General features: G+C 34.5%; 2 long non-coding RNA genes and 1 pseudogene across 2 annotated transcripts in view; 2 read left to right on the forward strand and 1 right to left on the reverse strand.

Annotated features, from left to right (window-relative positions):
* Positions 1–8,539: 8,539 nt before the first annotated feature.
* LOC139892396 (heparanase-like protein 1) lies at positions 8,540–45,308 on the reverse strand (annotated as a pseudogene).
* Positions 13,656–15,589, forward strand: LOC139892395 (uncharacterized). The gene is made up of 3 exons (XR_011774060.1): positions 13,656–13,875; positions 14,778–14,836; positions 14,912–15,589. It is a non-coding gene; the product is annotated as an uncharacterized lncRNA (long non-coding RNA).
* A 24,256-nt stretch (positions 45,309–69,564) lies between the features above and the next one.
* The window catches only part of LOC139892397 (uncharacterized), a 3,948-nt gene continuing 1,423 nt past the window's right edge, over positions 69,565–72,089 (forward strand). The window contains exon 1 of the long non-coding RNA XR_011774061.1: positions 69,565–69,665. This is a non-coding gene — a long non-coding RNA (uncharacterized lncRNA). The remainder of the gene's footprint in view (positions 69,666–72,089) is intronic.

Raw genomic sequence — 72,089 nt, forward strand, 5'->3', positions numbered from 1 at the left:
AAAATATCTTCAGAAATATGGAGGATATTTATAATGAAAGATACGATGATATCTTGAAATTTCTAATATCGAAGGATGGTGAAGAAAATTTGTCCGCAAGAGTTTGGAGTCAGAAGCAAGGTATTCGCTAAAGATTTCATCAGAAACAGAATCATCAGGATTCTTAATGTACAAGCTTAGTCCTTGTGATTTGTTCAGAGACTCCTTCGTAGTTTGCTTAATCAGTTTTTCAGTTTCAAACTTTTTCTGAGCTTTGCCAACATACAATTCTTTATCATCAACTTTTGGTTGTTGAGGTTGTTTACAAGTTTTGTTGCTTCATTCAACTTTTCAAAATTCAGAGTATTAATTCGCAGACTGGGTGCTTTTCAGAATTTCAGAATAGAAGATCATAATTCTAAGAGATAAATGTTATATGGATACATATAACTGTTGATGTGGCAACGTTGCGTGACTCACAATACAGATTTGCTGATTCCCGGTAATTGATATGGAAATTCTTGTTACAAGATGCAGATGAGTACATGATGAGACTTCAATAGATAAATATAGTGATTTGTCGGAGGAATTTAAACCAAAGAGCAACGAGGTTGCTGGTACGTCTATTGATAATATGGTGGGATATAAAAGGTTCCCCGGTAACAACAAAAGAGCACGCATATATATCAAGATTATAGTAAGGTTAATCCAAATGAAAATCGAAGTTGACTTGCTGGAGCTGTGGCAAAATTGGCTACTTCGGAAAGGGATTGCAATGTTATTTTCGGTAATAACAATGCCAAAGGAGCTAGTACAGATACGTGTTAAACGTTTACTCAGGTTCTGAGTGTTTTCAGGTGCATAACTATATGTATCAATCTTTTCTTCCGTAGATGAAGTGCGGTTGGTTCATTTTCTAAATCGAGGTGTTTTCAAGAATCATGAAAGGTTTGAACGCGGATTGTAATCGTCAAGATACAATGAGGTTTAAGATGAAATCAAGTGGCAAACTTGAAGAATTGTTTAGTTTCATATGTTATAATCAATATTTTAATTCATTTTAATTGTCCAATGTTGGTAGTCCACAGTTGATAGTCCACAGTTAGCAATTCCATAATTCATATATAGTTTATATATAATATTCAAATTAATTAATACGTATCGTGACCCGTATTCGTCTCAGACTCGATCACAACTCAAACTATATATATTATTGTAGAATCAACCTCAACCCTGTATAGAGAACTCGATCATTACTGCATATAGAGTGTCTATGGTTATTCCAAATAATATATATAGATGCGTCGATATGATATGTCAAAACCTTATATACGTGTCCCGATATTTAAAGTGCGTAAAAATAAATAACAGAAATTAAATGACGATAAATAAAGTGCGTAAAGTAAATAACCGAAATTAAATGACGATAAATAAAATTGCGAGAATGTAAATTGCGATAATTAAATTGCGATAAAAAATGTAATCAGTTAGCTAGGAACAGTTAGCTAGAATTTCGTTAGCGTGGATTCTTAACCAAATTTCTCATAATTAATTTGTTTGTTTCTAACAAATTTTATTTTGTCCAATGTTTTCTTCATTATGCCACTTGTTGGATTCTGATAGATAAAAATCCAAATATGAAATTGAATGGAAATGGTTATTCTGCGGCGAACGGATACGTATATCTGTGAATGTAAGTAGGACAGTAAATGACCGTTGGATCAGATTCGAAGAATGTACAGTGTAACTTATTAATGTGAAATCTAAATATTCCTCGGGTATTACCTACCCGTTAAAATATTTTCACCATTAACGGTTTGTACAAAAGAATTTTTAATTACAATCTTTATGAAAACATATATACATATATATTTTCTTCAGATGTAATCATGGATTTAATGAGTTAATATGATATTAAACTCATTTGATTTATCGTTAGAACAAGAATATATAATCTCTAAAACATTAGAGATTACATAATCGCCATATCGAACGAAGATAAAATAGATAGAACGATACGTAGAACGATGATTATACTCGAGGTACAGAATGGGATGCTTAGACGTGGATTGTTGATGGTACTGATGCTGTTATTGATGGTACTGTTGGTGCCGATGATGTTGCTGAAGCTGGTACGTTTTGCAGCATTTTCTCCAAATTGAATATTAGAGCGCAAAGTTCGCTAACTTCTTCTATTATTCCGGGATGATCGTCGGTAGGAATGAGCGAATGAATAAGGTTTAGAATTGTGGATAAAATATAATCGTGGCGAGGTACTCTGGAAATGAGTGTAAAAATGGTGTTTCGAATAGATTCGTCGGTAAGTGCTTCAGGTTCTTCGCCAAGAGGTGAATTCGGTTGGTGGAGGGGATCGCTTTCTTTGCGTCTCCATTGATTAAGTCGTCTACGAACCCAACAGATGAATTGGGGATGGATGATTTGTTGATTCATTCTGGTGACACTGCTTTCGGAGCTTAGGTGAAACTCCATATTGGAATAGTTGTCGGAATTCGAGGAATTCGAGCTGGTTGAGGGATTCATCTAGTACGATCAGATGAAGGATTTTCGATATGAAATAGATTATAGGATGTAGATTAGTACCCTGTAATACATAATTTTACATATGGATATATAATACTAAAATCCCATAAGTTACAGATGAATCTACGGAAGCTGTTAGGTAAAGTCTATAGTGACAGATACGCTAAGATATGAATTTTGTCTATACACTATCGATGCACTAACTGCAGTAAGACGTGTCTAGACTAAAAATGATAAGTAGATAATTTTTGACACTAAATGATAAGCAAAACTTTTGACATGCAGACACGGTCGAAGTCCAGACTCACTAATGCATCTAATCAACTAGCAGTTAGACACACTAATGCAAGACTTGGTTCGCTAAGACCACCGCTCTGATACCAACTGAAATGCCCCGTCCTAATCCATCTGGACGAAGTCATCAACATTTGATCCCAGAGCGATGATCGACTCCAAATAATGTCCTTAAAATGAGCAAATGCACAGCGGAAGATTTCTTTCATACCTGAGAATAAACATGCTTTCAAGTGTCAACCAAAAGGTTGGTGAGTTCATAGGTTTATCTTAAAACAATAAAATTCATCATTTTGATAGACCACAAGATTTAAATCCTGCATGGTACAAATGGGCCAGAATCCTATACCTACCTGTAATGTACATGCGATATCTTTTAAATACAGTACACCTTTCTCGTGTACGAAATCATCTTTCATAAATCTTAGTAACCGTACACATATCTCATGCACATAAAATAACATACACATAATTTGTGTATAAAATCATTCTCTCGATACATAACATTCATATCAATTGGTGGCAATTATCCTGTCCACATAATTCAATGGTGGTAATTATCATGTCCACATAATTCAATGGTGGCAATTATCATGTCCACATAATTCAATAATAATCCGCAGAACTTCTGTCTGCATAATAATTCATTCGAGGAATGTTTTGCTTGTGTCTATCTCGTCAAATATTTATAAAAGCATTTCATGTATTCGCAGTTCAAAATATATTTCAAAAGCATTTAATAAAGCAGTTGTAAAAACAGCGCATGTATTCTCAGTCCCAAAAATGTAAAGAGTAAAAGGAAGCAAATGAAACTCACGCATATAAATATTGTAAAACAGTTAATAAAGCATTTGCATGTATTCTCAGCCCAAAAATGTAATGAGTAAAAAAGGAGCAAATGAAACTCACGCATATAAATATTGTAAAATAGTTATTAAAACGTTGCATGTATTCTCAGCCCAAAAATATATATAAAAAAGGAATAATGAAACTCATGCATATAAATATTGTAAAACAGTTAACAAAGCATTTGCATGTATTCTCAGCCCAAAAATGTAAAGAGTAAAAAGGGCAAATGAAACTCACCATAATGTATTTTGTAGTAAAAATATATATGACTATATTGAACAACTGAACAATGCAGGGTTGGCCTTGGATTCACGAACCTATATCATTCGTATTTATATTAAAATATATTCTCGTAATCGAACAATTTCATATATATTATTATTAATAATATACTTGTTATCTCATATGTTATAAATGTAATATATTTAGTTTATATATTTTATATAGCTAATATAACAATTTATTTTAGGGTTTATACATGATAAAAATATATATTTAACTATATGATGTTAATATGTAGTTATATGATATGTTAATGTCGTTATAGTATATGTACTAAATATATTTTGTATAAAATATTTATTTGTTAAAAATGCTAGTTTTTATGTTAACGAGTTACTAATAATAATAACAACTAATAATAACAATTAACAATACTAATAATAATAATAATTTATATAACAACAATAATATTAATGATTTTTAAGAAAAACAAACTACCTTAGAAACCCATTTCCAAAAAGATTTGCACCAAGCCGGGCTCGAACCCGAGACCACTTGCTCTCCTGCTAACACCTTAAACCATTCCATTGCTACTTAATTATCTGTTCTAAATTCATAACTCAATTTTATATAACTCCTTAAACCTTCTGATCTTTCTCTTTTTCTAAAAAAAATATATGCAACACCCGGGGCTCGAACCCTTGACCCCTTGATTAAACCCAACATCTCCCCTAACGACTCCTCCATCCTTGTTTATTTGATTTATTCTTCGATTTTATTTTATTATCATGTTTTCTGTTTGAAATTTCTCTTCTTCTTTTTCTAAAAAGAAATGTCACGGCCCAGGATTGAACACGAGACCTCCTGATTAACACCAACACACCTAACTATCTAAGCTGCTCCGTATTTCTTGATTGGTAGCACAACTAGATCTTTAAAACCTTTCAATTCGACTTTTGTATTTCTTCTCCAAAATAAAATCACTGTAATCTTTATTCTTTTTTTTTTTTCATCTTATTCATGGCCTTAATGAGTACTTCATCATTCATAATCATAGTTATCATTATCATAATCTACTCATCATCATCTACATCCGTCAAACATAATCGTTTGTATCATCCGTCGTCTCAAATAAAATTATAACAATATCAATAATCATAATAACATCAATTTCGACTCGTCATTACCATGATCATAATCATCATCATTCTCCTACCCTAACCCTAATCGTGATTCCTATCATCATAATCATGATCACCATGCTTTACTATTATAACCAATACCAATATAAATCGTTTACATTAGCCCAACAAACTAACGGATCTCATCTCATAATTAAGATAGTTCTCAGCCCACTAACTATCACTAAACACTCGGCCCACTATAATAATCTCATCCTCGACCAGAATGATTTGAAACAAGAAACATAATTAGCTGTATCCCTTAATTCCTTTATGCTTTATTATCTTTAAAATGCAATCACAACTAGTGGATGATCATTACAAGTGGGGTTGGTAAATTGTCGGCCAATAATAGCAATAAAAAGAAGTGTAAACTTATCATTTATCTTTAGCAACCCTTAACACCATATTATCATTATATATCTTCGACTAACATAGAAACTAGCGAACCTCATAGTGGCAGTGATGGTTGATCAAAGAAATAATGAAGATTGTGGTGATTGTTTGTAATGGTGAATATGGTTGTTTTAATGAAGGAGAAAGTGGAGAGAGAGTGAAAAGATAAAGTAACGGTTTATGGTTTTGGTTTTGATTTCTGGGTTTGTTTTGACGACGACCGAATATGGTGGTTTGCAAGGTGTTTTGTCAAGAAGAGGAACACGAAGCAGGAATAAGAAACAATAACTAGAAATAAATAGCAATTTGATTTGTTCGGGTTTGAATTGCTTCGATGGTAACAGTTGAAGGGTATTGTAGTTGTACAAAAAGAAAGAACAGAAGTATAGATATGGTTATAGTAGTATCAGCTTACAGTTGTGGTGGTGACGGTTGCATAGTGGGGGTTGTTATGGTGATGCATTCACAAGGAAACGGAAACTAGCGGGTAGCGGTGATGATGGTGTTTGGGTTATAGTGGTCGAAAGTGGTGGTGTTTTAGTGGTAGAAGCTCACAATGGACAACAAGCCCAAGAGATGGTTGTGAGGAGGAAAAGGGTGATCGAAGGTAGCTCTTGAGTTGTGGTTCGATCAAGATATCATAAGCTTGTAAATTGATAGTTGGTAGTGACGACGTAAAAGAGGATGGTTTCATACATAACTTTGCTAATATAATCTATTTATGTTCCAATTGAATTCAATAGCTATATTCGTTCGTACAAAAAAATATATATATAAAAATAAAAGGTGATATAGATTGTTAACAGAATTTGGATTGTTTTGGTTGGGATTTCATCGATTAGAATCAGAGAGTACCATTCTAAAACAGTTTGACAAGAATTTAACTTGACTTTGGATTCTTTAAATATTACTACGTATTATTCTATACATTTAAATATATATCAGTATTTAAGTATATATATATATATATTCTGTATATGTATTGATATATTTAATTTGAATTTCGTATATATATCTGACTCTTGATATTTAACAGATCAATCCAGCTTTTTATTCAATAATAATTAATATCAAAAATTTGAAATTATGATTATATTAATAATACTATTTTAATGTTATTAATAATACTGAAATTATTAATAATACTATTAATAATGATAAGATCATAATTTTATTACTAATTAATAATGATAACATTTTTAGTAATGATAACCAATAATATTTGTAATAATAATATAACATATCAAAATGTATTAAATCTCATATTAAAATTTTAATAATATTGATATTAATATTAATGTTAATATCATCATTTATTATTTATGTAATATCTAATAATTTATATAATATATATAATCGAATATTTAAACATTTCAATATATATACAATAATATTCATGTATAGAGATGATTTATATATATATTTATATGTATCTATTTACAAGTAGTTGTTCGTGAATCGTCGAGCATAGTCAAAGGGTAATTGATTACATGAAAATAGTTTTCAAAACTTTCGAGACTTAACATTACAGATTTTGCTTATCGTGTCGGAAACATATAAAGATTAAAGTTTAAATTTGATCGGAAATTTTCGGGTCATCACATCATACCTGTACTATTTTTAGCATTAAGGTACGAACAGACAGCGCTATCCTTATCAGCGCACCTTATACCCGTGCCATCGGAACTCACGGTATACCCATTAACTGGTCACACGTAACGTTTCATGAACACAAATCCTATAATCCACATGAGCCATCATAAACCGGGTGACCCGTCGATGGTGGGGTCTATGTTTAACCACCCCTACTGAGATCCTCATCTCGTGAGGGGTTATTCACGGTACACCGGACCGGAGAGTTAAACTCAATTGACCCTTAAATGCCCCTTCATCGATGTCAAGCATGGACCGAACCTGACCCATTTATTCCATGCTTGATCATTTGGTGTCATCCGTGGGACAACTTAAAAGGTTTTGATAGATCTTTTCTCTTTATGTCTACTACTCACTTGCTTTTTCTTCACATGTATCTGTTAAGAAAGAATAAAGTGCGCTCAATGGCTAACTGCCAACAAAAACAAGGAACCAAGCGCAAGTCGGGCGCTGGCGGAAGTTTGGAGACAACAGAGATATCCTTTCCTGCCGTCCGAGCGTTCAACACCTCCTGTGCGCCTATCGTGGTACAAGGATACTTGCCTGAGTCAGGTCATGGCGTAAAGCGCCTTCACATAGTAGTGTCGACATCAAGTACGAGCACTATTTTGGACAATTGCCTACATCAATAAGGCAAACTATCAAACCTCCGGCCACGGCCTTATCCGGGTTCTCGGGATAGTCAACATTGCCTATTGGAACTCTAGACTTGAGATTAGAACTGAGGGACAACAAAGACAAGCTCAAGAAGCGCACCGAGAACATAGAGTTATGCGTTGTGCGCTCGCACTCTAGGTACAACGCTATATTGGGCAGAACCTCCATCCAAAAGTTTGGTGCCATACCTTCCACGATCCACGGAATGGTCAGGTTTCCAACAGAGCGAGGGATCGCCACCCTTGAATCAACACCGCTAGATCCCTTGTGCGCGTCCGTTACCGACAAGAACGATGTCCCTCCCGAAGAGAGAGGCACGAATGAATGGTTGGTCATAGTAAACCCCTGAGGGGTAGAACAAAAGGTGAAAATAGGGGGAAGTCTAACACAGGAAACTAAAGAGAAGTTGAGAAGTATCCTCATCTCTAATTCGGATGTATTCTGTTGGCGTGACGCGGATATGACCGGGGTGCCACAGGTAATAGCACAGCATCGCCTCAACGCTAACACCAATCTGACTCACATCAAACAGAAGAAGCGACCAATGGCACCGGACATGAGCGAATGGCTGCGCAGAGAAGTCGACAAGCTGGTTAAAGCCAACATCCTTCGCAAAGTAAACTACCAGACGTAGGTAGCCAACCCCGTCTTGGTGGCAAAGTTCGACGGGACGTGGCGACTCTGCATCGATTTTAAGGATATGAACAAACCGTGTCCCAAAGATAACTACCCACTACCAGAGATAGATTGGAAATTTTCTTTCATTCTTCTTATTCATTTTTTACACTTACAACATATGATTTACGTATAACAACTTAACAAGTGAAACCACACAACAATGAACAAACTACAAACCCCACCAACTTTCACAAGGTACAAACAAATCTGCATCATTTGCAACCTGGCGCATCAAAGTTCGGAAACTGCACAAACTTGATGGATAAAGGCGATATCAAAATAGGACGATTCACTCTCACCATAGACGGTCTTAAACTTGGGACGTCACCATTCTCCGTTAGTTCTAAAGGAATTCCGTTCAAAAGCATTATTTTACTTTGAATATCTCCTTGCTGTGGAGTTAAGTGGTACTCTTCTCGTGAAAGGTTTTCATCTGTCGATTTTGATCCAACCCATGAAACGGTTGTTTTGAGACCATGAGTGAATGACTTCTTTTTCGAGGTTTCGTGTTGAGTTGTATGGTGGTTCATGTTCAGGATGTTGTGAACACTTAGTTTGAACTCAGTCTGGTTGCTTAAGTTGATCAGTAGCAACGTTATACCTGTCTGATACAGATAACAATATCAGATTTAGAGCAGAGTATGAGGTAGTTACAAATTTGATAAACTAATTATCTAATCTTGATTATGATTCTTAAAATCACAATGATTCCTTTGTAAAAGCACATCCAAATCACAATGATACACTTTTTTAAAACTATGAGCATAGTTAAACACTGCATTTTTTTTTCTGAACTGCCTTTCAAAAAAAAAAAAATTAAATAAATAAAAAAAAAGGTACATGAATTAAGCTGGAACTTACTTTTCCTTTTGAACAATGAGCATACGTGCGCAAATGTGGTGCAATGTTCTTTCTATCAACAGCAAGAACTCCTGTACCCATAAGCCGATGCCAAAGAAGTGCACTGAAACAACGCATCGATTTAATTAAACAAGATGAGTCACGTTTAGACAAGGTTAAAAAAAACAACTTGCGTTCAAAACTTTGGCCGAGTTTTCAATAACATCACCTGTAATAATCAGGGTTAGGCATGAACGTCGTTTTGTTTAGAAGACCGTAATTTCCCCCAATTAACGTTTGTCTACAATATACTTTCGTATGATACTTGGCTGCCATTCCAAGCTGATCCAAATACCTATGCGTTGTAAACATGCCAATAAATAAAGTAGAAGAAATTGTTTGACTTTGTTGACTTCTGAGGCCAAATAACTAAAATTAGGAGTTATACAAATTCTATGTTTAATTTGATTACTATAACCATACAAATGTTAGTTTGATATACATGTCTATAAATTCATATGTCATATCAAAAGTCAACCTTGAAAGTCAAGGTTGACCTTGTGTTTACGCGTCTGTAATTATCTTGAAGGTGTGTTAAGAGATGATTACCAGAAGCTATCTACGAAACTGTCTGAAACATGAAGACCGCCACTGTTGAACGCCCCACCAGATTCCCCGATCCAAGCAGATGTCCACGGGCCATCCGTTTGAATCGTTTGTCGAAGACCATTATACGTGACGGATGCTCGACTCAAGAAATGTGGATCTAAAATCTTTGTGACCAAATTGGGATCAACACCTGGACAAAGAAAAATCAGTCATGATTGCCAATACAAGACTTGCACTCCTGTCCAAAAGAAAGTAACCACAGTTGACCTGAAATAGTCAAAGCTAGTATTTTTATTTTTGGGTAAGCGAGGAAACCCTCCTATGAACGAGCACATTGGCTCCCCATAAAAGGTAAAACCTCGGGTAATCAAGCCCCCGAGCGCGAATTTAATAACACTGTTTTGATTAATCTTTTTCTAATATGTCATAATTTTAAAATATTTTGTGTAATGACAAATGGTTATTGATCTTTTGACATGCATATACTTGTCAGATTCATAGAATTTAAAAAAAAAAAAAAAAAAAAAATTGACACTAAAAAGTCGAAACTAAACTAAACTAACCTGGTCCTAGATTGTACATATGATGTGTCATAACATTGATAATTTCAGAGCCTGAAACATTAAGAAGCTTAGCAAACCACAGTTTATCAAAGAACCCTCCTGGTGCAACAAGTAACGGTTTTGGCCTGAATTGCCTATATGAATTGTCAATTACGCTCCTGAGTCCAATTAAATCGTTTCCATACTGTTCAGCTTCGACCATTGCTCCAATTCCCTTACCACTTAGCTCATTACCTGTAGCAATAGACGACAATATTAAACAAAGATTCACATTCAATTATTGCAGAAAAGTTTGCGCAGCAGCCACTTAAACTGGCAGATTTTAGATCACATTAAACGGTTGAGTGCTAATATAAAGAAATCAACTTTCAAAAAAAAAAAATGTTCAAAGAAATATACCAAACTCCCATGAGTCTATATGATACCGTTTGGAAACGGTATACTTTATAAAATCACGAGCGTTGCTAGAATTCCAATTTCAGCCCCAAACTCCCTTTTTAATCTGGTGTCTCCCGTTGAGAGCATTCAAGCCGAACGTCACAAGTGCTCTACGATCAAACATTTCATTTTCACAAAACATTAATCATTATTATTTACTACAAATTATCAATAGTAAAACAGGTCCTTGATCAGTTAAACGCTGCAATCTGTTTATGGACTGAAAGCTAAAAGCAACTAGCTTACTTTGTTTTGATGAAGAAACGGTTTAGTTCATCCCACCTACTCATATTCAAACAGCCTTTCGAAAACCCAAATAGCCCCCCTTTCATTTTTGTAAACGGGTGGCACGGACCTGAGAAACTGCCTACGTTATAAGAGACTTGGTCTTGTAACGAACCTCCAACTCGGATTCTCATACGTTCAAAAGCTGCCAAAATCATCAAAACAAGATACTTACATTGCACGACATCATAAGAAAATGTCGGCACTTGATTAACATAACTAAAACAAACCTTGAACCGCTTTCGTCAGAAAAGGATGAGATAAATCCTGAGAACATGAAAATTTTACTACATCAGGAGGTCATAAAGTATCAAGTATTACCTTTTTTTGACCCATTACCCGACCTGATCGCCCATGTGCCTAATTATACACTTCTGTTCGCATACATCGATGTTCATTCAATTATGATGACACATTACAAAGGGAAAATCATTTTACAGTATGTTAATGGGGTGCTAGCTGAAATACAAATTTAACAATGAATACTTATCAATTATTTATCATATGTTTCTTACAAAATGTACTTCTAAAACATCCTTACCAGATTCAAAACAGATGAAGATCCCCATGGACACTGACGATAATCGCATTTATTACTCGGCCACCAATCAATAGTAGCACAAATATAATTTGGATCAGTATGAGTTATTGGTATACTTCCATTGATAATAAGATACGAGTCTTCAACATTTTGTGCCAAAATCACATTAATTGATGCTACAAATATAAATAATGTAGTCCAAAACCCCATTGATTGATCAACTGTTTTACCTTTTACCTTAACCTGTGAAATATACAATAATTATTAGTCCAACAGAATAAAAGTTTGAAATTTTAAAAGTTAAATTAAAAAATCTTGATTAAAATGGTAGAGAGTAATTATTTTCAAGAAGGTAGGTGTTCCTGAACAGTCTTTTCTATCAACTAACACAATTAAAATTTTTTACTTTTCCAACATAAACCATTTAAGATTTATTAAAATTTTAAGATAACAAATAATAATATTAATATTAAAAAAAATTCACCTGAACAATCTTTGCTGTATGTATTTTCAAGTTTATTACCCATACTTTTTTGGGTTCTACATAAACTGATAAACCCTTAAAAAAAAGTAGAAGCAAAGCTAGCAAAAGGATCAATTCTTAACTTAGACGAAACATATACTGCTTAAACCCACCAAACCAGGTCCCAGTTTTAATTTTAAATTTTAATTAAACTTAAAAGGGTTTCAGTTAAAAAAAAAAAAAAATTCAAAGCCGAATAGTCCATAATATAACAAAATTAAATGATCATAGCACATAATTAGTAAGTTCCAAAAAAACATAACAAAAACTCATCACCTCACTTAAAATTAATAACAAAGTTACCAATGAAAAAGCTTCAACAAGATTAAACAAAATGAGAAACCCAGACAGAAAAACTAACCTGGAAGTGATAAGCAGCTCAAATTTTACAGCTTTAGCAAATTCAATAATAGATCCAAAAAAAAAAAAAAAAACTCCATTTAATTGTGAGCTGGATTTATGTTTTGAATGTTTAATGATTTACTAATATCTTACTACATGAATGTATTATTATTATATGATTGAAGGACGATATACCTTCACTATATGTATGCATCTGCAAGAGTGTTTTATTTGTGTTGTTTCGAGAGTTTAAAAGTGAGGCAATATTTTAATTTGAGATGAGATTGAGATTCCAATGACGGTGAATGAAGCAATTCCCAATTTTTATTGAGATTCTGTCTTCTCCCGCTAATTTTGCTATTATTAGAATCACATTAAATCGTGAGTTAATCTTTTTTTTAGTTTAATTGCAAGTTGTTGCCAATTTACTCGTGTAATTTTTTTAGTACAACTAGCGACGACTGTTGTCAATTGATAGACCAGATATCAACTAGGTTTTGAGATCGTGCAAAATCTTTTCAAATTAGATATATATAGATAGAATATAGATATAGAGTGGTAAGTTTTATATTCTATGAGGAAATGCAATACTAAAAACCTATATATTACTAAGAATACATTATAGTGTACAAAAAAAATATTATTCAAATACAAGTATTTATTTATATCCAATTATATATGTAAACGGTGGATCTAAATATATACTTCACCACTCTAGGATGTTAGGATATGTAATACCATAAACTAAATTTGTCTATTCTTTCTTCTAAAATGGTAGCTTCACTTACTTTCATATGGGTTCAGACTTCTGATTGATAAGTGTAAAATTTTCATATAGGTCCAATACTTACTACTACGTTTAAGAATGTGTATCTCTCTTATCCTTAATAAGAAAAAAAATATGATGTCATATTTTTGAAAAAAACCCACCTGTCAAAAGTCCCACCATTAGATGACATCCCTTAATGTAAATCTGAGCCGTCCAAATTCAGTATCGCGTCATTTAGCTTTTGTAGAGGCAGTTGAGGTGAACTATTACCCTCTTGCCCGTGATTACAGGCAGTTACGAGACCTTCAGACGTCTTCTTATCTTGATTTCTTTTTTTCTCACACACACAGTTCTTTGTTTTCTCACACACACAAGTTCATTATCTCGCACTTCAACAATTGTTCAACATCGATGATTAATTCACTCGGGAAACAATAATTATGGTTCGTCGATTCATCAGGGTTCGCACTTTAACCATTGTGGCTTCAATCAGGAATCATGGATTCACTTTCACTGTAAGTACCTATATACCGGCGTATGGATTCAGATAACTTTAATACCCAGATTAAAGTTTGTATCTTTTTGATTTTTTTTCTTTCTATTGGGTTATTTTGATTCTAATTAGTAAAGTTTTGATTTTTTGAAATTACAGGGGAGGTCATTTACAATTAGGGCTTTTTGGTTGTCATGTGAATTAACGTTATTAATCATGGTTAGTAGTTGCTCTTCATATTTGGTTCTTATTGTATTATGCATTGTGCATTTCTATTCTTATTGTACACTATTACTCGGTAATTTTATTCTTATTGTAAGCTGATATATGATTTACTTACTTTATGGATCCAATTTTAGTTGATTTTGAGTTTAAAGTATATGTGTTATTACCTTTTTTCTTTCACGTGGCTAATAGTTGTTAACGGTTATTCACTGTCTAAGAAGTCGAATCATATTGTTGAAAGTCACAAATGAATTTTGGTTCTTGGGACGAAATCTCAGTAGTAGTCGTTTTACATCCCACTTAAAGATATGGGCGCTCACAAAAATGGCTCAAAGGGTGTGGAGGTGGTTACGTTGGCGGCTTTCTTAATTTATTTGATTGGAATGCAAAATCTTGAAAGAAGTTGATTACTTCACCCGCTATAATTGAACTTCCGGGTCTACATTTTAACTAGAAGTGGCAAACTGTGTGAATTGGGTGGGTCGACCTGAATCATATTTCAAATTATTAATTTTGTTACAAGTAATTTGCGTTTGAAATATGATTGCAAGTTATATCAGAATAGTTTGTTTTTAACACACTTTTGGCAACTTATGAACAATTTGACCCATTAGAGATAAAGCATAACCATTACGACCCATTTATCCTTGAATCTCACCTTTTGTGCTATTTATTATTAACCGCCTCTTGTAAACTCAGAACAACCGAAGCCGTCAAAGAGATTTGAAAGCAACATGCCTATGACTCGATTCCATAAGGTACGTAGATAACAATTCTATAATGTAGTTTTACGTATATGTCACACTATCTGATCTTAATTATCAACATTACAGATGGATGAAGATGACATAATAGGTGGCTTGAGTTTCAAAGGAAGTAGTGATTAGAGCTGCGCAACTTCTGTACAAAAGCTCCCGGGGTCGTTGCAAGGCTTATGGGGTTGGATTCATTACCGACTCCAAATTTCTCAGATACGTACTCAAACACATCTTTTGACTCTCAATCGTTAAGAGATCCTACAAATTATGTTATAAAATACTCTGCATTTGAAGCAATTGATTGTGAAATGGAGCCTGTTTATAGACCCGAAATAGTCAAACCTAAAAATATGGTCATTATTAGGGCAATTGAGAGGTTTCAAACTGAAACGTTACCACCAAAATCGGATAAATCGATCCCGATCACTCATCACAAGCTCTTATCTCATATTAAGAACTCGAGATACGTGTCTTATAATAATCCCGGCTGTATAATAGAAGCTGCATATAAGATACCTTTAGTTGGGTCATCATCACCATCACGTTCGCTGACATCATCATCATCATCGTCATGACTCATGGATACTTAAGTTGTCACCTTTTTGTGACAAAAAAAGAATAAGAAGTTGTTGACTAATGATTATAGTTTATATTTTATACCCATTTTTTCACCTTTTTACAGTAACATAAAATGGAATCTGAATGTGTATAATGATCTTTTACTAGTCAAGGGTCAAATAAAATTTTTAATTTTTACAGTAGCCTTGGTAAGCATTGTATCTTTTATGGTTTCTTTTCATACAAACTAGTTTAATGCCCGCGAATTCGCGGGATTATGAAAGCAAAATTATAATGTCGATATAATAAAATTGGTTGATGTAATATATTCAACAAGTCTCTGTCATCTTTTCAAAATCTAAGGACAAATAAAAAGTAAGCAATACAATCCCTTATGGTGTTCCAAAATATGTAAAAAAAAAAAAAAACAAAATAAATAACATGCGCTTCAGTTTCAAGATTTTAAATTGCATTAGGAACTATTAGTTTGTTAAATTTGGCATTTCTTGAGATCCTCTAAATATGAACCTTCTAAATATGCTTCTTGGTATTATGAACCCTCCAAATATGCTTCTTGGTTTCTCATAGTTTTATCTTCTAATATAACATCTTCAGTCCCAGCAACAATGTTGAACGCCAAACCTTCCAACACTCTTGAACAACACTTGATATTGCTTGTCCCACATCCTACACATACATATATAACTTCTAATTTTGATTCAATTAAAAAAAAAAATGTTTCGTGTGATTGAAAAGTTACCTTGTTCATTTGAAACTTGCTTGTATCGAGTGTTGTTTGTGAGAGTCCGGGGTAACGTTGTTTCAAGCTAAACAACAAACTATCGGCTTGTTCAGATAGTATAACATTCTTATCACTCTTTTTCCAGTTTCACCCACGTGTAGTTTAACCAACTCCCATGATGATTATGAATAGCTTGCACATGCTTTACGTCTCCATGTATACATAGACGCCTCTATTGGATCAGCCAATTCAAGGGCTTCATGTTTCGAACTTATGTTGTGACTATCAAGTAGCATTTTCGACTCAATTACTTACAAATGGTTCGATTCTGGATTCGTGAAAATTCAGCAAGATATATAACAGAAGGGTCAGAAATAACCAAATGCATCTTTAATGCATAAACCCTCATAAATGTTTTGTTTGCTGATAGTTATAGAAAATGTAAGTGGCTGGACAAATTGTTCTCGTATCCCCATACGAAAGTTTACATTTTTACATGACCCATTTTGACCACTTACGCAACCCACACATATAGATATCTATAGTGTCTATTTTGACCCAAGAAAATGAAATCCCAACATAAAATAGTTTTCAACATTTCAATCCATACGAAAGTTTACTTTTTTATCTGACCCATTTTGACCATTTACGCAGCTCACCCATATAGGCATCTCTAGTGTCTTTTTTGACCCAAAAATATAAATTCCCAACATAAAAAAATAGAGTTATTGATAAATGTTGAACCTTAGGAAGAAACGCGATATTTGTTTGTGGGATTTCCATTCCTGCTAAAATGCTACTACTAATGGCCATTGCTGTTTTACGAATTTGATTCGCCGAATCGTGTTTTTGTCTCAAATGTTTTCTCGCATTTTCTGACAGACCTTCGGCAGCCACGCAAGGTGTAACGACCCTGGATTTTCCAATGTTTATTTATTAATAATGTTTATTATTAATACGTGTGATTTAACGAATGTATGTTATTACATTTACATGTTGCCATGATTGCCCGTACTTGACTTTAATTGCCCGAAACGTCTTTGTGACACACGAAACTTTCACGAATAATATTTTTAGATATTATTTGCATTCATGATTAGTTTTATTAATCATTTTAATTAACTAAGGTTATTGGTTAATTACTTGGGCTTTAATTGGATTATTATTTATTTGGACTTGGGCTTATTCATTTAACTTGTTACTTACATGCATACTTGGGCTTATAAGCCCACCCTACTTCCTAAATGGATTACTTAGCCCATTCTTTCATGTAAGTAGCATCATTAAGTTACAACTAGTTAGTTTAGAGTATTTGGAATATTGTTACATGATACTTACAACTTCTCCCCATGCATGCACCCATTTTAACCAACTTTTGTACTATAATCATACAAGTATCTAGTGGTTTCTTGCCTCCCCCTTTGATGAGCTGCAGGTCGTGGCCTTAGTAGGCCTTGGTGGAGTTTTTATTTCATTTTTTGTACTACTTCTACTTGCATCCTCTCATTTCATACTTCCAACCTTCTCTCTTTTTCTCTCAAATTTGTAAGTAACAAGCTTAATGTTCTTCCTTTTCTTGACTTCAAAACCGAAACCCAACACACATGAATCATCATCATCTTTGTTGTTTGATGTTGTATTATTACTTGATACTTGTTAGTTGTTGTTGTTACTTTGTTACTAGTAGTTGTTTGTTACTTACTTACTTGGTTTCAAGAATCAAACTTACTAGTTTCATTCTTCTTTTATCTTGTTTTTACAAGAACACTCGAGAACATAAACTTACTAGTTTATGTTCTACACTTAATGTATCAAAAGATTGTAAGTTCATAGTTGTTAAACTCATACTTGTAATTCATGTTAGTAAACTTTAAAGTTTACTTTCTTAAAGATCAAACTTTGGTTTGAATCTTTAAAGTATGAACAACAATGAACTAGTTACTTGTTTACTTAGTTTATGTCTTCATTTTATGCACTTTAATTTCTTGTTTGTTGGTTGTTATTGGTCAAATGTTACTAGTTAACTTTGATCTCATTAATCTTGAACTAAAATTAACTTTAAAAGTTCAAGAACATGTAAGTAAGTTTCTTTAATTATAACTTGGTACACTTATGTTAGATCTAGACTTTTGAGTCTTGGATCTTCAAGATCAAACTAAAGAACTATGTTCTACAACTCAAGATCTTGATTTCATGAGTTTACTTTCAAGTTTGTAACTTATTATTAGTTCTAAAGTTCATGTATGTGTTAGATCTAAGACTTTGATGTAACTTTGGTTCATCAAACTTCATACAACTCTTAAGTGAGTTGTGCTACATGTCTTAGACCTACACTTGTGTCATAATAGTCAAAACTTGGTTAATATTACTTTTACATTTCATGTATGTGTTGAATCTAAGTCTTTGATGTAACTTTGGTTCATCAAAACACTTGCAACACTTAAGTGAGTTGTGCTTCATGTCTTAGACTTACACTTGGGTTATGATGGTCAAACCTTAGTGAAAATGATGCAAACACATCAACGAGTTGTACACTTGAAGCTATATGCATCAAGGATGAGAACCGTGATAAGCATCGAGCACCAAGACCACCGGAACCCACTATTTTTCTGTTTTCTGTCTTCTGCCTACTGTTTTCTGGTTTATGTAACAGACCAGTACACATGGGCTACTCTAACCTTGATTTTCAGATAGATCTTTTCGATTAGATAATTTTTCATATAGGACTCGTCTTAATCCGATTACGGTTTAGGATTTATGGCCCTCCGATCGTCACTATGTCCATTTAACGTTGTGCTGAAAATTCTGACCTACTCGCACTTAGACCGTCGCCACGGTCAAACGAAGACGAGTTTGCTTCTGTAATTTTTACCACACTTAAAGGACTCATAGACGGAGCCATGGCCACTGATCTCACCTTATTTCAGTAGGTGTAGAGGCCGTGGTGACTGACCGAACTCAGCCTTTGTTTTAAACTACTTTCATAAACGAAACCTACTTTACACCTTTTGTTTGATGATGAATGATGATGACCTTTAAGACCTTATTTACATACTTTTAAACCTATTCGGACGATTTACTGACTTAGTACTATTTGACTTAGGTTGAGGACCCGTTTGGACAACCTTCATTACTTGCTTACTTTCCGAGTCATACTTTACCGCTACTTTATCATTGTGAGTTATAGCATTCCCTTTTTACTTTAACTTATTTTGGGAACTGAGAATACATGCGGATTTTATGTTTTACATACTAGGCACGAGTACTTAAACTTATATATGTGTGGGTTATACAACGGCATAAACATTCCCTTTAGCTCGGTAACGTTTAATCATTGGTTTTTGAACCGTGAACGCGAATCTTAGATATGGATCCATAGGGTTTGACATCCCCACTCGGGCTAGTAGCGCTAGCATTTAACGAGTGTTTAATACTTCGTAGACATACGCACTTGCCAAGTGTACTTTCAGGGGGTATAAACGTTAAGTTAGTTACCAAGTGCCAACGGTTAACATATACTTTATCATACTGTTTTGAAACGCTCTTTGTAACACTGAAATCTCGTGGCCTACCTTACATACTGTTATACTTAAACTATAGCTCACCAACCTTTGTGTTGACGTTTTTAAGCATGTTTTTCTCAGGTGCTTAAGGTTATTTGCTTCCGCTGTCGTGCTAGTCTTGCCGTAGACACCCGCTGCTCTAGTGTTATCACCGCATGAACTGTTTATCTTGCATTCAAACTTTAATACATTTGAACTATGTTTTGTAACGACCTAAGGGTCACTTACATTTATTCATGCTTGCTATTCGTAGAAGCATACTGTTGGTGTAAAACATTTGATGTCGGTTATGACGTCACCTTTTTATCGTGAATGCAACTTCTTTTATTACAGCATATAGTACCTAACCTTGTAATGATCCTGTTGTTGATGATTCGTACACGATGGTTTTGTACGGGGCATCACATTTGGTATCAGAGCCTTGGTTGTAGGGAATTAGGTTGCATTAGTGAGTCTAAGACCGACCCGATTAGGATTCACTAATAGGACTAATCTACAACTTGCTAGTTTACTTGTTTCCGCTGAACTTACTGCATGCTGCTGCTTACTTTTACTGCTACATGCCGTATGCTACTACATGATTTCACTACTGTATGACATTACTTGCTTTCGATTGCATGCTACTTCTGTACGATTCGTTATTATTGCCATGCTACTTATTGTTATACATGATTTAAACTGTTGGCCTAATACGTGCTTGCTTTATGACTTACTGACATGGAAAATTTATTTTTCCTTGTTCAGATGTCGGATGTTCCACCTGCTATCGTTTTGGGCAGTTTAGACTCGTCAGCCACCCCACCTGCCGCTGCTGCCGACACACCGATCCCGCTACCCACGAGTGACCCCGGCGCTTCATCTTCCGGGACTAGCAGCCAGGCGCCTGCCCCAGTGGATACTTCTAGCGGAGCCCAGGACCCTTCGGAGATTCCAGCTCCATCTGCCCCCGGACCTTCAGGATCACAGCCCCGCTCCGGCGAGATTGTGATTCCCGCGGAGTTCGGGGAAGGTCCTTTCCGTAACCGGTATCGCCATTGGTGCCGACACGCCCCTGATGGACGTCTCATTCCGATCGGACCCGCTCGTTACCAACAGATGATGGCCGCTCAAGGACGGCCAGTTCAGCCACCCGTACAGCCACCACATGATTCGGACGACCCGTCATCCACTGATACTTCATCCGACGACACCTCCTCAGATGACTCCGACGAGGAGGACACCGATGCACCTGTTCAGCCACCCTCCATCCCGCCGAAGAAGCGGTATCGCTTCGACGGTACCATCATTCCGGGGATCAACGGAGGACGAGCCTTCACTGACGCGTTTGGTCGGCGTCGTAGGGTTACTGCTCGTAAGCGGCTTATGCCGTACCCTGCCGACCCACAAGTGCGTAAGGCACCCCGTTACGTACTGACTATTTCTGGAGCCGGAACATCTGCACCCCGTTATGTAATGTCTGCACCACCGGCACCACCTGCTCCATCGGCACCACCTGCACCGCCTGCCCCACCATCTCCAACTGTCGAGGAATTGACAAGGGAGGTGGAGACCCTCCGAGCTCGAGTTGCTGAGCTAGAGGACCAGATGGCCTATGTTATGGACATCCTTCACCCACCTTCACCGTAGGGCTTTTGTATTTAGATTTCATTATGTAATCTAGTTGTAGTTTTATGTTTCACTTATGTATTGTACGAACTTATTCAGATGTATGCAACTTATTATTATTAATGGAACTTTGCGTTATTTAATTCTTGCACGATGTTCTATTTACATTACTGTACGATGATTCTGTGGTATTTGTACCTAGATGCGTTATTTAATAACATGTGATGTTTTGATTCCATGTTGGTTGTTATATACTATACTATTATATATTGAATGCTGGATTTTGACTTGAATCAAAATGTTTGTATAGAACACCATGGCTAACGGTCGATCCATACCTACTGCTGCTCAAATTGAAGAGATGATCCAAGAACGTGTAGCCGCAGCCATTGCGGAAATGCAACCCCAAGCTCCACCGCCACCGCCACCACCACCGGTTATTCAACCCGTTCGAAATGGGTGTACTTACAAGGAATTCCAGAGCTGTAAACCACATAACTTCAGCGGCACTGAGGGACCGGTTGGTCTCACCAGATGGTTCGAGAAACTTGAATCAGTATTCCGAGTTAGCAACTGTTCGGAGGACAACAAAACCAAATTTGCTTCTTGCACGCTGTCTGACGGCGCGCTCACGTGGTGGAACACAATGGCACAGGCACAAGGCATTGATGAGGCGTATGCTACGCCATGGGAAGAATTTAAGTGTGCCATGATTGAGGAGTATTGTCCGAGAACCGAAATCCAAAAGATGGAGATGGAATTCATGCAGTTAAAGGCCGTTGGGAACGACCTTGATGGTTACAACAGGAGATTTTTGGAACTAGCCCTGATGTGTCCGACAATGGTCACCCCAGAATTCAAGCGAATGGAGAGATACTTCTGGGGACTCCCTAAGAGCATTAAGGGAAACGTCACCTCATCCAAACCACAAAATGTTCCCGAAGCGATGCGCATGGCGCATACTTTAATGAATCAAATAACCATTGATGAACCGGAGAAAACTAAGTCTGAAGCGGGTACTAGTGAGAAGCGCAAATGGGATAACCACAACAACAACAACAACAGGGGAAGAAACTATGAACAGAACCCGTCGAAACGACATGGGGGTTTCAGAGGAAACAACAACGGTGAAAACCCCAACCCCAACAACAACACCAACTCCAACCCGAACTACAAAGGAACCTTACCACAATGCAAGCGGTGCTACAAGCACCATACTGGGTATTGTAATGTTGTCTGTGAGAAGTGCCAATGGTCTGGGCATATCGGGAAGGACTGCAAGGTCACCACTTTGAATGGGAAGCCGAACACCAATGGACCGAAGAAATGTTATGAATGCGGGCAGACAGGCAATTTCAGAAATGCGTGTCCAAATAAGCGAAAAGATGGCGGACCACCGCGCGCTAGAGCTTTCAATGTTAATGCAAGGGACGCACGCGAAAACCCCGACTTGGTGACAGGTATATTCAAAATCAACAATCTTTTAGCTTCTGTCTTGTTTGATACTGGTGCGGATAGAAGTTATGTATGTAGACACTTTTGCGATAAGATTAATTGGTCATTAGTCCCGTTAAAAGAGAGTATGCTTGTCGAGGTCGCCAATGGAAAACTTGAGAAAGTTGACCATATTAGTCGATGAGCTATTATCAACATAGCTGGTGCAGATTTCGAAATTGATTTGATACCTATCAAATTGGGAAGTTTTGACGTGATAGTCGGTATGGATTGGTTGAGCAAGATAAAGGCTGATATTATTTGTGGAGATAAAGCTCTTCGTATACCACAAGGAGACGGTGAGCCACTGGTTATCTACGGAGAGAGATGTACCTCGAAGTTGAACCTCATTAGTTGCGTGAAAGCGCAAAAGATTATGAAGAAGGGACGTTTTGCTGTCCTAACACATGTGAAAACGGTAGAAACCGAGGTGAAGAGCGTGAACGACGTTCGAATTGTGAACGAATTTTCCGATGTCTTCCCAGAGGAATTGCCTGGATTGCCGCCGCAGAGAGCAGTAGAGTTTCAGATTGATTTAGTGCCAGGAGCTGCACCTGTAGCTCGCGCACCTTATAGACTCGCACCTTCCGAGATGCAAGAATTACAAAGCCAACTACAAGAACTACTTGACCGTGGATTTATCCAACCAAGTTTCTCGCCTTGGGGCGCACCCGTGCTGTTTGTGAAGAAGAAGGATGGATCCTTCCGTATGTGTATCGACTACCGTGAACTCAACAAATTGACTATCAAGAATCGGTATCCTCTTCCACGAATTGATGATCTTTTTGATCAACTACAAGGATCGAGTGTCTACTTCAAGATCGATTTACGATCCGGTTATCACCAGTTGAGGGTGAAGGAAAGTGACGTGATGAAAACTGCATTCAGGACCCGTTATGGTCATTATGAGTTTCTCGTGATGCCATTCGGTTTGACAAATGCACCTGCCGTGTTCATGGACCTCATGAATCGTGTCTGCAAGCCGTACTTGGATAAGTTTGTTATCGTCTTCATAGACGATATCCTCATCTACTCTAAGAGCGAAGAAGAGCATGAGCAACACCTCCGACTAGTACTTGAACTCTTGAGACAAGAGCAACTTTACGCCAAATTCTCCAAGTGTGAATTTTGGTTGAAGGAAGTACAATTTCTGGGTCATGTTGTGAGCGACCAGGGTATCAAAGTTGATCCCGCCAAGATTGAAGCTATCAGCAAGTGGGAGACCCCCACTACTCCGACTCATATTCGCCAATTCCTAGGTCTCGTCGGTTACTACCGAAGGTTCATTGAAGGATTTTCTCTAATTGCGCGTCCTTTGACCGCGCTGACTCACAAGGGCAAGAAGCTCATTTGGGAACTCGCACACGAATCAGCATTTCAAACTTTAAAGAAGAAGTTAACCACCGCACCTATCCTATCACTTCCTGAGGGCAGTGATGACTTTGTTGTTTATTGCGATGCTTCGAAGAGTGGTTTTGGTTGTGTACTGATGCAACGATCAAAGGTTATCGCTTATGCCTCCCGACAATTGAAGATTCACGAGCGGAACTACACTACTCACGATCTTGAACTTGGAGCCGTTGTCTTTGCACTCAAATTGTGGAGACATTATTTGTATGGAACTAATAGCACTATTTTCACCGATCACAAGAGTCTCCAGCACATCTTCGATCAGAAGCAGCTGAATATGAGACAGCGTCGATGGATCGAGACGCTCAACGACTACGATTGTGAACTCCGTTATCACCCTGGTAAGGCCAATGTTGTAACTGACGCTTTAAGCCGAAAGGAGAGGACGACACCTCTTCGTGTTAGGGCTCTGAACATCACCATCCATTCGAACCTCAACAGCCAGATCAGAGTAGCCCAAGATGAGGCTCTCAAGGAGGACAATATATCTCACGAACATTTGAACATACTTGTCTCTCGATTCGAGGTTAGGGAGTCTGGACTCCGATGTTATGCCTGAAGAATTTGGGTACCTTATTATGGAGATCTACGGAACCTTATACTTGATGAAGCCCACAAGTCGAGATATTCGATTCACCCTAGAGCGGGCAAAATGTACCACGACCTTAAAGAACAGTATTGGTGGCCGAATCTTAAGAAGGACGTTGCGACTTATGTTGGTAAGTGTTTGACTTGCTCGAAGGTTAAAGCCGAGCATCAGAGACCTTCTGGGTTACTCCAACAACCGGAAATCCCACAATGGAAGTGGGAAAGGATAACTAATGATTTTATCACCAAGCTACCAAAGACGGTGGGCGGATACGATACCATCTGGGTTATCGTTGACCGTCTTACCAAATCTGCACACTTTCTAGTGATGAAGGAAACGGATACAATGGAGAGACTTGCTCAACTATACATCAAGGAGGTTGTATCTCGTCATGGTGTACCTTTATCGATCATCTCCGATCGCGATCCCCGTTTTGCTTCTAGATTTTGGCGTTCTTTGCAAGAAGCCATGGGAACCCGTCTCGACATGAGTACTGCTTATCATCCACAGACCGACGGGCAAAGTGAACGAACGATTCAGACCTTGGAAGACATGTTGCGTGCATGTGTCATTGATTTTGGAAAGGCTTTGGAAAGGCATTTGCCGTTAGCCGAATTTTCGTACAACAACAGTTATCACTCTAGCATTAATGCTGCACCTTTTGAAGCATTGTATGGCCGTAAGTGCCGATCTCCTATTTGTTGGGCCGAAGTGGGCGAAAAGCAAATCACCGGACCCGAGGTAGTCCATGAAACAAAGGAGAAGATTGCACAGATTCAAGCTAGACTTAAGACTGCCCGCGATCGTCAAAAGAGTTATGCCGATCTTAAATGTAAAGACTTTGAATTCAACGTTGGTGATCGTGTTGTGTTGAAGGTTGCACCTTGGAAGGGTGTGATTCGTTTTGGAAAGCGTGGAAAGTTGAACCCACGATACATTGGTCCTTTTGAAATCTTGGAACGTGTTGGACCCGTTGCATACCGTTTGGACCTACCAGCACAATTGAGCTCAGTTCATCATACCTTCCACGTGTCAAACTTGAAGAAGTGTCTTGCTGCACCTGAACTTATCATACCACTTGAGGAACTTACGATTGACGACAAACTCCACTTTGTGGAAGAACCAGTTGAGATTATGGATCGTGAGATCAAAACTTTGAAACGCAACAAGATTCCGATCGTCCGAGTGCGATGGAATGCCAAACGAGGACCTGAGTTTACTTGGGAGCGAGAGGATCAAATGATGCGGAAGTATCCCCACCTTTTCCCGACTCCTCCATCTACTTCAGCTTAAAATTTCGGGACGAAATTTTCTTTAACAGGTGGGTAATGTAACGACCCTGGATTTTTCAACGTTTATTTATTAAAATGTTTATTACTAATACGTGTGATTTAACGAATGTATGTTATTACATTTACATGTTGCCATGATTGCCCGTACTTGACTTTAATTGCCCGAAACGTCTTTGTGACACACGAAACTTTCACGAATAATATTTTTAGATATTATTTGCATTCATGATTAGTTTTATTAATCATTTTAATTAACTAAGGTTATTGGTTAATTACTTGGGCTTTAATTGGATTATTATTTATTTGGACTTGGGCTTATTCATTTAACTTGTTACTTACATGCATACTTGGGCTTATAAGCCCACCCTACTTCCTAAATGGATTACTTAGCCCATTCTTTCATGTAAGTAGCATCATTAAGTTACAACTAGTTAGTTTAGAGTATTTGGAATATTGTTACATGATACTTACAACTTCTCTCCATGCATGCACCCATTTTAACCAACTTTTGTACCATAATCATACAAGTATCTAGTGGTTTCTTGCCTCCCCCTTTGATGAGCTGCAGGTCGTGGCCTTAGTAGGCTTTGGTGGAGTTTTTATTTCATTTTTTGTACTACTTCTACTTGCATCCTCTCATTTCCAAACACATACTTCATTTCATACTTCCAACCTTCTCTCTTTTTCTCTCAAATTTGTAAGTAACAAGCTTAATGTTCTTCCTTTTCTTGACTTCAAAACCGAAACCCAACACACATGAATCATCATCATCTTTGTTGTTTGATGTTGTATTATTACTTGATACTTGTTAGTTGTTGTTGTTACTTTGTTACTAGTAGTTGTTTGTTACTTACTTACTTGGTTTCAAGAATCAAACTTACTAGTTTCATTCTTCTTTTATCTTGTTTTTACAAGAACACTCAAGAACATAAACTTACTAGTTTATGTTCTACACTTAATGTATCAAAAGATTGTAAGTTCATAGTTGATAAACTCATACTTGTAATTCATGTTAGTAAACTTTAAAGTTTACTTTCTTAAAGATCAAACTTTGGTTTGAATCTTTAAAGTATGAACAACAATGAACTAGTTACTTGTTTACTTAGTTTATGTCTTCATTTTATGCACTTTAATTTCTTGTTTGTTGGTTGTTATTGGTCAAATGTTACTAGTTAACTTTGATCTCATTAATCTTGAACTAAAATTAACTTTAAAAGTTCAAGAACATGTAAGTAAGTTTCTTTAATTATAACTTGGTACACTTATGTTAGATCTAGACTTTTGAGTCTTGGATCTTCAAGATCAAACTAAAGAACTATGTTCTACAACTCAAGATCTTGATTTCATGAGTTTACTTTCAAGTTTGTAACTTATTATTAGTTCTAAAGTTCATGTATGTGTTAGATCTAAGACTTTGATATAACTTTGGTTCATCAAACTTCATACAACTCTTAAGTGAGTTATGCTACATGTCTTAGACCTACACTTGTGTCATAATAGTCAAAACTTGGTTAATATTACTTTTACATTTCATGTATGTGTTGAATCTAATACTTTGATGTAACTTTGGTTCATCAAAACACTTGCAACACTTAAGTGAGTTGTGCTTCATGTCTTAGACTTACACTTGGGTTATGATGGTCAAACCTTAGTGAAAATGATGCAAACACATCAACGAGTTGTACACTTGAAACTATATGCATCAAGGATGAGAACCGTGATAAGCATCGAGCACCAAGACCACCGGAACCCACTATTTTTCTATTTTCTGTCTTCTTCCTACTGTTTTCTGGTTTCTGTAACAGACCAGTACACCTGGGTTACTCTAACCTTGATTTTCAGATAGATCTTTTCGAGTAAATAATTTTTCATATAGGACTCGTCTTAATCCGAGTTACGGTTTAGGATTTATGGCCATCCGATCGTCACTATGTCCATTTAACGTTGTGCTGAAAATTCTGACCTACTCGCACTTAGACCGTCGCCACGGTCAAACGAAGACGAGTTTGCTTCTGTAATTTTTACCACACTTAAAGGACTCATAGACGGAGCCATGGCCACTGGTCTCACCTTATTTCAGTAGGTGTAGAGGCCGTGGTGACTGACCGAACTCAGCCTTTGTTTTAAACTACTTTCATAAACGAAACCTACTTTACACCTTTTGTTTGATGATGAATGATGATGACCTTTAAGACCTTATTTACATACTTTTAAACCTATTCGGACGATTTACTGACTTAGTACTATTTGACTTAGGTTGAGGACCCGTTTGGACAACCTTCATTACTTGCTTACTTTCCGAGTCATACTTTACCGCTACTTTATCATTGTGAGTTATAGCATTCCCTTTTTACTTTAACTTATTTTGGGAACTGAGAATACATGCGGATTTTATGTTTTACATACTAGGCACGAGTACTTAAACTTATATATGTGTGGGTTATACAACGGCATAAACATTCCCTTTAGCTCGGTAACGTTTAATCATTGGTTTTTGAACCGTGAACGCGAATCTTAGATATTGATCTATAGGGTTTGACATCCCCACTCGGGCTAGTAGCGCTAGCATTTAACGAGTGTTTAATACTTCGTAGACATACGCACTTGCCAAGTGTATTTTCAGGGGGTATAAATGTTAAGTTAGTTACCAAGTGCCCACGGTTAACATATACTTTATCATACTGTTTTGAAACGCTCTTTGTAGCACTGAAATCTCGTGGCCTACCTTACATACTGTTATACTTAAACTATAGCTCACCAACCTTTGTGTTGACATTTTTAAGCATGTTTTTCTCAGGTGCTTAAGGTTATTTGCTTCCGCTGTCGTGCTAGTCTTGCCGTAGACACCCGCTGCTCTAGTGTTATCACCGTATGAACTGTTTATCTTGCATTCAAACTTTAATACATTTGAACTATGTTTTGTAATGACCTAAGGGTCACATACATTTATTCATGCTTGCTATTCGTAGAAGCATACTGTTGGTGTAAAACATTTAATGTCGGTTATGACGTCACCTTTTTATCGTGAATGCAACTTTTTTTATTACAGCATATAGTACTTAACCTTGTAATGATCCTGTTGTTGATGATTCGTACAAGATGGTTTTGTACGGGGCATCACACAAGGAACATGTAACCACCATTTTTCGTCTTTTCTCTGAGGCGTAGGAAGTTTTCGAAATAGACGCATTATTCGACATGCTTCCTTTTTCCACGTACCAAAATTCTGTTTCTTGGAAACTTTTCCAATATTTCCTACAAAAAAAAGCACAAGGTCTTAATTAAATAATCAATGTAATTTCTATATGTATAGTTAAATAATTGGTCTTATTTAAAGCTCAAAACTTTGAACAAAAAAAGTTCCAGTCGACCCAACCCAACCGATGTAGCTGACATCGCCCATTTCAGCCCCCTTTTGACACCTCTATAATAGAGGTTGACCTTAAATTTAAAGTTGTATATGAATGCAAGTTATAAAGATAAATAATATACAGACCATTGATTAGCATAATTACAATGGAATGTAAGTATAAATAAGTTCATACAGTGAGTTGTATTGAGATATGGATTGAACCGTCTCATAAAGTGAAGTTAATACATCTTCAGTAAAGCCAATGGGGCTTTGCCTCATTGGTAACCATGCTTGCATGGTTTCGAGGAGACCCGGGTTCGAGTCTCACCAGGGGGTTTTCCCCACCTGCCCGTTTGGATGGTGGCGGTTTCCTCCTGGAACGTGCGATGCGATGCGATCTAACCACTAACCGTGCGATGAAAAAAACTAACATGCCGTTCAAAAAAAAAAAAAAAAAAAAAAATACATCTTCAGTAAATGCCACTCTATGTCGTAAGAATAAGATGAAATAATAATAAAAAAAATTATATGACAGTAATAACGCTTACCGTCTAATCCAATAGCGATGAACGAAAGTGATTCAAAAGAACATTGATCTTGAAAAGCAATGGTACTTCAGTATATACTCTTGTGTCTTGATGAACCAAATATTAATGATCCACAGCTGCCTTTTATAATTGAAAGAACAACAAACTTTATATTTGCACTCCTTATCATCTCAAAGAAATTAGTACCAGAATTGTCATGAGAAGCATCATTTAAATTGTCATACTTTAAACCTAGTAAGGTATAACAATCGTCCCTTATTAAAAGTGGCTTCATAATCTGGAATAATGTCTTTGTCCAGCACTGCCCTTATTTTGTTACCCTACGTTGAAAACAAAAAGTCCAAAAAGGTGATGCAAATGAAAACTTATGATCCAAAAAGGTGACTGCTAAAGCCAACAGTCACACATATAAAGATCCAGTAAAAGGCTTTGTACCTTGACAAAATCAGGCCATAGAAAAAAAAACAATTAAATGATTTACAACCCACAAGTCCTACTTTAGGAAATGATTGATGATATTGGATGCCTAATAAACAAAGTAACCTAATTTTCGATTTATATAGGGCTGTAATAGTGTACAAATCTTCATTAAGTAGTGACATCATATAACGATCACATTTTGCTAGAGGAACAGTGAGCTATGATGTGTTAAATTTATTGTAAAATCATCATCATCATATATTCATATGCATCAACACAATATAATATATAATATATAATATAATATAAAAATTGAAAATATGACGAAATAATACCTGGAATTCAACTGAAAAGGGATTATGAAAACCTCTTTTGGGCATTCTACGTCTCAATGGAGTTTGACCACCTTCAAAACCAAATTTATGAGTTCCTCTCGCTTTCTGACCTTTACGACCCCGACCCGCTATTTTTCCATTACGTGACTCGATTCCACGTCCTTTTCTAGTTTTTTATTGTGTTGTACCTTTGTTATTTTGCAAATCCATTAACTGTAATCAACATCTATATCTATATATTACAAAATCACATTATATTTTACATCATTATCCATCTATAAAAGTACATTATGTTAAATTAATGATAACATATTCTGATTGACGTATGGTGAGCAAACCTTTAATTTTACGACCATCATCCTTGAGATTGAGTTAATAGTGTTATTCGAAATTAGTGAATAATCGTTTGATCTATCATTGATCTCCACGAAGAATCAGTGATTAATTTGATTGAATCGGATGCTGTTGATGTATTTGTATATGAATGCAAGTGTTAGGGTTGTGTGTTTTTGAGGGGAATTTAGGGTTTTTTTCAGTAGATGGAAGTGAATGGTTAGAATGGCAGAACCCCTATTTTACTTTTAAGATACCGGCCCAAATTCAATTAGATGGGTATTTTTGTAATTAAACAATTCAAAGCTAGGATTATGAGGTCATTAGTTAGATTAGGAAAAAATTAAGGGTCTAGATCATTAATGATTAATTTAATGGATGGCTAAGATTAGTGGTGGCTAGTTTAAATGATCTATTTAATACTTTGTTATTATAATATAAAGAGATTGATCTTTAACACTTTTTTAGTTGATTTGGCTAGAAAAACATATGTCAGCCTCAAAAATGTATTCTGGGTGTGAAACTTAGCCTTGGTGATAAAGAACTAATGGGGAATAAAGAACATGACTCCTCCTCATGCTCCAAGGCTTAATGGGTAACATTATAAACTCATTCTAACTGATGGTAAGTGCTTCTTCCTATTAATTAATACAAACAATAATCTATTCATACTGTTGTTGGGATGCCTTTGAAGGCGCATATGAATAAATAACATCAACCAACACTAATCATATTCTTTTCATAATTATTGAAGATGGATGATTTTGCTATTTCAGGTATGTATGCAACAATGGAATGATATAGATTGCTATATACATTTTAGTTATAGTGATAAAGGAAGTGGGGTCTTGTCTCATTGTGAGTTGTAATAGTAAAATAAACGTTTATGAGTTTTTGCTTGTAAACCACTCCCATACATTGTTTAAATAAGTAACGCATTTACATGTTTGTATTTAATTTATATTCTTAGGTTATGTTAGATCCTTTCAGGCCATTGAGCAAGCAGACAAACAGGGTTGTTATACCAATAACATGAAGAAAACGCAAACAGATTCACGCTATCTGCTACAACTCCTGGTGATTAAGGCAGCAAGACAGCTATAGCTGGTTGATCTTCAGCTTAAGGTTTGTATAAGGAAATATATATATGCTCATCTTTTGGGGAAATGCCATCTAGATGCAGTTTAATTACCTATCATATATTCATATTATAAGCCACATCTGAGATTTATTGTATATTTTGATTTGAAGCCACAGTTTGGTTTAAGCAAACAGGTGATACGAACTTAAACAAGTTTGTTAGACACGGGGCGCTAGAAGCAAAATGCTCAAACCTTTCTATGGTTATATAACACGTGGCCTCACTTGCAATTGTAAAAAGGCAAAACCTCTTTACTCCGTATTACGGAGTATGTTGGTATTATTTTCACGTAGGGGTGACATATTGATATTGACTTATTTACAAATGGGTTATTTGAGGTTGTTCTATATCTTTAATCGGTCAAATGGTCAAATATTTATTTCACATGCAACTGGAAGCAAGTATGAACTTTCAAGTCGCCAAATTGTAGTATACTAAAAATGAAACATAATATAGCATTTTATTACAAACGTAGATGTTTTCAATTGTCATTCAAATTTGCATCAATATAAAACTAAGAAGTGCAACAAAAAGTGTTTAATGTAATAAAATATTGTAAATTTTAAGCAAAGTTAAAATCGATGGGTAGATTGATTCAGTTGTCATTCATTTTGAAACATTTTGCAATAATATAAAACTGAGAAGTTCAACAAAAAATGTTTAGTGTAATAAAGTATTTTATGGAGAAAAAAGGGAACTGAGCATAGAACAAAGGAGCTTTGATTAAGATAAAAACTCAAACAACGAAATAGCACAAACCGATTTATATAACACAAAATACATTATATTCAGTTATGAAAATTATCCGACTCTCAACTGTACGGTACCTCATATTCATAAAGAGATACAAATTAATGAGTAGGCTTGACATATTCCGATAATCAATTAAACCGACTACAAAAGTTTGTATGAATAATCCCGCGAAGTCGCGGATTATAAACTAGTATACATCATTGCAAAATTGATGATAATTTCGTTTTATACTTGTCAACCATTTTTTTCTTAAATATATCAATTACCACCCCTTATAAACTATATTATATTTATATTATGCGTTTGACTTTACTAATATTTGTTGACTCTTCCAAAGTTTAATGGGATAAGGTTTACAACCCTTGATTTATTTAACTTCAATAATTACTAATATCAAATTATTAAAAGTTAATTAATATTTATAATAATTGTGGTATGAACATGTGAAATTAACACTTGTCATAATATCCTATAATTAAGCACCTAATGACAAGTCACCTAATTTAAGCTCTCTTTTATATAAGTATATAGATAGATTTTAGTTTTTTAATCAATATCATGTAATTAAAACTTTTGTACATCAAATGGTGATTGACGTAGTGGTATCGTAATAACTCATCAATACTGAAATTGTGAGGTCGAGCCACGGATGTGATCATACGTAAATATACTAATCGATATTCGTGATATAAGCGTGTGTTAAAAAAAAAGATTTTCTGGCAGGTCAAATTGATTGTCAAAATCTAAGTTCGATCCGATGGACTCTCATCGTTTTTGTTTGGCGATTGGTCCCGGATAAAATAGCAACCACATGTAAATTGAAAAAAGGGGGATTATCCTTGATGAATGCTTGTCCATTTTGTGAGGCGCACCCAAAAACAACATAACACTTGTTCACATCTTGTAGGTACATAACTTTGATATGACGTTTCCTTATTTTCATGGTGGCGTATACCCTGCTCGGTTCCTGCTGGTATATCCAATTCGGACTGTAATGACCAGGAATTTTCCGATCAAATTATACTTATGAGATTAATATTTACATAAATTAAACCATACCAACATGATAAGCAATCCAAATTGTTGAGACTTGTGTTTTTGAAAAGAGTTTTACACAACGTTTGACCGTCCAATATGACCGATGATATCACGAACTATATAACATACGATAATTATACGTTTGTGTATATATATGTATTTATATATATTTAACATGATCTAAGGATAGTTTAACATCTCATTGTGTACTAATGACAATGAGTTATAAGTATATTTTGAAACTACTAACTTAAGTTTTCAAAACGATAACTATACGTAACATTCTTTGATATATATACTTATAATCTATAATGCTTATACATGTATCGTATATATAATGTATTTAATCACTTTTAAGGACTTAAATACATAAAACAATATAAGTATATTCACAAAAGATAGCTATATTTGAATTCTCGTTCCGTTTCCTCAAGATTTCTATACGTATATCTAGGGTATATGTACCCGTATCATACCCAGCTTCTATACGTATTTACTATTGGTATATACACATCAAATCAACATCCTAATCAACATTATTACTGCCCTAGATATGAGGTAACTAGAATTTGTCAAGTAGTATGAATTATTAGTAAGAAAACAAAATTAGGAATCTTTTTCTTTCTTTATAAACTAAAAACGTTTTTATAAATGAACACCATTTCTTCACTCCATTTTCTCATACCTACACCCTCATTTCTCTCTCAAAATACTCTTAACTTCATACTTGATCATCTCCAAGCATTTTTCCCATCATTTAGCTTCAATTACAAGCCTTAAACAATATAAGAAAACTCTTTCAAGAACATATCAAAATAACCACCCATTTGAAGAAGTTTACTTCCAACCTTTTGATCTAACTTTGATTCCAAGATTATTTCTTATCTTTTGCAGTAACTTTGTCCAAGTAACTTGAGGTAGTAACCTTGTTCATAATCTTATTCAATTCATATTCATATAGCTATCTTATTTTGTGGTATAAAATTTTAACAACAAGAACATAATTTGAATGATTTCAAACTTGTTCGCAAACTAAATAGATCCTTCTAACTTGACTTTTAAAACACTTCAAGACCTGTAATATATCATAATAATATGCTAACCTAACAAGATATAACTTGGTTTTACAAAGAACATCTTAAAAACTGAATCTACGTCGTCGGAGTGCAACCGGGGGCTGTTTTGGGTTAGATAATTAAAAACCATCTTGAACATTGAATTGGAAGTTCATGTTCTGGAAAAATGATATTTCTTATGAATATGTTAACACATAAAAATTTCATGGTTTAACTCAAAGTGTAAGTATTTTTAGAAAAATGATCATTAAATGTTGTTTTTATGATGGAAAATGATCACTTTCATAAGTTTCACCAAAGTTTGACCTATAACCTATGATTTCGAATACAAACTAAGGTATTTTCAGTTCATATTCTTAAGATTTGACTCGATCCAAGGAAGTGGCAAGTTGAGCCAACAAAAACGGAATTGTAATGAAGAAACTACGACTAAAACAAGATTGGGTATCCGAAGCTAGTTTAGCTACGAAAATATTTGGAGAAAAAGTAAATTAATCATATCTTTTCTAATTAATATGATATTTTATATATAATTACTTATGATTTAATTTTATATATTTCAGGACCACCCGTAAACAACACGAGAAGATTAATCATAAGACCTCATGATTGTACGCAACACGTCATTTGACAACACGGTACTTTATGTACGCAACACGTCATTTAACAACATGGTACCATGGGTCGAGATTAATTCTGATCAATACGAATACGATGGGGTCTTTATTTATTTTATTTAAGCAACTAATTGTGGACCACTAACATCGGACTGCTAACTACGGACTAAGAAAATATTAAAAGTATATATATATATATGTAATGATTACTTAAAAAGAAAATATGTTGATATATTATATATATGGTTAGGTTCGTGATATCTATCGGAGACCAAGTCGAATTAAATACCTTCAAGGCAAAAGTGAGTTTCATTTGCTCCCTTTTTAATTGCTTTTGCAATATATATTTTTGGGTTGAGAATACATGCGCTGCTTTTATAAATGTTTACAAAATAGACACAAGTACTTAAAAATATATTCTACGTTGAGTTGTACCACTGGCATATTTCCCTGTAGCTTGGTAACTACTATTTACATGGGTATTGTAAACGCGAATCCTGTTGATAGATCTATCGGGCCTGACAACTCCAACCGGACTGGACGACCAGTATTCAACGGTTGCACAGTACTTCGTTTAGGTGACTACACTTGGTACGGTGTAGTGAGATTTCATAATAAAGGGAATATGCGACATTGATTAAATGTTAAGTATGGTTACCAAGTGCTCAACCACTTAGAATGCTTTACATACACTTGCGAGTGTATTATGTTTATGATTATGAAATCTTGTGGTCTATTAACATATTGAAATGATTGTTATGATAAACCTATGAACTCACCAACTTTTTGGTTGACACTTTAAAGCATGTTTATTCTCAGGTACGAATTAAGTCTTCCGCTGTGCATTTGCTCAATATAAGGACATTACTTGGAGCCGATCATCGCAATGGGACCAAATGTTGATGACTTCGTCCAGGTGGATTAGGACGGGTCCTTTCAGTTGGTATCAGAGCGGTGGTCGTAGCGAACCAGGTCTTGCATTAGTGTGTCTAACTAGTAGTTGTTAGGATGCATTAATGAGTCTGGACTTCGACCGTGTCTACATGTCAAAAGTTTTGCTTATCATTTCTAGTCAGAAATCATCTGCTTATCATCCTTAGGAAATTACCTGCTTATCATTCATAAGTCTAGACACGTTTTACTGTATTTACTGCATTGATAGTGTATAGACGAATTCTTATCTTAGCATATCTGTTATTGCGAACTTTGACTGATATCTTTTCAAAGATTTTTCGTAATTTACGGGATTTTGGTATTATATATACATATGTAAATTATGTATTGAAGAGTACCAAATCTAACTCCTATAATCTATTCCATACCAAAAATTCATTTTCCCCATTATACAAGATGGATTCCGCATCTAGTTCGAATTCTTCAGATTCCAACAGTTATGCCGATATGGATTTCCATTTGGGCTCCGAAAGCAGCGTCACCGGAATGGATCAACCAATTTCCCATCATCTATTCTGGATGAATTGGGGATGAGTTCGTAATATACTAAATCACTGGAGACAAGAAGAAGGTGATCCATTCCATCCACCAAATTGCCCTCTTGGCAATGAACCTGAAGCACTTACCGGCGAACCTATTCGAAACACCATTTTCTCTCTCATTTCTAGAGTATCTCGTCACGATTATATACTATCCCATATTACAAATCTTGTTCATTCGCTCGCTCCAACCGCCAATCATCCCGGTGTACTAGCAGAAGTTAACGAACTTCGCGCTCGCGTGACGGCTTTGGAGAACATGGTGCGAAGGTTGCAAACACCAGCAGCAGCACCAGCAGCATAATCAGCACCACCATCAATAACATCAATAATACCATCATCACCACTAACAAACAACATCCGCATCACACGTCTTGACATCATAATCTGTCCCACAAACATCAACATCATACGCACCATAGATACCAAGGAGTACCAACAATAATGAACGATGAAGTATTGATCCATAACTTCATTGATATTCTGCGAAGAATATGTGGTTTCAAAAAGTTTTAGAGATTTCTTATTCTAGCTCAAACCGAAAAGCAAATGAGATTAATATCATATTAACTCATTAAATTCATGATTTTATCTGAAGAAAATATATATGTATATATGTTTTCATAAAGATTGTAATTAAAAGTTCTTTTGTACAAAATATTAATGGTGAAATTTTTTTTTTAACGGGTAGGTAATACCCGAGGAATAATTAGATTTCATCTTAATAAGTTACATTGTACATTCGTCGAAGCTGATTCAATAGTCATTTACTATCCTACTTACAACCACCGATATACGTATCCGTTCACTGCAGAATAACCATTTTCATTCAATTTCATATTTGGATTTTGACTTCCCAGAATCCAACAAGTGGCATATGAAGAAAACATATGACAAAATAAAATCTGTTAGAAACAAACAAATTAACTATAAAAATTTTTGTTAAGAATCTACGCTAACTGTTCCAGCTAACTGTTCCTAGCTAACTGATTACATTTTATTTATCACAGTTTATTTATCCCACTTTTATTTATCGTCATTTAATTTCTGTAATTATTTTACTCACTTTAATATCGGGACACGTATACAATGTTTTGACATATCATATCGACGCATCTATATATATTATTTGGAATCACCATAGATACTCTATATGCAGTAATGATCGAGTTCTCTATACAAGGTTGAAGTTGATTCTACAATAATATATATAGTTTGAGTTGTGATCGAGTCTGAGAGGTATACGGGTCACGACACGTATTAATTAATTCGTATATTATATATTAAACTATATATGAATTATTGGACTGTTACTGTGGACTATCGACTGTGGACTAATGACATTGGACAATTAAAATGAATTAAAATATTGATTATAACATATGAAACTAAACATTTCTTCAAGATTGCCACTTGATTTCATCTTAAACCTCATTGTATCTCGACGATTACAATCAGCGTTCAAATCTATCATGATTCTTAAAAACACCTCAATCGAGAGGATAAACCAACCGCACTTCATCTACGGAAGAAAAGATTGATGCATATAGTTATGCACCTGAAAAACCCTCGGAAACTGAGTAAACGTTTGACACGTATCTGTTCTAGTTCCTTTGACATTGTTATTACCGAAGATCGTTTTGCAATCCCTTTCCAAAGTAGCTAATTTTGTCACAGCTCCAGCAAGTCAACTCCGACTTTTCATTCGAAACAACTTTATTATAACCGCGATATATATGCGTACTCTTTATTGTTACTGGAGAACCTTTTATATTCCACAATATTACCATCAGCAATTAATCATTCTAAAAACACAATTCTCCTGAAACTACCTCGGTTTGATAACCGATGACCCAGATCAGTTAACCTTGAAAATGCTGACGAAGCAGCATGTTGTAGATGATCTTACTGGCCAAAAGTTTGATGATAAAGAAAGGAGTGTTAGGAACGCTCGATAGAAAATTTAGTACCGAAAAGCGGATTATGTGAAACTATGAAAAAGCCTTGGACAAATCACAAAGAATAAGTTTGCCTTCAAAGAATCCAAATGATTTTGTGCCTGCTGAAATCGTTAGCAAACATCTTATTTCTCATTCTAAACCTTCACAGACAAATCTTCTTCATCATCCATTGATATTAGAAATTTTAAGATATTCTCGTATGTTCTATTATAAATATCCTCCATATTTCTGGCGATATTTTCACAACTATTCTTATCTGAGATCATTTATCTCCCCGTAATATCTGCAACATAAAAGAAACTGTGTTAGTTTCTAAATTCTGAAACCTTCGAGTTTAAAATATGAATGTTTTGAAGTAGTGTTGGGAACTGAAGCATGGATTAGTATAATATAATGACACTTGATCAACATCATTATATTACAGTAAGTCATGCTGAGTTTCTAATGAAGCATGATGATTCACAGTACCGTCATCATGTGCCATTTACACGACTCTTACATTCTATCTAATCTCTAAACATATCAAGAGAATATTTTTCTTGATGACTCGGTCTTCTCCAGGGTATTCTGGTAATTTAACAAATCAAAATCGTTCTATTACCATTTACTTCTTAGAGCATTAGCTATGTTCATTCTGAATTTCATATCTACGAATTCTGGACCATTACTCGCTTGACTCGAAGTCGGGAAGAGAAAACGAAAGCATGAAGCTCCGAAAAATAATGAAGAATATAAACTTCGATAATAACCCCGAAATTACAAACCATGTATATCGATGCAGACAGCAATATAGAGACACGAGAGAATTAGAAACACTATAAACACAAGAGTATAGTAGAAGTAAATAGATTGTTCTGGTGGTAGATGAAAAAGAAGAATGACAGATATAAAAGTTAGGAGTATATCAAGAATCAGGACTGGATGAAGCATATTGATGAATGCTTTAAAGTAAGAATCAAGGGAGAAAGAATAGAAAGTGTGAGTCGTGAAAAATAAGGAAACGAAGGGATGAATTTATAGTGAAATATCCGACAGAGCAATCGAAACAGATTATTGCATATAATCAAAGAAGATCCTGATTTTCTTAATCACCAAAGAACCAAATCTTATTATGTAAGATTCTCTTTAAATCCCTTAAATCCCGGAAATCAATCATAACTACGTCATCGGTTAAGACGAATATATTTTACTCATCTCACTCTTTTACGATAGTCTCATTTATATTCTTCGCATAATCGAGTCGTTTTATCTACATTACTCAATGATGATAAAACTCCATTATCACCTTATATTTGTCATGAAAACCTTCTTATTATTATCCATAACAACCTCTATCAAATTTCGGGGACGAAATTTCTTTAACGGGTAGGTACTGTAATGACCCGGAATTTTCCGACAAAATTATACTTATGAGATTAATATTTACATAAATTAAACCATACCAACATGATAAGCAATCCAAATTGTTGAGACTTGTGTTTTTGAAAAGAGTTTTACACAACGTTTGACCGTCCAATATGACCGATGATATCACGAACTATATAACATACGATAATTATACGTTTGTGTATATATATGTATTTATATATATTTAACATGATCTAAGGATGGTTTAACATCTCATTGTGTACTAATGACAATGAGTTATAAGTATATTTTGAAACTACTAACTTAAGTTTTCAAAACGATAACTATACGTAACATTCTTTGATATATATACTTATAATCTATAATGCTTATACATGTATTGTATATATAATGTATTTAATCACTTTTAAGGACTTAAATACATAAAACAATATAAGTATATTCACAAAAGATAGCTATATTTGAATTCTCGTTCCGTTTCCTCAAGATTTCTATACGTATATCTAGGGTATATGTACCCGTATCACAGTGGCGAAGCCAGGATTTCGGATGGATGGTGTCATAATATAATATTGAAACGTACCAATTCTAAAAAGAGATTAAACTTTTTTTGAACAACAGTTAGGAGTCACTGACGGAGGTCCGAATACGATGTCGGAAACCACCCACCCGATCATTTCCCTGGTAGGAACCATCACAGTCCTATAGCCCATCGGGGGGAAACACCCACAACGAATCCATACGGGCATCACGTGTGGTAAAACCCCCTCGGGTGAAGTTCAAGTGCATAGACGTCTAAAACCTCCAAGGCGCATTAAACGGACGAGTAACTACAAAGGAAATATTTTGTGCAGCACATGGGAGTCGAATCTAACCATCCTTATGGGAAGTCAAGTTACCATCAATGTACCAACACCTTAAGATTAACAAAAAAAAAAAAAAAATTAATTAATAAACTCTGATTAATATATGATATAAACTAGTTCGAACTAAATTAAGTATAAAATCTACAAATCAATAAACCTTAATTTATATAGTGCAAAATGATAAATAAAAAATACAACGAAAATTATCTCAGCCTAAATATAACAAATATAAGGGGGATGATTCTCACACACACTTTTTTGAACCTCACACACCAATTGAGTATTATTAGAAGAGTAAAAGGTTAAAAAAGGTGTGTGAGAATCAAAAAAGTGTGTGTGAGAATCATCCCCCTTAATATAACAAATTTAATTGTGGGTATCGGATCTCTACTGATGCAATAAATAGGGCAGCTTAATTTTCTCAAATGCATTAATTAAATTATATTAAAATGGGTTATACATTAATTATAATTATAACATTGTAATTTTAATTCACCGCCCAAATATGGATGCAAGTATAAGGTTTTTACTGAATGGGTTGCATATTAGAAATTGGTTGGTGTCATTTGTTAACCATTCAGAATATTATACTACTAATTTCAACACTATAAGCCTAATATATAGGTTTTCAATGGTGTCATATGACCCCATTGGTTACCATATACCTCTGCCACTGCCGTATCATACTCAGCTTCTATACGTATTTACTATTGGTATATACACATCAAATCAACATCCTAATCAACATTATTACTGCCCTAGATATGAGGTAACTAGAATTTGTCAAGTAGTATGAATTATTAGTAAGAAAACAAAATTAGGAATCCTTTTCTTTCTTTATAAACTAAAAATGTTTTTATAAATGAACACCATTTCTTCACTCCATTTTCTCATACCTACACCCTCATTTCTCTCTCAAAATACTCCTAACTTCATACTTGATCATCTCCAAACATTTTCCCCATAATTTAGCTTCAATTACAAGCCTTAAACACCATAAGAAAACTCTTTCAAGAACATATCAAAATAACCACCCATTTGAAGAAGTTTACTTCCAACCTTTTGATCTAACTCCACCACTCTTTGATTCCAAGATTATTTCTTATCTTTTGCAGTAACTTTGTCCAAGTAACTTGAGGTAGTAACCTTGTTCATAATCTTATTCAATTCATATTCATATAGCTATCTTATTTTGTGGTATAAAATTTTAACAACAAGAACATAATTTGAATGATTTCAAACTTGTTCGCAAACTAAATAGATCCTTCTAACTTGACTTTTAAAACACTTCAAGACCTGTAATATATCATAATGATATGCTAACCTAACAAGATATAACTTGGTTTTACAAAGAACATCTTAAAAACTGAATCTACGTCGTCGGAGTGCAACCGGGGGCTGTTTTGGGTTGGATAATTAAAAACCATCTAGAACATTGAATTGGAAGTTCATGTTCTGGAAAAATGATATTTCTTATGAATATGTTAACACATAAAAATTTCATGGTTTAACTCAAAGTGTAAGTATTTTTAGAAAAATGATCATTAAATGTTGTTTTTATGATGGAAAATGATCACTTTCATAAGTTTTACCAAAGTTTGACCTATAACCTATGATTTCGAATACAAACTAAGGTATTTTCAGTTCATATTCTTAAAATTTGACTCGATCCAAGGAAGTGGCAAGTTGAACCAACAAAAACGGAATTGTAATGAAGAAACTACGACTAAAACAAGATTGGGTATCCGAAGCTAGTTTAGCTACGAAAATATTTAGAGAAAAAGTAAATTAATCTTATCTTTTCTAATTAATATGATATTTTATATATAATTACTTATGATTTAATTTTATATATTTCAGGACCACCCGTAAACAACACGAGAAGATTAATCATAAGACCTCATGATTGTACGCAACACGTCATTTGACAACACGGTACTTTATGTACGCAACACGTCATTTGACAACATAGTACCATGGGTCGAGATTAATTTTGATCAATACGAATACGATGGGGTCTTTATTTATTTTATTTAAGCAACTAATTGTGGACCACTAACATCGGACTGCTAACTACGGACTAAGAAAATATTAAAAGTATTAAAAGTATATATATATATATATATATATATATATGTAATGATTACTTAAAAAGAAAATATGTTGATATATTATATATATGGTTAGGTTCGTGATATCTATCGGAGACCAAGTCGAATTAAATACCTTCAAGGCAAAAGTGAGTTTCATTTGCTCCCTTTTTAATTGCTTTTGCAATATATATTTTTGGGCTGAGAATACATGCGCTGCTTTTATAAATATTTACAAAATAGACACAAGTACTTAAAAATATATTCTACGTTGAGTTGTACCACTGTCATATTTCCCTGTAGCTTGGTAACTACTATTTACATGGGTATTGTAAACGCGAATCCTGTTGATAGATCTATCGGGCCTGACAACCCCAACCGGACTGGACGACCAGTATTCAACGGTTGCACAGTACTTCGTTTTGGTGACTACACTTGGTACGGTGTAGTGAGATTTCATAATAAAGGGAATATGCGACGTTGATTAAATGTTAAGTATGGTTACCAAGTGCTCAACCACTTAGAATGCTTTACATACACTTGCGAGTGTATTATGTTTATGATTATGAAATCTTGTGGTCTATTAACATATTGAAATGATTGTTATGATAAACCTATGAACTCACCAACCTTTTGGTTGACACTTTAAAGCATGTTTACTCTCAGGTACGAATTAAGTCTTCCGCTGTGCATTTGCTCAATATAAGGACATTACTTGGAGCCGATCATCGCAATGGGACCAAATGTCGATGACTTCGTCCAGGTGGATTAGGATGGGTCCTTTCACGGACATTCTTGCAAACTTCAACATGGGATCAGACGATCTTAATTATGCAAACCTTGCGATTAAGTATATAATGTTTTGGTTGGTTTGAAAGTAGCGTAACAAGTTAATTCATGACAATCTTGATCAAAGAAGAATGATTCTCAAGCAGGACATTACATCTTAGTTACAAATCTCCCATCTATGGCTTTCGTGCAGATTCATAACCATCGTTGGCGATTTCGAGAGTTGGAAGAAGGATCCAGTTAGTTTGGTGTCTTGATTGTAATTTATGTTTATGTCATTATTCGAGTTTCTTGCATCTCATATGTAGTTTGGTGTAATATGGATTTTTGCACTCTCCTTGCATGTCTTATTTAATGAAATTCCGGGTTTTCATAAAAAAAATATTTCACCTACGACAAGGGCCCCACATCGGTTGATTATGCCATTTGAATTGGTTGTTGTTTTCAAGTTTTGTGGTCTCAAGTGTGATATTTTGGTCATAGTTAGGGTAATTTTCTTGTCAGGTTAGTTTATGGTTTGATGTGTTTGAGTTAGTGATGGTTTTAGTGTTTGGTCACCCAATATGTCGGATTAGTAGGTCCGATTGTTTAGGTGATTTTTTAATCGAATTTTTGCTTATGGTTTGATTGGCTGTTGAATGTTAATAAAATACTTCTCAGTTCTCATGTTTCTTCACTTCGGTTTTTCCATGATTTTCCTTTTGTTGCTTAATAATTATCTAGGTTCTAGACTACCAAATAAGCAAATAAAACATGCAACATGGTTTTCTTACAATGACATAAATATAAACAAACAATCACCTCTGCAAGCATATGATCGGCCTCATCAAACACGAGAATCTTCAAATGAGATGTACCGAGCTTCTTAGCCGCTATCCATTTATTAATTGTACCAGGCATGCCAATAATCACTTGTGCCGTCACTGGTGTTGTTTCATAAGCAAATTTTCCCGATAGGTTTCATAAGCAAATTTTCCCGATAGATTTTCAATCTAATTCGTCGAAAGGTTTTGAATTTAGAAAAAATTGCAAACGAGGTAATATGTAACCACTATGTATAGGAATAAGAATAATTATAATCTTATTATTGAATGAATGATACAATATATAGGAATAATAACATACAACAACTTCCCTATTTACATAAAACTAAATATGAGATAAATACTAATATATCGAGCTAATCTATCTATCTATCTATACTTCTATATCTATCTATACTATACATAATAAAAAAAGCATAATAATAAGAAAAGCATAAAAGAGTCGTTCAAAACTAAAAAAAAAAAAAAAAAATACAATTTTAGCCATCTATTAGTGAAATTAGAGTAAACTAGTAAAAGGGGGTGCGCGTTGCTGCACCATTTTGTAGGCGATAGTGTTCTCACTACTATTTACTGTTATCGCCACATTTACTACACACATAAATTCGTATTTATATGTTACATAAAGTCTACAACTAAATATTACATAAAGTACAAATATTACAAAAAGTACACAACTACATAAAGTTACATAAAACAACACTTTCAAATGCCAGTTCACTTTTATTTGGTAATACCATTTTGTTTACGTTGTAAAACAATGGCAAGAAACATATATGTATTCTAGTAAATTTCTAAAGCTCCTTTACTTATGCCTATATACATCTAAATACAGGTTGTATCAAATTCTTACCTTTCGCATTAAGAAAAAAAGCATCAAAGTCGGTTAATTTCCCATTATTCCAGTTGTCTTCATCCTTGGCATATGACTTTCCCCTTCCTCTTTAACTGATTCTGACAAACCACCCAAGTAGATGGAGTAGAAAAGAAGAGGCAAACCCGATTGGCACGCAATTGTGTCCATGTCTACATTAACCCAACCTCTCATGTCATAGTTTATTGTGATGTTTACCTGATGAAAATAGACAAAATAGACAACATTAACCTCTTTCACCTAAATCAAATATGAAAATGAATATTGAGTACTAATTATCGGATGAAACCTAAATACAGTTATTACTAAAGTGCATATGATTCATTAGTTATTTTATGAATTTTTTTTTACACAATTCGCTTACGGATCAAGATGTTATCACTTCAGCCCAGTCACTAAAAAACAGAGATTAATATAATAGCAACAAAGATTAAACACAACTTTCTTACCTACTGGCCATTTGCCTTGGCGACACAAATGAGAAAATCAAACCCAAATCATCACCACCCAACTGCTGATCACACAGATCACCACCATTGTAATCTTTTTATGTGTTTCCTAGTGTTGGCCATAATATAGGAAACATAACAGGCATAACATGTGAGAAAAACACATCGAACAAACACAACAGGCACAATGCAAACGAAATAACAGAAACAATAACTATAACAAAATGAAGTACCGTTACGAACACAACACATGAACAACAGGTTTAAGTTTTGATGAAAACCCCACGAACAAACTGAAAAAAGCAAACACAAATCGGATTATAACGACCCATATAACAAATGCTAAAACATGTATGAAACTATTAAAATACTCATATCAATGTCGTTTACCTTCTGATTGCAAACGAATAAGGTATTTCTTTCTTTTTCATTTTTACTTTTCAAATCTGACAAACAATAGAGCAATTAGTTACTTTCAATTTGCAAGAAATAATTTAAGTAATAAACAAACCCTAACCAAACTTAAATATATCAAATCAACTTTCATTTTTTGTAAACCTTTCAAACTGTATGATAATTGCTAATTGTTACTCTATTCCAAATTTATTCTAATCACAAATAGCCACTAGTTTGCAATAAAACACAAACACACAAATAATCTGGTGCTGACTTGCAGTAAAACCCAGACAGACAAACAATGAAGAAGAAAATCGGTGATGGTGGCGATGGTGGTGCAGGTGGCAATTAGGTTAAGAAGAAGAGGAGGTGATGGTGGTGGCAATGGTGGTGCAGGTGGCTATGGTGATTAGAGGCAGGGATTAATCTAGAGTTAAGTAGAAGAGGGGTGAGGGTGAATGATAAAGAAGAGTGTAGGAGGAGAATTAAAAAAAAAAGGAAATAACTGTCGCTACATTAGCGGGTCAAGTTAACCTGATGGAGTAACCCATTAACTAAATGGTTTATATAGTGAAAGAGGGTGATGTGGACCAATGATATTGTATGCTTTTTACAATAATTATGGTCCGCGCGGTGCCGCGGTTTTTTGCGAGCAATGAGAGGTCAACACACTGTTTGATAATGCAGTTTGGGTACATAATTGATTGTTATATGGCACTACATGATGTAACGAACAATAGGTGTACATGTTCAAAAGGGTTGTAAGGTGAGGTTGTTTAATGATGTTGGTCCGTGGCAATACGAACCATCTTCAGGAGGTTGAGGACATAAAGCCAAATTCACAACTGTAACATAATTTCTTATCAACATTCTTCTCATTCTGACATTATCAGCAACCATAACTTAGTGTTATGGTAATTTTGATCAAACTTTTCTTGTACTGAATGAGCAAAGTTGAACTTACAATTCTTTTTGTGTATTTTTTTTGACATTTCTATAACTTCTCTATAAATAAAATGTTTGATTTAAAGGTAAGCATATTCTAGCTATATTCTAGCTAATGTTGTCATGTAAGAATCAATTTATATAAATGCATACATCCAAACAACCTCTAAGAATTAAATAGTTCAAAATTTATATAAAGTTTTAACTCATTAAATAAATAGTTCAATACTTATGCTCAAAAGCCATTTAAGTTACCTCATATTCTCCATCATAACTCCCTTGACTTCAAAAACCCTTGAGCTTTAACCTTAGCTATCTTACTGATATCTTTAGAATGTGAGACACGGTAGCGCATTTGTTCTTTCATTTTGGATCTGAAAATCACAAAAATTGTTAGCAATTCCTAAAAATAATATATATCAAAGGTCTATAGAGAGCTACATTCATACCCAAACTCTTTTTTCTGACTCTTGGAACCAGCAGTTTTCCCTTTCCCTGAGCCATATATTTGTTATAAAACTCGTCCTTAACACGGCCCAAAAACGCAATGAGAAGTTCCCTTCCTGCAGATTCAACCGCAACAACACAATATGTTGCGACAATCGATGGAAGTCTAGTCAAAATATGTTTGAATATAAAGAAAGTGAACACATAATGAATCATTTCATATGATTTAAATCGTTTCACTATATGTTAGCTGTTGTAAATGTTGATAGCTAATTGTTTCATGATTATTATTATGTCAATTTAGTACTACCAATTCTGATAAACATATTATGCATTAGTTTAAATGTGTAATAGCATATGATCAACAACAATAGATACTCGATCAGTAGTCAATTCTAATAGGGGCAAAATATGGGGTTGTAAGACGATCTTCATCAAAATTGTATGCATATATGCGTACACCAATTTTTGTTGACATTTAACGTTCAAACTTCATCGACGTTACCATGTTTTCCAACCAGTAACAACTACTTGAATTACTACTAATCCCTTTATACCCATTTCCCCAATGACATATATTAAGGCTTATAAAAAAACCCTTTTTATTACTTTATTCTACTACTATATTTAACAATTTGTATTTATATATGGATATACCATCTCAACTCAAATTATTATTGATCATAGTATAATACCTTGATTCAAGTTATGTGGTTAGTTAGACGGATTGAAGCTCCTTTCTGCAAATCTTCGGCCCTAACCTCCTATTCTTCCTGCTTTGGTCTGTCAATCTATTTTCATGTAAAAGAGAATGAAACATCGATAGTGTTAAATACGGGCCGGGTCGGTTTGAAATATGAGTTCAGCATACGAACAATAGATTTGAGTCGATTAAGAAAAGCAACAGAAACAACTAACAGAAGAACATAGGGCGATAACAAAGGAGAAATCGCAACAGCAAATGCAGATGAAATTATTCAAAGGTAGCAACAATCACAGACGCAAAAATCACAGCGTGCAAGAAATTGGTGAAAAAGGAAATACTGTTGTACGACTGATAGTGAGCAATTGGTGAGTGGAAGAGGTGCTGTTGTTGGCGGTGGAGGTGCTGGACGACATCGGTGGCGATGACGGTGATTAATCTAGAGGAGGAGTGAATGGGGAAGAGTTGGTGAGATGGAGCAGATGGCGATGCTAGAAACATCCGGAGAAGTTAGGGCTCCATGAATGGGAAGAGATGGTGATAAACAGGAGAGGTGGTAGAAAAAAAAACTACAGTTGAACAGTGGATTTTAGGGTAGGAAAGATTACGCTAATTAGTATATAGTTAAACTAGTTCGGTTCAGCCCGCGCGATACGGCGGGGTATTTCGGTCCGCGTATTCATATTTAACGCAGTTTTATTGACAGAAGGAAAAACGGCCCGTGTGTTATGCGTTATTGTTGGTGTCGTCGTCTTTAGTGTTTTTTAAAATATGTTCGGTTCAAACATAGTTAGTTTATGTTTGTTGATAAAATTATTTCGAGCCTGACGGTGAAATGTCCCGTTCATATTGATTATAAACGTTCCATATTAATTGATTTCGTTGCGAGGTTTTGACCTCTATATGAGATGTTTTTCAAAGACTGCATTCATTTTTAAAACAACCATAACCTTTATTTTATCAATAAAAGTTTTAAAAACATTACGTAGATTATCAAATAATGATAATCTAAAATATACTGTTTACACACGACCATTACATAATGGTTTACAATAGAAATATATTACATCGACATATGTTTCTTGAATGCAGTTTTTACACAATATCATACAAACATGGACTCCAAATCTTGTCCTTATTTTAGTATGCAACAGCGGAAGCTCTTAATATTCACCTGAGAATAAACATGCTTTAAACGTCATCAAAAATGTTGGTGAGTTATAGGTTTAACCTATATATATCAACTCGTAACAATAGACCACAAGATTTCATATTTCAATACACATCCCATACACAGAGATAAAAATCATTCATATGGTGAAGACCTGGTAACCGACATTAACAAGATGCATATTGATAGTGCTCCAAATGAACATATATTTAGTCGCAATATCATCCCAATATGTAAAGTTTTCAGTTGCAATTGTTCTATTTTCAAGTAATATTCGTTTAAATAAATAAGTGCGAAGACAAAAGGCGAAAACGAAGAATTGAAGAAAAAGTGCCACTAAAGCTGAAAAAAGTGTCACTAAAGTCATAGTGCACTCAAAAGTGCCACTAAAAGTGAGTTAAAAGACTTGCACGGATTTTGAAAGTTAAGGAAAATTATTTTTTTAGCAAATTACAAATCGCGGAACGCAAAGTACAAGATATCTGCACGTACGAAAAGACGTTCGAAAATCCGGAACCGGTACCCGAGCCAACTATCAACGCTTGACTCAACGGACCAAAAATTTCAAGTCTACTATGCACAAGAATATAATATAATATATATATAATTATATAAATTATATATAAATTATATATATTTATATATCATGTCGACAAGCTAGTGTCCAAGGCAATATGAGCTGGATTTCTATGCCATGCGATTGCATGGAAATAACAAAGGGGAGCCATGCGATCGCATGGCCCCAAAAGTTTGGTCACATCTATAAAAGGCAACGAATTCGGCCAGTTTTTAAACACCATCAACCTATCTCTCTGTCTATAATATATATATATATATATATATATATATATATATATATGTATATATATATATATATATATATATATATATATATATATATATATATATATATATATATATATATATATATATATATATAGTATAGGTTAGTTTTATATTAGATTAGTTTGGGTTATGTAAAAGTTAATTTACGGGTTCTAAAGTCGAAATTCTGTCCGTGTAACACTACGCGATAAATAATCAATGTAAGTTATGTTCTCCTTTTTAAATTAATGTCTCGTAACTAAGTTATTATTATGCTTATTTAAATCGAAGTAATCGTGATGTTGGGTTAAATATTAAAGATGGGGTAATTGGGCTTTGTACCATAATCCGGTTTTGGATAAAAGAACGACACTTGTGGAAATTAGACTATGGGCTATTAATGGGCTTTATATTAAATTAATGATACCTCGTTAAATTAATATAAAGGTTACAATTTGACGTATCTATATATAACCACATACGCTTAATCGGATACGATGGGTGGGATATTTATAAATACAAATTATTGTTCATTTGACCGGACACGGGGATGGATTAATAGTCACTGGACTCATTAAAACAGGGGTGGATTACATTCAAGGGTAATTGGTGTAATTGTTAACAAAGTATTAAAACCTTGGATTACACACAGTCGATAACCTGGTGTATTCATTAAACAAAGTATTAAGACCTTGTTACAGTTCGAATCCTCAATTAGTTGGAATATTTGACTTCGGGTATAAGGTTAAATTTGCCGAGCATTTTATAATTATTACCGATGAACTATTATGGGCAAAACCCAAATAGGTTTCAAATACATTCGGGACAAAGGACAATTAACCCAGGATATTAAATTAAAATCAAAACGTCAAACATCATGATTACGGAAGTTTAAATAAGCATAATTATTTTATTTTATATTTCATCACACTTAAATTATCGTCATTTATATTTTTCATTAGGTTTTAATTGTGACTTAAAATATAAAATCGACAAACCGGTCATTAAACGGTAAACCCTCTTTTATATTATTGTAATATATATAAATATATATTTTGTACAAATATAGTTGTTTAAAAATATAGTGTAAAATAAGTCGTCTCCTTGTGGAACGAACCGGACTTACTAAAAACTATACTACTCTACGATTAGGTACACTGCCTATAGTGTTGTAGCATGATTTAGGTATATCCCATCTATATAAATAAATAAAACTTGTGTAAAATTGTATCGTATTTAATAGTATTTTGTTCTAAAAATTAATAGTATTTTATACCCCTTCGCGCACACATCAAGTTTTTGGCGCTGCTGCCGGGGAGTCGGCGAAACGCAATATTTTTAATTTATTTTTGTATAAATATATTTATATATATTTTTAGAAAAACAATATAAAGTCATTAAAAAAAAACTGGACTTACAGGCCATGCGATCTCATGAGCCAGAAGCCTCAACACCATGCGATCGCATGGCCTGCCCTGACAGGTTTGACTCGAGCATTAAATGCAGTTAGGGTATATAATTTTATTATTAATTAAATTAGGGTTTAATTATAATATTAATTAGTTTAAGTTTGTTTTGATATTTAATTTGTAATTTTAAGTTTATTTATTATTATTAAATATATAGATTAATATTTTTATATAATAATAATATAAAAATAATATTTTTATAAAATCTGTATTTTTATCATTTTAATTATAATTTGTATTTTTATCATTTATTCGTAATATTTGTATCTTTATCGTTCGTAATTAGTTTTAAGACTAGTATTTTGCCGTAGCTTATTTTATAGATTTTTAGGCTTTGCCGTAAAATTCCTTAAGTGCTTTTTCTTTAGACTAAGATTTAGGTGCTTTAGAATTTTGCGACGCCGTTTTAATATTTTAGTACCTTTTTATGTAATTGCCGTTTTGGATATAGAATTTCTTTTAAGCTTTAATACCTTTAGACGCAACCTTTAATTCTTTGTTTTAGACTTTTAAGTTTCGACGCGCTACGTTCTTTTTATTATTTTTCGACCTTTTATTTTTAGACGTTTTCCGACGCGATCTTTTTCTTTCTTATTTCTCGACGATCTAGTTTTTAGGACATAGAATTTTCTATTTCTTCTCTAAAATTTCAAAAACAAAAATTATTTTAAGCGGTTAAATTGATAGACATCCAAATTTTCTAGTTCGTAGTAATAGTTGAATTTGTTAGTGGCTGAGTTGTGAGCTTCCGATTTAAAGGGTTCTGGCTCCCTGCTGCATCTATTGGCTATTCGAAACGTGGGCAAAATCAGAAAAGTCTATTAATTTGATAACTTATATAATTTTTAGTTTTATAACTAATAGGATAATTAGTAAATGCACCACATTGTAGCTAAAATTTGGTAATAAGCGCATTATGGAAAATCTCGAGAATATTTTGGAAACTCTTTATGACATCCGAAATCAATTTAATCAATACTCTCAAACGGGTGTTGATGACAATTCGTTCGGTCAATCTTGGATCACGAATGACGAAACAATAACTTGTTGTGAAATCTGTGGAGATTATCACTCAACATGGGAATGTTATTATTACGTTCCTATGGAAAATTATGCACCCATGGAACCTAAATGGAATGATTATGAGGAATACAATTCTAATTGGGATTATTCTCAAGAATATATCCAAACTCAACAACCAGAAGACGAGAAAAATTATGTGCCTGAAAATTCTTTAGATTATATGAAAATCAAACTCGAAGAACTCGACGCTCAAAATGAACAAATGAGAGAGTTTGCAAATTGGCAAGCTAAAACTCTATCAGACTACACACATGTTGATCTGAGGAGTCGTGTGCAAGAAAATCTCATATCATCGGATTTTGATGAATTCGAGAGCTCCGAAATCACCAATTATCCCGATGATACTTTTTATTCAGCTTTACCAATTTCACAACATATCGACACATTAGCCTCTTCCGACGAAATCATCGATCAATCAATGAATGAAGAAGAAGTAAGGGTGACAAATTCGTACTCTTGGGAAAACGATAACGTTGAAAATTTTACCCCCGAGACCAAAGTGGTGGGACCGATAAGTACTGTTAATGAAGAAGAATCTACTTCGATCCCGAAATTCACCATTCCACAACCTTCCAACCCAATATTCTCAATAGACGAGTCATCTACCGAAGATGAACTACGAGCTGTAATAGATATTGACACCTCGGATTTCACCCAATTGGGTAATAGAGGTGAAAACTTTGATCCCGAGAATAAACGGAAGGAAATGTTAGAAATTGTCCACCCGATAGAAATATGTATGTCGGTATATATCGATCCATTTGACCAAGAACCAGAAAAGAGACATATCCATTTACTAAAAGCTACACTTAAAAAAGAATTAAGTAGTGACGATCGGGTGGTTCTAAACTTTAAACCCATTGATATAATATATACCACCCGAGATGTAAATAACTGGCTCACTATTCTAATTCTTGGAACTTATTCTACCGACTTCACATGTCGTCAGCTAAGTGTGGGGAAGTCTAACCTCACTTAACGTTAAACTAGGGGTTCGGGTTAGTGCATTACTCGTTAATAAAAATGCACGATTAGGGTAAAAGACACATTTTCAAAAATTAGCAAACAGTTCAGAAAAGCAACCGTTTTTGAAGAAAAACATGTGTGATAAAACAAGAAGGAATGAACGATGAGGCGTGCCATCTATCATTCAACGAGCTTTGAAATTACAAACTGGTATTTTTAATCACTTTTCTACACTAATCACCCTCATGAATTTATAATTATAGTCTGATTTCATGCAAATGAGGGCATTGCATGATCTCAAGTGTGGGGAAGGGTTATAAATTCTCTCGGGTTTATACTTGGCTTATTTTCTAAATTTTGTGAAAATTTTAAAAATTTTCAACTAAATGAATTCAAAATCATGTTTATATATATTTATAAACGATAAAACTAGGTGTAAATGCCGAAATTATTGTTACCCTAAAAAGAGGACATAAATTGAGAAACAACTAAAACACTTGAATTTATTTATTAAGATATAAAAAGACGCATGAAAAAAGCAAAGTGTGCGAAGAATGTACCAAGTTATTCAATTAAAAACTATATATCACATGTTTCTGTAGAGTTTATTGCATGTGCTTTTATTTTGGACTAAATTAACTGTTTTACCCGATTTATTGTAATACTTTTGAAAGAATAGATGGATCTACACGATGAATCAATTCCATCATTAAAAGGAAGTAAAGTCTTTCAAAAAAAGACAAGCGCTTCTTGATTTAGGTCAGGAAGTTGTCGTCCAGACCAGCTGTAGTTTGACGAAAAATCTAGAAAAGTCATCTCTAAAATCAGCAGGAAATCCACGGACCTCAGCATCAAACAGGGTCGTCAAGTGGTCAGACTTATCCTAACCATGAGAGGATCTGTCTCGTAAAATGGGGAGGGCACCGTGCAAATTAGCTTGATAAGACTAATGAATCAGACCTCCAGAAAGGATAATCTCCTTAAAGATTAAAAATCAGCTTTTAAGCCTGATATTACTCAATCCTTGAGATTGACTTTAAAGATTGAGAATTACAAACTCATGAAATTCAATGATATCTAAACTCGAGCTTGAACGAGAAAATATTTTGATCAAATTAAAACCGATTTATTTTCTGAAAACCTATTTTCAATGCGTTCATTACCATTGAACGTAAAATCCTAGGAATTCACCTGGAATTCATTAGGTCACCTGAACCAAATCGGGTGTCAACCGTAAGAACGGTAGTTGCATAGCATGGTCGAAGACAGGACCTTGTGCCAGACCGAAAAATTATAGGGTGATCTTTACTATTGCTCCTACAAAGGATAGTAATTGCATCCGACACGTTGTAGACCATGAACATCTGCATGTCATTAGACATTGCCTTAACAGTTGCTTGTTCAATGCTTTCCTTTACAACCAGACGGTAGTTTACCGAAAGGTAATATACGGAGCAAGTATACTGGACGTGTGCTTTCCTAATACAAGGTTAGCAAGTGGGTGACACAAAACCGCAAGTTTTGAGCTAAAATTTTAAAATCTGAAACCCATAAAACCCATAAAAATATTTTGCAAACACCGGTGAAGGGTTATTCTGGAAAACTTATCTAGGGTAAAAGCTAGAATGAATTTTCAAAAGATCAAATGTTTTCATAAAGATCCAATTTCCTTAAGGATCTAAATTTTTATAGTCATGTGGGACTGTAAACCACATCGTTACTATCATTGTTTATACCGCCGTATCAAAATCACTAATGTATAAAGTGTGAAGAATAAAGAAGTGATTCATGTGATTTAATTTCAAGTTCTGTATTGCTTGAGGACAAGCAACGTTCAAGTGTAGAGATATTTGATAGTGCTCCAAATGAACATATATTTAGTCGCAATATCATCCCAATATGTAAAGTTTTCAGTTGCAATTGTTTTATTTTCAAGTAATATTCGTTTAAATAAATAAGTGCGAAGACAAAAGGCGAAAACGAAGAATTGAAGAAAAAGTGCCACTAAAGCTGAAAAAAGTATCACTAAAGCCATAGTGCACTCAAAAGTGCCACTAAAAGTGAGTTAAAAGACTTGCACGGATTTTAGAAGTTAAGAAAAATTATTTTTTTAGCAAATTACAAATCACAGAACGCAAAGTACAAGATATCTGCGCGTACGAAAAGACGTTCGAAAATCCGGAACCAGTACCCGAGCCAACTATCAACGCCTGACTCAACGGACCAAAAATTACAAGTCTACTGTGGACAAGAATATAATATAATATATATATATATAATTATATAAATTATATATATATTATATATATTTATATATCATGTCGACAAGCTAGTGTCCAAGGCAATGTGAGCTGGATTTCTATGCCATGCAATCGCATGGAAATAACAAAGGGGAGCCATGCAATCGCATGGCCCCAAAAGTTTGGTTACATCTATAAAAGGCAACGAATTCGGCCACTTTTAAAACACCATCAATCTATCTCTCTGTCTATAATATATAATAAATAAATATAAATATATATATATATATATATATATATATATATATATATATATATATATATATATATAGTATAGGTTAGTTTTATATTAGATTAGTTTGGGTTATGTAAAGGTTAATTTACGGGTTCTAAAGTCGAAATTCTGTCCGTGTAACACTACGCGATAAATAATCAATGTAAGTTATGTTCTCCTTTTTAAATTAATGTCTCGTAACTAAGTTATTATTATGCTTATTTAAATCGAAGTAATCGTGATGTTGGGCTAAATATTAAAGATGGGGTAATTGGGCTTTGTACCATAATTCGGGTTTGGATAAAAGAACGACACTTGAGGAAATTAGACTATGGGCTATTAATGGGCTTTATATTAAATTAATGATACCTCGTTAAATTAATATAAAGGTTACCATTTGACGTATCTATATATAACCACGTACGCTTAATCGGATACGATGGGCGGGATATTTATAAATACAAATTATTGTTCATTTGACCGGACACGGGGATGGATTAATAGTCACTGGACTCATTAAAACAGGGGTGGATTACATTCAAGGGTAATTGGTGTAATTGTTAACAAAGTATTAAAACCATGGATTACACACAGTCGATAACCTGGTGTATTCATTAAACAAAGTATTAAGACCTTGTTACAGTTCGAATCCCCAATTAGTTGGAATATTTGACTTCGGGTATAAGGTTAAATTTGCCGAGCATTTTATAATTATTACCGATGAACTATTATGGGCAAAACCCAAATAGGTTTCAAATACATTCAGGACAAAGGACAATTAACCCAGGATATTAAATTAAAATCAAAACGTCAAACATCATGGTTACGGAAGTTTAAATAAGCATAATTATTTTATTTTATATTTCATCACACTTAAATTATTGTCATTTATATTTTTCATTAGGTTTTAATTGTGACTTAAAATATAAAATCGACAAACCGGTCATTAAACGGTAAACCCCCTTTTATATTATTATAATATATATAAATATATATTTTGTACAAATATAATTGTTTAAAAATATAGTGTAAAATAAGTCGTCTCCCTGTGGAACGAACCAGACTTACTATAAACTATACTACTCTACGATTAGGTACACTGCCTATAGTGTTGTAGCAAGATTTAGGTATATCCTATCTATATAAATAAATAAAACTTGTGTAAAATTGTATCGTATTTAATAGTATTTTCTTGTAAAAACTAATAGTATTTTATACCCCTTCGCGCACACATCACATATATAAGAATATCCCCATCATTCTGGGACACCCTTCGGATATGATATAAATTTCAAAGTACTAAAGCATCCGGTACTTTGTATGGGGTTTGTTAGGCCCAATAGATCTATCTTTAGGATTCGCGTCAATTAGGTTGTCTGTTCCCTAATTCTTAGATTACCAGACTTAATAAAAAGGGGCATATTCGATTTCGATAATTCAACCATAGAATGTAGTTTCACGTACTTGTGACTATTTTGTAAATCATTTATAAAAACCTGCATGTATTCTCATCCCAAAAATATTAGATTTTAAAAGTGGGACTATAACTCACTTTCACAAATATTTCCTTCCTCGGAAATAAGACTTGGCCACGGATCGATTCACGAACCTATACAAATATGTACATATATATCAAAGTATGATCAAAATATAATTACAACCATTTTTATTATGTTTTAAAGATTTGAGTGTATTAAGTCAGTTGTCCTCTTTAGTAACCTACAACTAGTTGTTCATAATTAGATGTACAGAAATAAATCGATATATATATTATCTTGAATCAATCCACGATCCAGTGTATACACGTCTCAGGCTAGATCACAACTCAAACTATATATATTTTTAGAATCAACCTCAACCCTGTATAGCTAACTCCAACATTACTGCATATAGAGTGTCTATGGTTGTTCCAAATAATATATATAGATGGGTCGATATGATATGTCAAAACATTTGCATACGTGTCTATGGTATCCCAAGATTACATAATATATTAGAATACATGTATAATACAATATAAGTTAGCTAGGATATGATTAATATAGATTTGTTACCAATTTTCACGTAGCTACAACAAACAAAAATAACTAATCTTGTTTTACCCATAACTTCTTCGTTTTAAATCCGTTTTGAGTGAATACAATTGCTATGGTTTCATATTGAACTTAAGTTTATGAATATATATAGAAAAAGTATAAGTTTATAGTCGGAATTACAGGTTACAAGTCGTTTTTTTAAAGGTAGTCATTTCAGTCGAAAGAACGACGTCTAGATGACCATTTTGGAAAACATACTTCCACTTTGAGTTTAACCATGATTTTTGGATATAGTTTCATGTTAATAAGAAAAATCATTTTCCCAGAAGAACAACTTTTAAATCAAAATTTATCATAGTTTTTAATTAACTAACCCAAAACAGCCCGCGGTGTTACTACATCGGCGTATTTCCGGTTTTACGGTGTTTTTCGTGTTTTTCGGTTTTAAATCATTAAGTTAGCATATCATATAGATATAGAACATGTGTTTAGTTGATTTTAAAAGTCAAGTTAGAAGGATTAACTTTTGTTTGCGAACAAGTTTAGAATTAACTAAACTATGTTCTAGTGATTTCAAGTTTAAACCTTCGAATAAGATAGCTTTATATGTATGAATCGAATGATGTTAAGAACATCATTACTACCTCAAGTTTTGTGGATAAACCTACTGGAAAAGGGACAAATGGATCTAGATTCAAAGGATCCTTGGATGGCTTGAAAGTTCTTGAAGCAGAATCATGACACGAAAACAAATTCAAGTAAGATCATCACTCGAAATAAGATTGGAAGTAAGCTAGCAAACTTGAAAGTATTCTTGATTTTATGAAACTAGAACTTATAGAATTTATGAAGAACACTTAGAACTTGAAGATAGAACTTGAGAGAGATCACTTATATGAAGAAAATTGAAGAATGAAAGTGTTTGTAGGTGTTTTTGGTCGTTGGTATATGGATTAGATATAAAGGATGTGTAATTTTGTTTTCATGTAAATAAGTCATGAATGATTACTCATATTTTTGTAATTTTATGAGATATTTCATGCTATTTGCCAAATGATGGTTCCCACATGTGTTAGGTGACTCACATGGGCTGCTAAGAGCTGATTATTAGAGTGTATATACCAATAGTACATATGTCTAAAAGCTGTGTATTGTACGAGTACGAATACGAGTGCATACGAGTAGAATTGTTGATGAAACTGAACGAGGATGTAATTGTAAGTATTTTTGTTAAGTAGAAGTATTTTGATAAGTGTATTGAAGTCTTTAAAAAGTGTATGAATACATATTAAAACACTACATGTATATACATTTTAACTGAGTCGTTAAGTCATCTTTAGTCGTTACATGTAAATGTTGATTTGAAACCTTTAAGTTAACGATCATGTTAAATGTTGTTAACCCAATGTTTATTATATCTAAAGAGATGTTAAATTGTTACATTATCATGATATTATGATATATAATATATCTTAGTATGATATATATACAGTTAAATGTCGTTACAACGATAATCGTTACATATATGTCTCGTTTCGAAATCATTAAGTTAGTAGTCTTATTTTTACATATGTAGTTCATTGTTAATACACTTAATGATATATTTACTTATCATTTAACATAATTAACCAAGTGTATCAATATCTTAATATGATTCATATGTACTTAGTAAGACGTTGATATAACGATAATCGTTATATATAACGTTTTCGAGTTTCTTAAATTCAATAGTCTCATTTTTATGTATATAACTCATTGTTAAAATACCTAATGAGATACTTACTTATCATAATATCATGTTAACTATATATATAATCATATATATAACGTTCGTGAATCACCGGTCAACTTGGGTGGTCAATTGTCTATATGAAACCTATTTCAATTAATCAAGTCTTAACAAGTTTGATTGCTTAACATGTTGGAAACACTTAATCATGTAAATATCAATTTCATTTAATATATATAAACATGGAAAAGTTCGGGTCACTACAGTACCTACCCGTTAAATAAATTTCGTCCCGAAATTTTTAAGCAGTTGGAGGTGTTGACGAATCTTCTAGAAATAGGTACGGGTATTTCTTCTTCATATGATCTTCATGCTCCCAGATGAACTCGGGTCCTCTACGAGCATTCCATCGAACCTTAACAATTGGTATCTATTTTGCTTAAGTCTTTTAACCTCATGATCCATTATTTCGACGGGTTCGTCAATGAATTGAAGTTTTTCGTTGATTTGAATTTCGTCTAACGGAATAGTGAGATATTCTTTAGCAAAAAATTTCTTCAAATTCGATACGTGAAAAGTGTTATGTACAGCTGCGAGTTGTTGGGGTAACTCAAGTCGGTAAGCTACTGGTCCGACACGTTCAATAATCTTGAATGGTCCAATATACCTTGGATTTAGTTTCCCTCGTTTACCAAATCGAACAATGCCTTTCCAAGGTGAAACTTTAAGCATGACCATCTCGCCAATTTCAAATTCTATATCTTTTCTTTTAATGTCAGCGTAGCTCTTTTGTCGACTTCGGGCGGTTTTCAATCGTTGTTGAATTTGGATGATCTTCTCGGTAGTTTCTTGTATTATCTCCGGACCCGTAATCTGTCTATCCCCCACTTCACTCTAACAAATCAGAGACCTGCACTTTCTACCATAAAGTACTTCAAACGGCGCCATCTCAATGCTTGAATGGTAGCTATTGTTGTAGGAAAATTCGGCTAACGGTAGATGTCGATCCCAACTGTTTCCGAAATCAATAACACATGCTCGTAGCATGTCTTCAAGCGTTTGTATTGTCCTTTCACTCTGCCCATCAGTTTGTGGATGATAGACAGTACTCATGTCTAGACGAGTTCCTAATGCTTGCTGTAATGTCTGCCAGAATCTTGAAATAAATCTGCCATCCCTATCAGAGATAATAGAGATTGGTATTCCATGTCTGGAGACGACTTCCTTCAAATATAGTCATGCTAACTTCTCCATCTTGTCATCTTCTCTTATTGGCAGGAAGTGTGCTGATTTGGTGAGACGATCAACTATTACCTAAATAGTATCAAAACCACTTGCAGTCCTTGGCAATTTAGTGATGAAATCCATGGTAATGTTTTCCCATTTCCATTCTGGGATTTCGGGTTGTTGAAGTAGACCTGTTAGTTTCTGATGCTCCGCTTTAACCTTAGAACACGTTAAACATTCTCCTACGTATTTAGCAACATTGGCTTTCATACCTGGCCACCAAAAATGTTTCTTAAGATCCTTGTACATCTTCCCCGTTCTAGGATGTATTGAGTATCTGGTTTTATGAGCTTCTCTAAGTACCATTTCCCTCATATCTCCAAATTTTGGTACCCAAATTCTTTCAGCCCTATACCGGGTTCCGTCTTCCCGAATATTAAGATGCTTCTCCGATCCTTTGGGTATTTCATCCTTTAAGTTTCCCTCTTTTAAAACTCCTTGTTGCGCCTCCTTTATTTGAGTAGTAAGGTTAGTGTGAATCATTATATTCATAGATTTTACTCGAATGGGTTCTCTGTCCTTTCTACTCAAAGCGTCGGCTACTACATTCGCCTTCCCCGGGTGGTAACGAATCTCAAAGTCATAATCATTCAACAATTCAATCCACCTGCGCTGTCTCATATTCAGTTGCTTCTGATTAAATATATGTTGGAGACTTTTGTGGTCAGTATATATAATACTTTTGACCCCATATAAATAATGCCCCCAAGTCTTTAATGCAAAAACAACAGCACCCAATTCCAAATCGTGAGTTGTATAATTTTGCTCTTGAATCTTCAATTGTCTAGACGCATAAGCAATCACCTTCGTTCTTTGCATTAATACACAACCGAGACCTTGCTTTGATGCGTCACAATAAATCACAAAATCATCATTCCCTTCAGGCAATGGCAATATAGGTGCCGTAGTTAGCTTTTTCTTCAATAACTAAAACGCCTTCTCTTGTTCATCCTTCCATTCAAATTTCTTCCCTTTATGCGTTAATGCAGTCAAGGGTTTTGCTATTTTGGAGAAATCTTGGATGAATCTTCTGTAGTAACCAGCCAATCCTAAAAATTGACGTATATGCTTCGGAGTTTTTGGGGTTTCCCACTTTTCAACGGTTTCGATCTTTGTCGGGTCCACCTGGATACCTTCTTTGTTCACTATGTGACCGAGGAATTGAACTTCTTCTAACCAAAATGCACACTTTGAAAACTTAGCGTACAATTTTTCTTTCCTCAATACTTCTAGCACTTTTCTCAAATGTTCTTCGTGCTCTTGATCATTCTTTGAGTAAATAAGTATGTCATCGATGAAAACAATGACAAACTTGTCAAGATATGGCCCACACACTCGGTTCATAAGGTCCATGAACACAGCTGGTGCGTTACTCAATCCAAACGGCATAAACATAAACTCGTAATGACCATAACGCGTCCTAAAATTAGTTTTTGGAATATCATCCTCCTTTACTCGCATTTGATGATATCCAGAACGTAAATCGATTTTTGAATAAACCGACGAGCCTTGTAGTTGATCAAATAAGTCGTCAATTCTCGGCAGTGGATAACGGTTTTTGATGGTAAGTTTATTCAACTCTCTGTAGTCAATACACAACCTAAATGTACCATCCTTCTTCTTGACAAACAAAACAGGAGCTCCCCATGGTGATGTACTTGGTCGAATGAAACCACATTCTAATAGTTCTTGCAGTTGGCTTTGCAGTTATTTCATCTCGCTGGGTGCGAGTCTGTAAGGAGCACGAGCTATTGGTGCAGCTCCTGGTACAAGATCTATTTGAAATTCAACAGATCGATGTGGAGGTAGTCCCGATAATTCTTTCAGAAATACATCGGGAAATTCTTTTGCGACGGGAACATCATTGATGCTCTTTTCTTCAGTTTGTACATTCTCGACGTGTGCTAGAATAGCATAGCAACCTTTTCTTATTAGTTTTTGTGCCTTCAAATTACTAATAAGATGTAGCTTCATGTTGCCCTTTTCTCCGTACACCATTAAGGGTTCTCCTTCTTCTCGTACAATGCGAATTGTATTTTTGTAACATACGATCTCTGCTTTCATCTCCTTCAGCCAGTCTATACCAACTATTACAACAAAACTCCCTAACTCTACTGGTATCAAAACAATCTTAAATATTTCGCTACCCAGTTTAATTTCTCGATTCCGGCATATATAATCTGCTGAAATTAATTTACCGTTTGCTAATTCGAGTGAAAATTTACTATCCAACGGCGTCAAAGGACAACTTAATTTAGCACAAAAATCTCTACTCATATAGCTTCTATCCGCACCCGAATCAAATAAAACGTAAGCAGATTTATTATCAATAAGAAACGTACCCGTAACAAGCTCCGGGTCTTCCTGTGCCTCTGCCGCATTAATATTAGAAACTCTTCCGCGGCCTTGTCCATTCGTGTTCTCCTGGTTTGGGCAATTTCTAATAATGTGGCCCGGTTTTCCACATTTATAACAAACTACATTGGCATAACTTGCTCCGACACTACTTGCTCCGCCATTACTCGTTCCGACACCATTTGTTCCTTTCGTTCTGTTAACCCCTGGTCTGTAGACCTCACACTTCATCGCGCTATGACCATTTCTTTTACACTTGTTGCAAAATTTGGTGCAGAACCCCGAGTGATCTTCATCGCGCTATGACCATTTCTTTTACACTTGTTGCAAAATTTGGTGCAGAACCCCGAGTGATACTTTTCACACCTTTGGCATAGCTGCTTCTGATTGTTGTTATTGTTGTTGCGGTTGTTATTATTGTTGGGATGATTGTTGCAGTTGTTGTTGTTGTTGTTGTTGTGCCGTTTGTTGTAGTTGCGATTGATGTTGCGATTGTTGGGATAGTTGTTGTTGTTTTGGTGAATCTTATCACCGTTTTCCTCCCACTTTCTTTTGACTAACTTCACGTTGGCCTCTTCGGCCGCCTGTTCTTTAATTCTTCCCTCAATCTGGTTCACTAGTTTGTGAGTCATTCTACATGCCTTTTGTATGGAGGCAGGCTCGTGTGAACTTATATCTTCTTGGATTCTCTCCGGTAACCCTTTCACAAACGCGTCGATCTTCTCTTCCTCATCTTCGAACGCTCTCGGACACAATAGGCACAATTCTGTGAATCGTCTTTCGTACGAAGTAATATTGAATCCCTGTGTTCATAACCCTCTAAGTTCTGACTTGAGCTTATTGACCTCGGTTCTGGGACGATACTTCTCGTTCATCAAGTGCTTGAATGCTGACCACCGTAGCGCGTAAGCAGCATCTTATCCGACTTGCTCTAGATAGGTATTCCAGCATGTTAACGCAATACCTGTGAATGTATGCGTAGCGTACTTCACTTTGTCTCCTTCAGCACACTTACTTATGGCAAACACCGATTCAACTTTCTCGGTCCACCGTTTCAATCCGATTAGTCCTTCGGTCCCATCAAATTCTGAAGGTTTGCAGGCAGTGAATTCCTTGTAGGAGCATCCTACACGATTTCTTGTGCCGTTAGCTGTATTGCTAGATTCAGAGTTATTGTTGGTATGTAGCGCGGCCTGTACTGCAGCTATGTTTGAAGCAAGAAAGGCACAAAATTTCTCTTCGCTCATATTCAAGGTGTGTCGAGTAGTCGGTGCCATTTCCTTCAAAATAGTCAAATGAAACAATTTAATCATACAGAATATTAAGAGTAGTCAATAGTATCTCGTAGCATAATATGAACTCATTTATAAAAGCTTTTTCTTCATATTAGCGTTTTATAAGTTTAAATTCGGGTACTACCTACCCGTTAAGTTCATACTTAGTAGCTAATATACAATTCAACTACTACAATTCCATATGAAAAACTGATTATAATAATATATCACATACAAATATTCTTCAAACTTACAACTTCGCTATATTACATATAACATGAAATATAGTACACTATGATACATGACAGTTTTGAAGATAAATCTAGTTAATACGCAAGTTGTTCAGCAAAGGAAATAAAGACATGTAATTCATAAGTCCAGAAACAAGTCATGCATTCTGGTTTTACTAAGACGACTTCCCATCCTTGGTCTTGTGGAAAATAACCGTTATGACCATTGGCTAGGTATCATGTTGTAATGTTGTCAAAAGGAGGAGGGTTTCGTAATGTCCAACAGCCCCGTAATAATCTAAAAACCTTGTTTCTCATCCCAAATACTGAATCCGTCACTTGTGGGAAGGTTTTATTTAAAAGTTGCAATCCAATGTTCTTTTTCTCACTTTGGTAAAAAGCGAACATCACTAAACCGTAAGCATAACATGCTTCTTTATGTTGCATGTTAGAAGCTCTTTCTAATTCACGAAATCCTATGTTGGGATATGTTGAGTCAAAATAGGTTCTTAACCCGTAGCGTAAAATTGCATTTGGGTTCCCCGCATTAAACGCTATAAAGAAAACACGGCGTAACTTACGGTCTCCCCAATGTGATATACCCCACCTATCAAAGGAAAGCCTTTTATAAACTAAAGTATTTCTGGAAAGTCTTTCAAATGTTTGACAAGTTAATTTCGCCATAACTAAATGTGCTGATGAATTCTGACCAACTCTAGACAAGATTTTCTCAATCATATCCTCTGGTAGGTCTTCTAAAATATTCGGTTGTCTACCCTTAACGTCCATTTTGTTTTTATACTGTAAAATAGACAAGGATTAGATTCGTAAAAGATAATTAACAAACAATACAAGCAATTTTTACATAGAACATAAAAGTACAAGCACACTACAATACATACAATACACAACATGATTACAACCTTCTAATTTGAATCACTGGTTTCTTCTTCTTCAGACTTGATTCGTTTGCCTAATTTTCTAGAAATATATGGTGTTCCTCTAATACGAGCCGTCGTTTTCCATAATGGTTTAGAAAAACCTGGTGGTTTAGAGGTTCCCGGATCATTGTTACATTTTAGGAAATATGGATGTTGTCGATACATATAAAGTTCATCGGGGTTGGAATCGGGTTTCTCTATTTTTATACCTTTTCCCTTATTATTTTCTTTCGCTTTATTAAATTGGGTCGAGGTAATTTCTATAACATCATCGGAATCCTCATCCGGATCCGATTCATCGGAAAATTGGTAATCTTCCCAATATTTTGCTTCCTCGGCGGAAACACCATTGACCATTATTAACTTTGGTCTGTTGGTTGAGGATTTTTTTTTATTTAATCGATTTACTATAGGTATCAATATTTCTTCCTCTGGAACCTCTTCTTCTGGTTCCTCTTCTTCCAATTCCTCCTCTTCTGGTTCATCTTCTTCCGGTTCCGCCTCTTCCGGTTCTTCTTCTTCCGGTTCCTCTTCGGGAATTTGTGAATCTTCCCAAAATATATTCGACTCTTCATTATTATTAGGTGAATCAATGGGATTTGTACTAGAGGTAGACATCTATCACACAATATCAAACACGTTAAGAGATTAATATATCACATAATATTTACATGTTAATAATATATAGTTTCCAACAAAAAATGTTAAGCAATCGTTTTTGAAGAAAAACACGGTCGAAGTCCAGACTCACTAATGCATCCTAACAAACTCGGTAAGACACACTAATGCAATTTTATGGTTCTCTAAGACCAACGCTCAGATACCAACTGAAATGTCCCGTTCATATTGATTATAAACGTTCCATATTAATTGATTTCGTTACGAGGTTTTGACCTCTATATGAGATGTTTTTCAAAGACTGCATTCATTTTTAAAACAACCATAACTTTTATTTTATCAATAAAAGTTTTAAAAACATTACGTAGATTATCAAATAATGATAATCTAAAATATACTGTTTACACACGACCATTACATAATGGTTTACAATAGAAATATATTACATCGACATATGTTTCTTGAATGCAGTTTTTACACAATATCATACAAACATGGACTCCAAATCTTGTCCTTATTTTAGTATGCAACAGCGGAAGCTCTTAATATTCACCTGAGAATAAACATGCTTTAAACGTCAACAAAAATGTTGGTGAGTTATAGGTTTAACCTATATATATCAACTCGTAACAATAGACCACAAGATTTCATATTTCAATACACATCCCATACATAGAGATAAAAATCATTCATATGGTAAACACCTGGTAACCGACATTAACAAGATGCATATATAAGAATATCCCCATCATTCCGGGACACCCTTCGGATATGATATAAATTTCGAAGTACTAAAGCATCCGGTACTTTGGATGGGGTTTGTTAGGCCCAATAGATCTATCTTTAGGATTTGCGTCAATTAGGGTGTTTGTTCCCTAATTCTTAGATTACCAGACTTAATAAAAAGGGGCATATTCGATTTCGATAATTCAACCATAGAATGTAGTTTCACGTACTTGTGTCTATTTTGTAAATCATTTATAAAAACCTGCATGTATTCTCATCCCAAAAATATTAGATTTTAAAAGTGGGACTATAACCCACTTTCACAGATATTTCCTTCCTCGAAAATAAGACTTGGCCACGGATCGATTCACGAACCTATACAAATATGTACACATATATCAAAGTATGATCAAAATATAATTACAACCATTTTTATTATGTTTTAAAGATTTGAGTGTATTAAGTCAGCTGTCCTCGTTAGTAACCTACAACTAGTTGTCCATAATTAGATGTACAGAAATAAATCGATATATATTATCTTGAATCAATCCACGACCCAGTGTATACACGTCTCAGGCTAGATCACAACTCAAACTATATATATTTTTGGAATCAACCTCAACCCTGTATAGCTAACTCCAACATTACTGCATATAGAGTGTCTATGGTTGTTCCAAATAATATATATAGATGGGTCGATATGATATGTCAAAACATTTGCATACGTGTCTATGGTATCCCAAGATTACATAATATATTAGAATACATATATAATACAATATAAGTTAGCTAGGATATGATTAATATAGATTTGTTACCAACTTTCACGTAGCTACAACAAACAAAAATACCCAGGAGGCGAGTCAGGTCGGATCGGGGTAAGGGGATAGAGTTGGGGGTGTTTTGTATTTTCTCGAGGGTGCGGGGTTTTTTAGTGAAATTGGGGAGGGACCGATTCGTACGTTGAAAAAAGTTTGGAGACCTTAATGTGACATTGAGATAGTCCAAATAGTACTATTCATTTGTAGTATCTCAATTACATTACATATAGTGTATATAATAAAATAATAATAACTTACACAACTCTTCTTAATGAAGTCATTAACAAACAATTTACCTCCGTAGGACTAAAATACCCCTTTGTTAGAAAAAAGGACGGGACAAATTTTGAAAAATCAGGGTTCAATTTTGTGGACACAATTGAAGCTTCCACTCTGAAATGAAACCCTAACAAAATCATCCGCCATATCCGACTAATAAAGCTACAGATTTCACAAGAAATTGGTAAACGTTACCAATTCAGAGCAACCGTTCATTCTTTCCATAATCATCCCAAATCAATTGACGATATTTTTTTTTTTGAACGGCAAGATTGCATCAGGACCGAAGCCTAGTCATCATTTGCGCGCACACACGCGTTCGGGCAGGAAACAAACAACCACACTCTGATCGTTTATTCGATAGTATAAAACCGTAGATCGCCGTTAAATTGGTCTTTTGAATTTCCTTAGATAATTCTGCTACAATCTTCAAGGTACGCTAATCCTATTTTAAAAATCTTTATAATTAGTTATTTTATGAATGTATATTTTATGAATGTAGTGCATGTTGACATTTTTAACAACTATTAATGTTTGAGTTCATAAGATCGTCTCGTGTTGTTAAGCAATCAGTAAGAATTGAGTATGACAGTAAACAAAATGGAGTATTAGTGCGCGGAGGTATTTCTTCGGTTAAAAAAAAGTTACAAGAATAACCCCCTTTCAAGCTTACGATGTTTGTATGATTCTCATCGATACCGAGGTATAAACGATATTCATCTAAATATCTAATTGATCTAATTGAGTATACTTTTATATTACCGTGAAGCTTTATATTTACTTTTTATTGAAATTCATTATCACCTGGTAGTATTTTCTGTTATAATTTTAATAGACAAAATTGCTGAAATGGTCCCTGTGGTTTGTACCAAAATGCTGGTTTCGTCCCTGTGCTTTTTTTTTGATGGATTTAGTCCCGGTGGTTTATAAAAGTTGCTGATTTAGTCCCTCTGACCGACGGCCATAAAAAAAGGCCGTTAAGTCCAGTCATGTGCGAGACATGTGAGGGTATTTTCGTCAGTTTCTTTCATTTATTAGCAAAATTGCTGAAATGGTCCCTGTAGTTTGTACCAAAATTGCGTAAACGGTCCCTGTGGTTTGTAAAAAAATTGCTGAAATCAATTTATCTTATCTCCTTCCTCACCTTCATCTTTATCCTCAAAACAGATGAAAAAACCCCAATTTATTAATTTTCTTCAAACACTTTAATTAACATTAACATGTTAAAATCAAACCCACCAAAACTAAAACTAAATCAAAACTATTAAAATTAAGATCAAAACTAAATCCAACCTCAAACTAAAACTAAATCCAACTTCAAATACTCATTTTATACAATCTTTACATCAAAACAAATTCAATTTCACTCCTAAATCCCACTTTCTGTTTATTAAAACCCAATTTAAAACCCACTTTCTCTTTACACGAAAGCAACGATTCGTTTACCCCAAAATAATTAATACACGATCATCCGATCTTTTCTCTATCCACCAAACCCTTCATCCCCTTTTCTCCACCATCGTCAGTGGTGCCACCACCTTCCACCCTAGTTTTAATCATTTTGGTGGTAACGAATTGAAGCAGGAAATAAATTGGTTTCAAATTGCAGATTCAGATAACGAATTGCAGCAGGTAAGGAACTGAAGAAATAGAAGGATAGTAGCAACAGGTACAAACGTTCATCTTCAACAACCACCACCGTCGTCATCTTCACCAAATCGAGTCATCAAATCGATTTAATTATTAAAACGAAACCCAGATGTAGATGCGATAAAGAAGACGAATCTCAGATCCAGATGCAATCGGGTTTGAACGATCGGATCTGAAACTAATTTGTTTACTTCATATGTTTCTAATTTATGTTTCTAATGTTTCTAAGTTTCTGCTGCTATTCTTAATTTCTTATGTTTCCATGTTTTTGCTGATATTCTAATTTAGATGAAGTTAGGTTTTGTAATTTGATTGTGTAAATTTGATTTTGTATATTGGATTTAGTTTTAGTTTGAGGTTGGATTTAGTTTTGAGATTAATTTTAATAGTTTCGATTTAGTTTTAGTTTTGGTGGGTTTGATTTTACCATGTTAATGTTAATTAGAGTGTTTGAATAAAATTAATAAATTAGGGTTTGTTCATCTTTTTTGAGGATAAAGATGAAGGTGTGGAAGGAGATAAGGTAAATTGATTTCAGCAATTTTTTTTACAAACCACAGGGACTATTCCAGCAATTTTGGTACAAATCACAGGGACCATTTCAGCAATTTTGCTAATAAATGAAAGAAACTGACGAAAATACCCTCACATGTCTGGCACATGACTGGACTTAACGGCCTTTTTTGACGGCCGTCGATCAGAGGGACTAAATCAGCAACTTTTATAAACCACCGGGACCAAATCCATCAAAAAAAAAGCACAGGGATGAAACCAGTATTTTGGTACAAACCACAGGGACTATTTCAGCGATTTTGTCATTTTAATATTATGTATGTTTATACCTTGATAAAACGACAAACTAATTAAACATACATACACTGCAACTTGCAGGCACATCATCAAAGGTATTTTGCTGAGAAGTTGAAACATGGAACGAGTAAAACATTATGAAACAGGTGATAATCAATTTTAAATTATAATGCAAGGTCAATAAGACGTTATAACTATCTTTCATATACTGTATTCACTGGCAATAGATAAGAAGAATCTTTTATATATTCAGTATATATATTTCTATAACATATACTATATACCTATACATAACTTATATACATTGTATGAAAACTGGTATGTGGAATTATAATACAGTAAATGGATGTCAAGCATGTAACTTTATATTTTAATATTTGTCATTAGTATTACTATTT

The sequence above is a fragment of the Rutidosis leptorrhynchoides genome, chromosome 2, assembly GCF_046630445.1.
Source record: "Rutidosis leptorrhynchoides isolate AG116_Rl617_1_P2 chromosome 2, CSIRO_AGI_Rlap_v1, whole genome shotgun sequence".
In the NCBI taxonomy this organism is placed as follows: Eukaryota; Viridiplantae; Streptophyta; class Magnoliopsida; order Asterales; family Asteraceae; genus Rutidosis; species Rutidosis leptorrhynchoides.